The sequence below is a fragment of the Anarhichas minor genome, unplaced genomic scaffold, assembly GCF_050575085.1.
Source record: "Anarhichas minor isolate MPS153535 unplaced genomic scaffold, ASM5057508v1 ptg000014l, whole genome shotgun sequence".
Taxonomy (NCBI): Eukaryota; Metazoa; Chordata; class Actinopteri; order Perciformes; family Anarhichadidae; genus Anarhichas; species Anarhichas minor.
The window spans coordinates 5412657-5482595 of NW_027466460.1; the positions used below are offsets into that span (position 1 = coordinate 5412657).

The following is a 69939-nucleotide window of genomic DNA, read 5'->3' on the forward strand; positions in this document are numbered from 1 at the left end:
GTAATTTAAAGGCGCAGTTCACCCCAAAATCAAAAACACATATTCTTCCCATCAATAGATTTTTACTGTTAGTTGCCTTGTTTCGGAGATATCGGCTGTAGAAATGTCTGCCTTCTCTTGAATATAATGGGACTGTAGTGACCGTTGCTTCCCAATAAAAAAGTCACTACGGTTGCTGAAATGTTTGTTCTGACGCATGCCATAAATAACGAAGTCCAGTTTCCAATATAGGCATTTTATTTCTCACATAATCAGAGTTCCACCACTTTCTCTTCAGTTATCCATTTTCTCCATTAACCAATAAATCATAACATTTACATTCGTTAAATGTGCACGGTCAAAAACTGTTTGCTTCTGCCTATTAGCAACAACCTGTGTCCAAAGACCCCACTGATTATATTACCTGTGCTCTGATTTACACCGGCACTATGCCCCCATGTGGTGGGAGGTTGTACAAAAACAAAAACAACAAAATGGCTCTTTCAGGGACTATATGGCACTCGGCTTGTGGTGCTCAAAGCTCCAAAAGACACATTTGAAAAACTGAAATCACAATTTCTGGAAAGAGACATTGCCGCTGAGGTTGTTTTTGTTCGTTTTAGTGGATGACCTCGAAAGAGAACTGCACCGATTTAGTATCGACTACTAACTTTTTAAGACTTCACTTGGAAAAGCAATTTGAATGACCTGCACCTGACACTTTTAATATAAAAAATATATATTCATCAACAGATTAAGAAAGCCTGCAAAACATACTTTGTTTAATCAAATGTAGCCTATACAGCACCAAGAAAAAAAGGCCGTTTAAAAACAGAGTTACAAAGTAGTAATATTCACAGAAATGTGGAGCTGACACGGGTAATACCCGTCTCAGCCCAAATCGGCAATTAATGGCACAAAAATATTCTTTTGAGAAAGATAAAATATACTTGTTAGAGTTTGAGGATGATTCAGTACAAAACTGGAAATGACTAAACACTAAATGGCGCTGTAACACCATTAACTGCATGTGTAAATAATGAATGTTGAACATGATCCACATGGTCCGTCGGGGCTCACAGCAGGTTCAAATTATCCGTCATGACGATCCACACGTCTACAGAGAAAGGAGAAAAAAATGTAAAAGACGTGAGACCGAATGACAGTTACTCAATGCTGCTGACAAAGTTCCCTTTTTTCATTGTGCAGTTAATAAAGACTTAATTTCTAATGGACATTTAATTCTATATTATCACAATATAATTTAAGTGAGAAAGAAAGAGACATTCTGTGACGTTTTGTTGGTTGGAATTTGTTTTTATCCCTCAACTGGAGCATCATAACATAACTTAACGTATTTCATGTTAAATTGGTAGAATCATAAATAGGTACCGATGAATCATTGCAGAGGAAAAACATTGTATTTGATCAGTGCTTACGAAACAGAAGCAGTCCAAAGCGGGAACATTTATTCATTGATGAAGTCACACGCTGTAACGTCACACTGTGATTTACTTACTTCAACCAGTCTGAGGGGAGAGGGAGTTGGCTGGCTGTGTGACTTTCTGCTTCATCTTCTGGTTAAACGCTTCAAGCTTGAAATAAAAGCATAGAAGTGGTTGAACAATACAGAACATAATTCATGTTTTACATTGTTGTAGCAGTGCCGGCATATACAAGAACAGGATAAATGTGTAAAAAAAACAAAATGTCATACGTAGGTGCGGTACTCTATGAGAAAACATTAAATTCCCTTTCTGAAAATGTTGAGAAATCCTAAAGATTGATCAAGCATCTCAGAATCATTCTTAAGGAAAAACCCCTCCTGCCTCATAGTAGGACCTACCGTACACTGACATTCTGTGACATCGCCATTTTACAACACTTTTAGCAGCAAAGTTAAAAATATGATCACATGTTGTAGTTTTCGGACAGTTTCAATTTCAAATACCAACGGAAACATTTGATAAGCAGAAAACAGCACCACTCTTTTGCGTATAGGTTCTATATGTAGATATTATCTATGATAATATATTGTAGACAATAGATAACCGAGTGATTTAGGTTATGTATGCAATAACATGATGCCACGTTTTCTAAGTGGCTTTATCTAACATTATCAAATTAACCAAAAATACATCTGAGGCTATAACACTGGCAAGTGTTCATGATTTAAACAAATGTATACAATATAAACTTGTAGACTCAATCATTTGATGCAGCTCAGTAAAATACACTAGTCAGCTCTATCCATAGTTTTACATATATAAATATATATATAGTTTTACAATGCCAGTTATCCATTTTCTCCATCAGCGCTTCATTTTGCATGTATTGTGCATATTGCACACACAGCGATGGTTTTGCTTGGGAGTGTGGGCACATCGCCATTAGAAGCTTTCTTCATGATAATGGTCATAGAATGGAAAGTGAAAAATAGGCGTAATCATAGAAGCTAGTCTCTATTCAGACATGGTGTAATTTGAATACTATTTAATGAAATGAACATCTCTGATGAACACATTTAGGCCTACTTGCCCAGTAGCCTCTTCATATGCTGATAGTTTATTTACCATGCTGGTTATTCTAGTAATTTATTTAATATTACTGGGGGAAAATGGCTCAGCTTTCACCCGTTTCTGTGATTGCTGGACAGCCTGTATAAGTAGTGACGTTGCATTTATCCAGTTGCCAGATATCTTAGTGTTGTGATCACTTTTATTTCTGGTATTACAGCATTATTGCGATGGGTTGGAGAAGTGAGCGAACCTCGAATGAAATTCACCACAAACATTCTCCCTGCACGATGTCATCTGTGGCGTTTCATTAATTTACTGTTATTCAGCGTTTTAGAGAATATTTCTCCTACATCTGTGACTTTCCACCATTTTCTCTTTCTTCTTTGATTCTAAGATTTTTCTTAGCATTTTGTCACGAGGAGCAGCTCCTTGTACTAGGAAGCTTTATGAATACGCCCCCTCGTCCTAAAGATAGGAAAAACATTTACATCACTAAGAATCATTGGTGATTTCCTACTCTGAGACACTTGATAAATATGGGCCCTGATCCACAAATGAAATGCATCAATTGTTGTTCAGCTCATCATGGCCCAACTTTTCAGCAGATTTAAGTGAAATACTCCGTTGATATATCTTGATAACAAGCATACAGACGAACGGGACAAAACCTCCATTATCTAACTTCACAAAATTAGATGCATTAGGAAGCTGATAAAACCAACATTCCACCAACCTTTTTCCTCAAGTTCGCTTTAATTTCCTTGTCCGTTGGCGGTCGTTTTTCTTCCGACTGCTCGGCTTTAGTGTCATCTTCTTTAAGCTGTGGAGCCTCCACCTTCTCCACCATCTGGATTTCTCTCAGTTGTCGTTGTCTCTTCCATATATTGAATTGCGGCTGCTCAGTGCTGATGACCTGCAGGCAGCGACTGCCTGAAGCAGATCCAGTTTGGCCTTCACTCTTAGACAGATCTGGATTCACAAATAGGTTGATGTCAAAAGAGCCGCGCTGATGTGGGTAATCCACGTTAGGTGCCACTACAGAGCCAGGAAAGCGTTGGTAGGTGTTTTGTGGAATAGGACGCCCGCTAGTATAAAAGAAGGGAGGAATGGCACCCTGAGTAGGTGCCCAGTAAGAACTTAAATCAGCGCTGTTGATGCCACTGTGGTCGGCAGTGTACAGTGAGTCTTGGGGCAAACTGTTATCTGGCTGGGTATACGTATGGTTTTGTTGACACGGATGTTGATAAGAAGAGATTTCTTTGGGGTATTTTTCGCCTTCGTCCTTGTACCTCTGTTCTTCCTTGCTGTCCTCGTTACCGTCATGGCGTGTCAGTCCATCTCCCCTTCTGTCTCTCGAGCGGCTGTGTTCAGACCTTCGTCTCGGTTCTCTGCTGCGCGAGCGCCGACGGCGAGAGGGGCTTGGACTGTTGCTTCTAGAGCTTGATCTTGAGGAGGAGGAGCAGTTACTGTAATGTCTTTGAGAGCCCCTCTGCCGACTCTCCTGCTCTACTCTTGTGTCTTCATGCTTCTTCCCATACAGCCTCTCCTGAGTCCGGTCTGCTAATTTGCTCATCTCTTCCACTTCCAGGCTCAACCCCAGAGATTTAAGAATATTCTGGAGCTGTTCACGCTGCTCGTCCACCTTTGTTTTTTCTTCTTCTTTCTGCTTCACTGCGGAGGGAGACTTGGATCGACTCCGGTCATTCTTCTTCTCGTCATCATTAGGTGGGGAAAGTCTCTCACTGAGGGATCTCTCTTGACTGGGCGGGTCAGATTTCCTCTCTCCACAGCTGCCCGGCAGCGAGGCTCCACTATCCGATTGCTGGCTCTCTCTCCTGAGGGTTGGATCTGACTTGTTCTCTACGCCAGGAACAGGAATGTTGAGGAGCTCCTCACCCAAAGGAAGATCCACACTGTCATCGTTGACAATCCTACTGAGGAAGTCCATGTCCACTCCTTTGTTGAGAACGCTGAGGAAGCGCAGGAAACCCTCGTTGACGCTGTTCTCGTTGTCTGGTGAAGTAATGCTTGGGCTGGAAGGAGGTGGTGTGAGGTCAGGGACCTGGGACAAATCAGATTAACAGAAGTATTACTCTTTGTTAAAAACAATTCATGAAGACATAAACTAATTAAAACCAGACGATCAACTGCTGAAAGTTTGTATGTTTTTATCCACTTTCTTTCCAAGTTTCTTACCAAACAACAATTTTATACTGAAAGAACAATAATTAATCAAAACCTCCTATTGTAGCATCACTAAAATAAACAACCCAATAACTTTTTTTGATTTATAGAAGGCACCGTCTGTTAAGAAATCTTGATTTCAGTATGAGATTATTTATGACATCAAATATCATCCATTATTTTGGTCCTTTTGGACGGAAGGTATAGCTAGCACAAAAATTACAATTTGGGATTAAACCCTCCATCTCGTTTACATCATCAAGCTTACGGTGCCCTGGGAGGATGCAGTGGAGGAGGCCTAGGAGCGCAAGAAACTGAGATACGCTGAGCTTGCAGCCGACGCTCAACAACATGGCTGGAAAGCAATGGTCTGACTGGAGTTGAGGTAGGCTGCCGAGGGATCACAGCCACATCAACATCAAGGCTACTCTGGGAGATGCGAGTCTGAGGCAAGGCCCACCGACAAGCAGTCAAAAGGCTCCCTCTACCCCCTCTTTACCTAGGGGTTCACCAGGGTGCTTAATCAAACAGAAGACCAACCAAAATTGCAAATAACATTACAAACCTCGATGCTTGCTGGCAAAACAAATGGATCGCTACATCTCCGCTTCATTAGTGCCTTCACTCTGAGCTTCAGAGGATGGTCGTCCTGCAGCAGACCGTCTTTGCTCAGGCGGGATGAGTTCATTCTCTCTTTGGGTGAACGGACCTGAGAAAAAAAAAAAACGAGGCAATACAATAAACTATAATATTATCTGGAAAACAGCTGAAGCTGTAAACACTGATTCTCAAAGTAAAATAATGATCTAAAGCAGCAGATTGGTTACCTGATTACTCACCTTTGACAGACAGCTGGCAGGATGTTGTTGCTGTAAAATCAAATTCACCCTGTCTCTAAGAGTTGCACCGATGCATGATGCTGATTCATTGCAGGAAAAGTCTGGAGACGTTGTGCTCTTCACAAACGGTTCAACTGTTTTCAAGGCAATAGCAGCTTTCTTAAGTAGTATTTGCTCCTCTATCTCTCTCAGCTCTTTCCGCTTTCTTGCCAGCTCTGGATCCTCTTCATCCATTTCAAGGGCTTCTCCATCTGCGTCCTCAACTTCTGAGTCCTGAGTGTAAACGTTGTGCAGGGGAAGACTGAGTTCCTCCCATCCCATGCTGCTTTGAGTTTCATCAGCAGTCCGTCTTGCATATTTGCAGAAAGTGTGCCACTCCTCATTGGTGACTGAAGCATTCTCCATGCTGTTGTAGACATCATTCTGGTGATTTGGACTCAGACTTCTCTGGAATGAGCGAACAGCACCGTGATCCCAGTCGAGTGGATTCATCCTTCAGCCACTTTCTCTCACGGTGTATGCAGTCAGTGCACTCTGCAGAGTAGAAACAGTGTGCAGAGATCACTGTGGGATATTCACAACAGACCTGTGTGTGCATAAACCAAACTCTATGTAAGATGGTGTGATATAACAGGTAACGATAAGTTAAACACTGTGTTTAGATAGCTTAGGCTCGCAGCTAACAGATTGTTTACCTACTACTGCGACTCAAACTGCCCGTTCCTCTGTCCAATCGCGGACAAAGGGGTTGTTATTTTAGGGGGTGTTACTTCGAAAACGATGTTCTTGAAAAGCGAAATGTCAAAACTGACCTTTAGTAAGCTTCAGGAATAGGTAAGGACACTCGTTAGTGTTGAAAATTAGCTTGAAGTGAGGAAGAGTGGCTAAGAATGCTGTTACTGCTTCGGTGGTGTTGAAAAGTGGATGTTAACAGCGCCCCCTGCTGGAGGGAGTACCGACACCACAGTGATAACTCGGCTAATGAGTAAAGGCCATTTACAAGGTGTTATTGTTGTGCAACGACATGCAGTTTGTAGTCCAATTTTGCTACCTAAGAAAAACATTTAAAAAGTAGAAATAACATAAATGTAAAGGCTGAATTTAGGAGTCTAACAGCCTAAAGGAAAGAAGCTGCTCTGAAGTCTGGTGGTATCCCTGCTGATACTTCTGTATCTCTTGCCAGAAGGCAGCAGGGTGGACACGTTGTAGCTGAGGTGGGCAATGTCTTAATATCCTTTGGGCTCTTCGCTGGCCCCTCTTGACACCAATCGGTAGATGGGTACCATCATGTGCACATCCTATGCCAGTTTGTCATGTTTCCAGTCAGGATGCTGAAAAGGTGTACAGCCTAGCTGCGTAACCGATACCCTCCCCCACCTCCGCACGGAGCGCTGGGAGACGGCTTGTCCAATAACCTCTGACCTAGGTAACCGAACGCACCCCCCAAAATTACACGCGAGGCCGTCCTAGCCTGCTTAGAGGGGCGATAACCAGGATAACTAAATACCACTAGCCACCGTCGTATCACTTATTTCAGGCTAAAAACGTCGGTCTCCCCGACAGCCGGATATCAACGGATTTAGGTGTGTGTGTGTGTGCAATAGGTGTGGGAGGACTGGATGTACACCAGGGTGGACCCGCTCTCTTGAGTCACCCCTGGAGGAGGAACCCTGTGTTGTTGGGAACCTCGCTTGGTTGTTAAGTGCAGCTTCAAGACCCTGGCCCTAACACCCCTAACTTAACGTTCCTATTGCTTCTCAATACACAACCGCTAGCGTTTAAACATTATCATCAACACTGCAACATCACATGTGATACATCAGCAGAGCTTCAACATCAATTCTCATCAAAAGTCTAAGTCTACACAAATTGAAAAACAATTATCAATTTTCATAGCAGAGCTATGAAATCGGTCTGAGCCAACCGAGTTAGTAAATCACAACACTTATCTTATCCTTATGTTTTAACAGCAATAACATTTACATTCTATGTCTAATCTAAATTCTTACTGTCAGCCTATCGCAGGAGAAGAGCACTCTTACCTTTAGGCGACTACGGGAACCCCAACAGAGATGAGCAACACTGGACTTTGGTCGGAATGCACAAAATACAGACCGGTTTTATTTGGTTTTCACAAAAAGTAAAATATCGAATTACAAAAACTGAATATCGGAAAAGTTCTTACAAAATGTCAAATTCTCTAGAGCATGCACCTCACCGGAGTCATCAACTCGGTCTTCACGTAAGCCTCGTTCTCCTCTCCTCTCCATCCTTCATGTCCATATATGGTAGACAACAGGTCCTTCTCAGATCATTTAACGAAACAGTACAAGTATTCATTAACTTTTGACAGGCCTAATTTAAAGTTTAGACAACTTCCCCGTTAACCCCTCTTTTCTGAGGAAGGGGTGTAATGGGAACATGTGATATATGCTTCTGACCGCCTGCCCCCCTTCTTTATGACCTCGAGAACAAGTACTCATCGTATCTTCCCGTGTTCTATGCCTTAAGGATACAATGCACATTTTATGTGCCTGATGTTACCCAGATAGTTTATCCTATACTTCACTAATTTTACGGCCTGCCCGGTGTGGCGCAGGATGCTTCAATACATAGGCCCCATTGAACAGGGTGTCTCTCTGACTAACTAATTTAATTTTGCTTACACATATATTCAGCATTATAATTCTCACATGATTATATTTTGATAAAGGATATAAAGTCACACATTAAATCAAAATCATCCTTGAACCATCTCAACACAGTATGGGAATACAAGGAACGATGTAAGTGTCAGCCAGATGCTCAAACTCTATGATACCGTCATTACGTTCTTTCTTTGTCTTGTCTCTCGCCCCCCACAGGCTGAGAAGTGTCATTTAGAGTATCAGAGTTCATCTGCAGTTTGCACCAGCACTACAGCCTTCTCCTCGATACAAGTATTTGTTTAATCATAGTTACATTAAATCGACTAATCAACTGACGTATTCATTATTTTAACACCAAGATAGTTACTAGGGTGTAGCGTGTCTCGGACATTATTGGTGGATACCTCAACAATGCTTTCTATTGATCCTCTGTAAAAGCTAACAAGAATTGGAGCACAGGAGCTTTGCCGTCTTCAGTTTCCTTAAGAAATACAGCCATTTATGAGCTTTCTTGTTGTGTGATGACCATGTCATGTTGTTTGTGATGCTGATTCTCAGGAAGTTAAAACTATTCACTTGCTCCGCGTCAGCTCCATTCATGTAGAGAGGTGTGTGTTCTCATGTTCCTCTCACCAAAGTCTAAAATCATTAACATGTCCTATTCATCGTTTGTCTAGAATGGTATCTATACAAACTATGCGATAATATATGTAATGTATGGTGAACCTGCTTGGTATAGAAATGGATCAATTAAAATTAAACAATTTTCCAAACCATGCAGTGTTGTTTTCCAAGATCCTGATTGGTCCCACTCTGATGTTGCAGTCTTCTCAATAACTGAATGTATTGTGCTGCCTGCCATGGAGGGTCGTTTTAAATGTTGTACGTGACGGTCCCATCCAACGTTTCCTTCTTCTGAGAACTGCTTTTTTCTTCACAATATAGTCAACAAAAATTGGTGCAATTAAACATCTCTCAGCAATTTACTTACAATCATTGCATTTAATATTATGCTATTCAAATATTTACATAATTTTCTGCATGTGTATAAAAAGAGAAAAGAAAATAGCTTAACTAAGAGTACAGCACAGCACATTTTATAGATCATGTGTTGGCCAAAACCCTCTGAAGATCGAAATATCATGATGCCATTTCATGATAATTCTGACAAAAAGACTTCTGTTGACAAATATAACCTCAGCAAAAATTCTAATGTATCAAATCATGGCTTTAAAAACAAAATCAAGAAAACTAAATGTTCAGAGATCAATAAACACTTTTTTCCACAGTGGTTCTCGTTGGAGTGACATTGTGTTTCGGGTGTAAGAACAATAGGCGGGCAATGGACAGAGTTCCAGGTATGTCAATAAACCTGAGGCCTGTTTATTTCCTTGTCCGTGTTATGTATTGCCTTGTTTGTTGCTGTCGGACAGGATGCTTGCAGATGTTCAATATTCATTTCATCAATGGGTGTTTCGTGTTGTTTTTTTGGTGAACTCTGTGAAGGCCCAGCTGTTTATTTTATGAAGATATTTTACTATTCCCCAGAGAGAAAAGACAATTTGTTTTTGCTATATCAGTCAGATTTTTAACCTATGCAGTTGTCTTCATCCAGGCTGTTTGGTCTGTTTGGTTTTAATGACTTGCAAACAGCGGGGCCTTGACAGTGGTTTCCATTTTTCCGAGTGGTACAGTGCTGGGTCTATACCCGGGAAGTAAGAATAGGGATGACTCATGTGCTGTGTTTCAGCCAGTACTGCTGGAAAGATACTTACAGGTGGGACCTGGGGGGAGGGGAAGAAGGGAGGCATGGGAGGCCAGAAAAGCCTGGGTCCAAGGTGAGGCAAGTTAGGAGGAGGTGGGTATGGCAGCGATGAACAGTTTACTGGAGGGTACATCGGCATTACAGGTGTAGGAGATGGCTTTAAGAAAGTGTATGCCGAATTTTGAGGAAATGCAGCCGTGCTTTCCTTGGAGTAAGTTTCACATTCGTCACTCTCCTGTAAAGTGATACTGGTGCTATTCTGGCCATATTCAACACCCTCGTGCACCTGTACTTGGTGTACCTCGGCTACATCACTCTGAGTGCTATAGGAGTCTTTTTTCTTGTAATATTCCTGATTTAACGGGCTGGAACTAGATCTGCTGGATGATGATGATGATGATCTACTGTGTGGTCGTGGTGAAAACGCTTGCCTGGTATCTCTTTCCCTGCTTCCTCTACGATGGCGGTCACTTTCCTTCTTTCCATATAACCGCTCTTGGATCCGATTGGACATTTGGCCCAGTTCCTCGGATCCTAAATTCATGCCAATGGCCTGCAAAACATCCTGCATTTGCCTGTGCTTATGCTCATCTTCAGGTGTCTGTGTTGTCTTTTCTTCTTCTGCGGGAGATCTGGATCTACTGTTGGAGTAGCTTTGCTCTCCGTCTCTCTTTTGCAGAGACTTCTCATCAGACAGAGACCGCCCCTTTGGGCTGAAGGACCTGTGACGAAGCTGTGAAGAAGCCCGTCTCTGAAATCCTTCGCTCTCACTCCAGTGTCTGGTATTTTGGTGGCTTCCCTGTTGCCCTCCGGCATAACCGGGAGACCAGGGATGATCAGTATTCACGAAAGAAGATGTAGAACTCGGTGGATCGCCCACTTCTGTGGAGGTCTGAGTCACTATCTTGGTGAGCGTTTCGACGTTCACACCCTTGTTGAGCACATTGAGGAAGCGCTGGAAACCCATGAGGGACTTCTGCTCAGGAACAGCAGGACTTTGGTTGGTGACGTCACTCTCAAAAAACTGATGGGAAACACACAGAAGCAACCGCAGTTTATGGAAACACTATCTGCATTATTTATTTGACAAATAAATGTGTAGAATATGGAACTACCACCTATGAGAAACTAAAAACACACACACAAATCACTTTGACTATGTAATGATTTGACAGCTCAGGAACTGTCTCCAGTAGCTGGAGGACACAGTGATCCGGTTTGTAAAGACATTTACGGTGACGTCCTTCTCTTTGACACTCTACCATTAATATTTGGGGTATATTATGACCACACATCATGGTCTAACAATGACATATCCATCCTATCTTATGTGGAGATGCTACAAAAATCAAATACTGCAATTGTTTTTCAATCCTTCACTTAACTACGAAATCAGTTCCTACAGTGGAGGCATCAATAGTGGGAACACAAAAACATTCAACTTAAAGGCAGTGGCGGAAGAAGTATTCAGAACTTCTACTTAAGTTAAAGTAGTATCACCAGATAACCAATAGAGATGTTACAAGTAAAGGTCCTGCATTCAAGATTTTACTTGAGTAAAACGTACAAAAAGTATTAGCATCAAAATATACTTAAAAGTACCAAAAGTACTCATTATTTGGAAGGGGCCATTTCAGAATAACATGTATCATATTATTATATTATTTAATAAATGTGTTCATCACTTTATTTTTGCAGCTGGTAAAGGTGGACTTAGTTTTATTTACTGTATTTAATGCTGGGTAGCTTATTTATAAAGTGTGTGTGTGTTGAATGCATTATTATTATTATTATTATTTGTACCCCAAGTGAAATCCGGTGCACATGTCACTGAGGATAAAGGTAACAAACCCACCTGTCCACAAGATCCATTCAATGGAAACCTTGCTGTATTTTGAAGATGCTCCTCATGATCCGTAGAGGGGCTGTCATTCCTCTCTCTAGGTTTGACATAACTCTGTTTGACACAGAGGAACATTTTATTAAACTACATTAAAAATAAGCTTTCACCGTCCTTACAGTGACACTAATACATTGTGACTAACCTTAGAGCGATCTCGCGATCGCTTCCTCTCTTGTGAACAGTCTCGGCTCCTTTCACGACCCACTCTATCTTTGTAATATCCAGACGATTGTCTGTCATGTTGTTGCTTATAGGTGAACCCCTCATGCACATATTTGTGTCTGGAGTCTTGAGGTGTTTTCCTGTATTTGAAATCCTCTTCCTGTGGTAGCATTTGTTTAAAGTCGTTGGTCACGTGTGCACGTGAAAAACTGTCGGGTGACAGCCTGTTTGTATCATCCTCAGGCTCAAGCCTGTATCTGTTATCATCTCTATCATCCTCTGTAAACCTTTGCCTTTTCTTTTCAAAAGTACGCCAATCAGGGGAAGACATGAGTCTCCTCGCTGAGCTCTTTCTGCTCAAGTCTCTGTTAAATGAGTCTTTGCTGTACAGCATCCTAAGCGACTCACTGTACTCTATACTTCTGCGTGTCCTCTTTTTGCCTCTTTTTGCATTTCCACCATATTTCTGATAGGAATCCTGCGATACATCTCTGTGAGGTTCATGCCTTTCTTCCCGTCTGTGATCATAGTCGTCCCACAGCCTTGAACTTCTGTCGCTGTATTGCCGCCCGTGACTGTGCTCAGACCTGTTTGACTGCATAATCTCACAGCAACTCCAGCAGCGGAGTGGATGTCAATGCCTGCAGCGAAAAAAAGACAAAATGAAAAATAGCTTTGAAATCACGAATTAAAGAGTTCAGAAAGATTAATATGCCAAACCTAGATAATGCATATTGAATAATCACATAGAGGACCAACAGTATACGACTGAATCATACTTAATGTAGCTTTAAGTGACACCATAGCATGGATGTGCACACCCTAACTTGCTCTCGCCCATGCTTAGTCCAAAAACTCTCCGTCACACTTGCTCATGAAGGAATCCCTAAAAGTCATACAACATATTTAAGCACATATAACTATTATGCGATTCATAGAGGGGACCAAAAGTAAAATGTATCTTCAAATGTGGCAAGATGTTGAGAGGGGATGAAACATTGGTCGTTAACATCGTCAGCAGGTGTCAAATCATGAACGAACGCTAGTTAAAATGAGTAGATTTTCACTCCAGATTACAGAAACAACGATTGACTTCAACTACATGCGCATAATTCAGTACAATTATCCGCCGTCCAGTGTTGAAACATAAGATTTTAATGGAGAAGTTAGCCTCAGTAGCTTCAGATCTAACGTTAACATGAGCTTGGCTGGCTAGCTCTACTGGTTGTTAGCTAACTAGTAAATTAGGTAGCCTGCTACATAGTAGCAGAGTGTATCTTGCTTGCGTTAGTTAGCTTTTGCTAGTATATAAATAGGAAAAATCACAATTTATTATCATCAAAAAGGGAATTATTTCCATCTAGAATCAACACATTTACCCTCTCGTCCTGGTGTAACTGTTACATGGAAGCTAAGGTGCAGGGAGCAGCTGTTGGTTAGCAATCATCAAAACAGCGTTGGCTAACGTTAGCATCCTGGCGTTAAATTACCTTTTCCGTTGGACGACCCCACTTTCTTTAAGGGGATGGACAGATGAAAATGCTGAAACTAGGCTCGGCAATATGACAAAGGCTTGACAACAACAAATAGTTTAGCACTTGGCTAACATTTGTCGCCAAGTTGGTGTACCTCGCTCACCACCAAGCCGTCATGTTACCCTCCTAGACAGTCACAGAGATTTAAATTGCCGCCACCTCCTGGAAGGAGTGTGAACAACCGAACATAATGCTTCGTCTTCTTCTTCCTTGGGTTCATCCATTGGCGACTGGTAAACTAGCTTATAGGCGCATTAGCGCCACCTATTGGACTGGAGTGTCAAACAGCCGATAGGCTGAAAACAACCTAATGCTACAGGGGAAATCCACCCAAAAATCCCCCTGCAAGTTAAATAAAGAAAAGCAAATTAGCCACTATGGCTGCTGTCATATAGCTCCAGGGTTTTTCACCGTTTATGGTTCAAGAAAGGTGTTACATTTTACAATTTAAACAGAGCTGCACATTATTAGTGAAGTAATGCGTAACTGTCTATCGGCCTGTTTGTATTTATAGAAGACACTTTGACATGTCACATTAGGAAAAGCACAAGTGTAAATCATAAAATCAATAATGGCCAAATGCCTTTTAGCAGTTTTAGGTTCGGGTCCATAAAGGAACAGGGTGTAGCACTTAGGGGGACTATTATACTGCCATGGCTTGAATGGGACACTTGAATACAATACATGAAGCAGTTGGACAAATCAAAAATAAAAACCCACTTTATATCACTTTGCAATTAATGTCAGGGAGGTAGTAGTGACATAAATCCCCCAAATAATGCATACTCCACTTCTCTTTCAAGCAAGGCAGAGTAATGATAAAAATAAATAGGATGGAGACAGAAGTTGAATTCTTAATATTAATGCTGTGTATTGCTGTCAAAAGCGCTGTTTGAGTCTGGACAGAGGGCTGAGACAGAGAAAATGTAAAGGAGACGTACTCCAGCATTACCAATACCAACAGCCGTACAAATACAGTGGCCAGGAAGCTCACAACAGACACAGAACAGACTATCCACATTCTTTATTAGATATTTCCCTACAGGTAGCCATCAAATGACAACCCATTCATTTGCAACAACAACAAAAATGTTAAACAAATGCCACGCTGCATTTGTGCAACTTCACACAGCTCTACATAGATGTGTAGTCTACATCATTATACTCACGAATAAAGGTGCACTCTTTGCTCCATGGTTGATACAGATGATACATTTGCTCCAATCAGAGCAGTTTCGACATTTAGTCTGTGTTAATCATGGACGTGTGTTGTGTGAGTGAGGCAGAGCCCAATCTGATGAGGAACACAGGGTTTTCAACAGACCGGGGGCCTTCTCCTGCAACTCTGCTAGCGTTAGGGATGTCCACCTGAGGGCGCTGTAAAACACAACAGTTGAACACAGCACACAGGTTAAGCACTTAATGAGCTTTGCTGGGAACACAGTCACATTTCCACACAGGGCTACTTCTATTTCTGCACGCAAAAATGGCAAAGGTGTTAAAGCAGCAGAAATTATCTTAAAAATCATCATCTAATTGTGTTTGATTCAGATATTATCTAGTGTGTTCTTAAGTCATGCAAGGACCCTACATAAGTTAACACAACACATGGAAATTACTGACTTTAGCTCAACTCTTCCTACTTTTATACAATTTTTTACTGGTTTATGTCCAGACCCAATGTATTCTTTAATCCATATTGCTACTGAAAGTCTATTCTATCATAGTCATGGATATTTATCACTATATTACAGTAATCGTCTCTTCAGGGTTTGAGTTTCTCCGCTCCCAAGTTGCAGTCTAAAGTTTTCCCTTCACAACAGGAACACATTCATGCACGGTACAACATCACATACAGCTCCTGAAGCCTCCCACCTCCTCATTGGTAGAACTTTATTTCTGTGTCCACGGAATCAAAAAACAAGTCCCCCAGTTCTTCTCCTGATATCTCTCCACTCAGTATGGCTGAAATCTCACTCAGACACTGCGACTCCAGTTCCCTCAGAATCTCAAAGACAGCTGAACCCTCGTCCTGACACACAGAGAGGAAAAGACAGAGAGATGTCAAAATAACCGTAAGAACTGGGTCAAATAGTATTTGCATAGTGTATGTTTTAACATGCTTAAGCAATGGAGTCATTGAACTGAATCCTAAACTATGGACAAGTCCTTGTATTTAATATCACGTACATTTACGAGAATCCAGATCTCACTCTTAGCCTTTTGAAAGTCCTGAGTGAAATTCAACCAGGCGTCTGTGGTGGGAGATGCAGACTAAATGACAGTAGTTGAGCACCAGCTATCATACACCTCCATTTACTCGACAGGCTAATCTGGGTGTCTACATACTCTTGTTGCTCACCCACACAGCAGGCAACAGTCGTGTTTCAATTCCACACTCCATACTGATGATGTACAAAATGTATAGACTAATTGCCTGAGTATACTGTTCCGCAGTAAGTTTGCAAAAATAAAATCTATCCACTTAACTACTTTGTACAAAATATAAAATGATGAAATCCATGCACCAAAATACATCAAGCAAACGTTGAAATGCCACAGCCAATCAAACTTCACTAACTTTACAAAATTACAGACGCCCTGAGAGGCAAGTGAGAAAAATAAGTCTGATCTAAATAGACTTATCTCCTGTCTATGACTCAAGAACAGGTAAAAAAAAGGTTACTTTTCTTTCATCTGGGTAAGCAGATGAAAATAAATACATTTGACAGGTGAAAAAAGTGTTGGTTGTTGTAATACTCACACTAATATTACGTGTTTGCAAGTTATGTAACATTACTGTCATATCTTTCTATTCGCTAGAAATGTATTTGCTCTTAGGGAAAACATGAATGTGTTTAGTCCTATTTATAATGTGGAGTAGAGGTGCACTTTGGCCTCTTGTCGTTGAAATTAGTATTAAAACAACAAACACTTTACAGAAAATGATCCTGACAAACAAAGAAAAATCTAACCGGCAGCTTTTTTCCCCATCTATTCACACATTCATTTTTTTAAGGAACAGAAAAATTATCTTGGCAAGCACTTTTGTTCACCTTCTCTCCTAAACACAGGAGAGAAACATATTTATATTATTTTTTTGGATTGATTTTTCAGACTACTGTTTGCAAGGTTAATAATGAACTTTTATACTAACTTGTAAGCCAACATGTACTTAAAGGAACAGTGTGTAGCACTTAGAGGGATCTATTTGCAGAAATGGTATGTTTTCTTTAGTGTATAATCATCTGAAAATAAGAATTGTTGATTGAGCCGTTTTATCTACAGTGGGTACGGAAAGTATTCAGACCCCTTTACATTTTTCACTCTTTGTTTCATTGCAGCCATTTGCTAAAATCAAAAAAGTTCATTTTATTTCTCATTAATGTACACTCAGCACCCCATCTTGACAGAAAAAAACAGAAATGTAGAAATTTTTGCAAATTTATTAAAAAAGAAAAACTGAAATATCACATGGTCATAAGTATTCAGACCCTTTGCTGTGACACTCATATTTAACTCACATGCTGTCCATTTCTTCTGATCCTCCTTGAGATGGTTCTACTCCTTCATTGGAGTCCAGCTGTGTTTAATTAAACTGATTGGACTTGATTAGGAAAGGCACACACCTGTCTATATAAGACCTTACAGCTCACAGTGCATGTCAGAGCAAATGAGAATCATGAGGTCGAAGGAACTGCCCAAGGAGCTCAGAGACAGAATTGTGGCAAGGCACAGATCTGGCCAAGGTTACAAAAGAATTTCTGCAGCACTCAAGGTTCCTAAGAGCACAGCGGCCTCCATAATCCTTAAATGGAAGAAGTTTGGGACGACCAGAACTCTTCCTAGACCTGGCCGTCCAGCCAAACTGAGCAATCGTGGAAGAAGAGCCTTGGTGAGAGAGGTAAAGAAGAACCCAAAGATCACTGTGGCTGAGCTCCAGAGATGCAGTAGGGAGATGGGAGAAAGTTCCACAAAGTCAACTATCACTGCAGCCCTCCACCAGTCGGGGCTTTATGGCAGAGTGGCCCGACGGAAGCCTCTCCTCAGTGCAAGACATATGAAAGCCTGCATAGAGTTTGCCAAAAAACACACGAAGGACTCCCAGACTATGAGAAATAAGATTCTCTGGTCTGATGAGACCAAGATTGAACTTTTTGGCGTTAATTCTAAGCGGTATGTGTGGAGAAAACCAGGCACTGCTCATCACCTGCCCAATACAATCCCAACAGTGAAACATGGTGGTGGCAGCATCATGCTATGGGGGTGTTTTTCAGCTGCAGGGACAGGACGACTGGTTGCAATTGAAGGAAAGATGAATGCGGCCAAGTACAGAGATATCCTGGAAGAAAACCTCTTCCAGAGTGCTCTGGACCTCAGACTGGGCCGAAGGTTCACCTTCCAACAAGACAATGACCCTAAGCACACAGCTAAAATAACAAAGGAGTGGCTTCGGAACAACTCTGTGACCATTCTTGACTGGCCCAGCCAGAGCCCTGACCTAAACCCAATTGAGCATCTCTGGAGAGACCTGAAAATGGCTGTCCACCAACGTTCACCATCCAACCTGACGGAACTGGAGAGGATCTGCAAGGAAGAATGGCAGAGGATCCCCAAATCCAGGTGTGAAAAACTTGTTGCATCATTCCCAAGAAGACTCATGGCTGTACTAGCTCAAAAGGGTGCTTCTACTCAATACTGAGCAAAGGGTCTGAATACCTATGACCATGTGATATTTCAGTTTTTCTTTTTTAATAAATTTGCAAAAGTTTCTACATTTCTGTTTTTTTCTGTCAAGATGGGGTGCTGAGTGTACATTAATGAGAAATAAAATGAACTTTTTTGATTTTAGCAAATGGCTGCAATGAAACAAAGAGTGAAAAATTTAAAGGGGTCTGAATACTTTCCGTACCCACTGTACATACGAAGCCGCCCGTCATTTTTCTACAGTTGCCCAGTAGAGACAAACCAAACACTGACTCACGTCGCCCACTGTAGATCTCCTACACACTTGGCACACGGGAGAAGTTTCAGTTGGTGGCAATCTGCAACCTCACTGTTGGATGCCACCAAACAGTGCACCTGTAATTTTTACACTTTTCAGTGTGAATGCCCAACATACTCAAAAAAACATTGCTTTAAGCAAGTATGTAGTATCGCTGGTTAAAACATATGATAGTCAGCTGAATGGCTTTAATGGAAATTGTCACTTTGTTTTGAAGTACGAATACCTCCCGTGAGGTCATGAGGTAGTCGTGATTGAAACCCTGCTCTTTGGTTTTGAATATGTACTTGTAGTGTGTTAATGTTTAGTCTACACTCTGTCTTGTGTGCACTAACTGTGAGGTCCTGTTGTGTTTTGCTCTGCTCTGGGAGTGTCAGTGTGTCAGTGTGCGACTCGCCTGTAATTTATCACCAACAACTGACCAACTTCCACTCTTAATATAATTGATTCTGCTTTGAATGTATTTTTGAAATGAAAATGAGCTTCCAACTTTGCCAGGATCTGCACATCACAATCATTGACCTAGGTCATCCATCAGTGCCCACCGGGTTAGTCTCCATGGTGCTGAGCGCCACCTGGTGGGCCTTGTACAGGTCATGTCTTCGGTCCACCTGGCTCTGAAAGCGAGGCTGCTTCCTGACAGGGTCGTCTGGGCCAAACTGTGGGGAGACCACCCTCAGCACAGGGGTAGAAAAGTCCGAGAAGATAAAAGGCTTGAATACAGACCTACCAGGGTAAGAGTAGGGACAGGGAAGAGAAAAAGACAGATACAGAAACTCCGTTCGACCCAAAGTGGAGACAGAATGCAGGAAAAGCTACAGATGGGGAGGGAAAGAATATAAGCATTGAAACACCTTCTCAATGTCTGTTTAAAATTGAAATGACATTTCAATGACAGGAAATTTAAACTTAATTTAAAGCTTCAACTGATCAATCAGCATATAAGCCACTTTTAGTTTTGTTTTTTCTTAGCCTTTCACTGTCTTTTCTATGTACCTATTGCTGCTTATGCTAACAGCTTTGTTTCTGATGCCATAAAGTTAAAACATATTACTTCCATTTTTCCCCAGACAGAACCCACCACACACCAGGAATACACCCACAATTTAGAATATATAACAATGTGGCAGGTGGCCCCAAGTGAAAAAAAGGGATGTTTTTTTCTAAATAGTGAAGTTTGCAGATATAGTGCTACCTGCAGGAAGAACACAGTTTGCACGTGGTTCAGGCAGGTGGAGTGATGTGGATGTCATGTTGGCGTGGAGGGAAGACAAGAGTGCAGGAACAAATTGGTAGGCTTAAGGCTGTTTTCTTTGTGCAGTGTTTAATCCTGTTGAATGTTTGGTGTTAATTGTTTTCATGTATTTCAGACCCGCCTTCCCTGCTGGGTTGAAGGCGATTGGTAGTCGGTAGGAAAGTAGACCGACGTTTCAGGTTTTCTTAAGTTCAGTCATGTAATATTTAACATCTAATCTGTATGTCATGTATTATTATGAAGCGTTTTTTAAGATTGTTAATATTTGTTTCTCTGCAGAGCATCAGTGGTCCATTAGCTGCTCTTGCTGTGAGACTTTATTTGTTGTTTGCTTGTTGTTTTTTGGGAGGGTTCTTTTGAGTGAGCCAATAGTGGGCGAAAAGATATGGATTTTGCCATTGGGGCAAAATAGTTTTCTTTTTGTTTGTTTTGTTTAACTAACTTTACTCAGGTCAAATCCCAGTCAGGCAGTCAGGGTGTGTTTCAGGTTTGACGTGATTGTTAATTGCTTCCAGTGAAAATAATCATGCCTGTAAACTTTGGAATGTGTTAACTCACTAAGTAGACGTTTTGATTACAATGTGCACTGGCGTGCTATTTGAAGCCAGTCCTTGCCCTGTTAGTGAAAGCTGGAAAGTCAACTGCGAGAAGGTTAAGGTGAGTGGATATAAACCTCCGTAATAAAAACATTCTACTTTTGTCATTCCTTATAATGACATGCAGTGGGTGTAACAATAGAAATGTCAACATTTAGAACATGTTTGTTTCCTTTTGTTGGGAGTGCCTGATGTGAAACAGCTGTGTCTAAACAGCCACTGAGGCACCGTGAAACACATTTTGTAACATTTAAAAGATATACATAACATTGGAACAAAGCTTTGAAAAAGATATTGTAGCTAGGTCAATCAGTTGCGTTGAGCTTATCATTATTTTTGGCCAGATGTAAACATAAAATAATACGTTATTCATATATTTTACCCTTTTGTTTCCCTGATTTTTGAGAATTTCTAAAGAACAGCACACAGAACAGCGCACACGCAAATACAATATGAATCAGTGCTAAAACCTTTCAACAAGAGTTGAATTTGCTACAGTTTGTGATAAAGAGGTTTCCCTATATTATAAAAGTGTTGCATAAGACACAAGTTATTTAGAACAGCACATTTAAAAGCTGTCATGTGAAGGGATTACTACAGTATTGTGTTTCCAGTAGGTGGCTATAAAGTGTGACAGAATAGACTAATTATAATTTAATTCCTGAATATGTTGTGATATACATGGTTTATTATAGTCTTAACAGATGTTTCTAATCTAGTTAGACATACCGGGAGGGGTCTGGGGTGGCAGTGAAGAAGTGGATGCAGGGCATGCTGGTGTCTCTGGGCAGGACAGATACCATGCTGCCTGTGGTGCAGAAACCTCCAGAATCCATGCAGATACCACTGGGCTTGTCCCTCAGAATGGACATCATCACCGCTGCCGTCACTGAGCCTGAGACCAGAGACAATGCAGGAGAGACACAGAAACTGTAACTAATCACTACTGTCTATACCTATCACTGAATGCTGCATGGACAGTAATGTTGAAAGGGGGGTGTCCACAAGCATTCTGGGAAATGTAGGACTTGACCACCCTCACCGTCATGTTGCTGGAGTAGCTCTGTGCCTCCCTTATAGCGCTGTTTTGCCAGCTCCATCCTGGCAGGCGGATTCTCAGGGCTGAACACCCGAGCAAAGTTGAACTCCCCCTCACCGTCCCACCAGCCTTGAGCCTGGGCCACGCCCCGCAGCTCTGGGTGCTCTGCGGTGACCTCAGTCCCGATGGTCAGCTGGTTGGAGATGTTCTTCACACCCTCTGAGAAGAGAGAGTGGCTGTTAGCATGTAAAGACGCAAGTCTCCTACTTATGAGTGCAATGTGTTTGAAATGGCTGAGTGACCATCCGAGCACCCCATGCATAATTTTTGTCTGGTTTAGTCTTTGTCCTGAAAATGCTTTCAGCCATGCTAGTGGTGCGGCTGTAGGAATGAGAGAGGCGGTCTGCTGGTTGTTCCACAACTGAGGTCCGGACTGAAAAATCTCAACTACTGGATGCATTGCCGTGACTGATTTTGGTGATTTGTGACTACAGAAAATCTTTAATTTGTCTTTGGTTTATTGCCACAGCCTGATCAGTAATTTCGTAATGGAGATGGGCACTGTAGTTTTTGCAAATGTTACTCAAACAAGATTAAATAGTGCATTTACTTTAACTATTTTCAACCCTGGATAATACATATTTGAGGCTCCAGTGACTCTGGACTTGTTTAGATGGGTTACAAATGTCACCCCATTTTGCTAATGCAAAACAAGCCTTTGATCTAATCATTGATCTGTCTCAGTCAGTGTTTCAGCTGTTGGTTGTACAGTATACTGTGTACTCTGTATTCTGAGTGCTTTGTAGCTGCATATTGTAATTCACATTTATATATTGTAACTTGTTTCTTGTTGCTTTTGTCTACTGCACAAGTGGTACCTATTGCGTTTTATGTCCGTTGCTATTCCTGAGGTTTCACTCTGTGAATAGCTAAAAGATGTCACGTGCTGTAAAATCTTGCATGCTACAGCATCCAATCAAGTTGCAGGAGAGAACCATGAAGAACTAACATTATGTTACTGAGTGGCAGTTGGTAAAAAATAATTCCAAAACGTGTGGGTCGAAAATTACAGATGGAGACGCAAATGGCATTACATTTGGTTGTAGAACACATTATGACTTCTTTAGGACTCAAAACTTAAAGTTTAGGACTTAACTTGGGATTTTGGGGGAAAGACTTGAAACGTACTTGTGACTTGCAAAAGAATAACCTGGCCCCACGTCTGCTATACATGTACCCTTCACACTGCACCCTAGATTTGTAACCCTCCATGCTTACTTGTGACCTTCTGCGCCACCCACAGCCTCCCAGCAGTTTCCAGGACCCAGGCCTCATTGCGGTCCACCAGGAGGAAGGTGTTGTGGTAGCTGAAGGGCACAGGGTCCTCCTTGCACTGCCCCCCCTGGCCATGCTGCTCCAGGAGGCTGGTGATCACTGTCAGCGCCGACCAGGCACTGTCACCACGCTCCAACCCCAGTCTGATGATCACAAGTCATGCAGGATTACTTCAAAGAATAAAGTCTGTCTCTACAGGGCATTAGTTATGTAGTTATAAATGTTATTCTTTCATTTTCAAGCATGTATCTACTTTGATCTATGTATTTATTGTGTCTTTTTAACGAACAGTGAAGACCAGTTGAGCTTGAAGGCAATGCTTACACGCTCTTCTGCCATGTATTTTAGAGGCAATGATACTGCTATTTTTATATACAGAGATGAATAGATAAGCGATACTGTGCTATACAGTATTTACTACACCTGTCATAACATGCTCACGACAATCTACACACCCTTCCGATCAAAGCCTAAAAGGATTAAGTTAATACTTCTACTGAATATACAAAATCCAAACTGTATTTAATTAGGATGCGGTCAATGGTTGCTTCCAGCCAGCTCTGAAGATTTTTGTATTCATTTTTTTATTGCTGAGATTGGGTAAGCTTTTTTTTAATCCAAAATGATTTGTTTTTAAGCAATACAGTATCAAAAAGGTTTTCTGTGCTCACCTGACAAAGTCCATGCCCAGCAGAGCCTCTCCGGGGACGACGGGCTCTCGGGTCCAGATAGCCTCATTCCCAATGCAGACTCCCTGGTCATTGGCTCCCATTTCAGCGCCCCACATCCAGGCAGGTTTGCTGAGGACGACGGCGCGGGTCTGCTCCACTTGAGGGATCTGGATGTATGTGCACTGCAGACAAAAAAAAATGGAGACTGAGAAAAAAAGAATGCTGTTGTTTAAATGAAGGTCCCTTTCTGCACAAACAATTTCAGTGAAATATGTACCTTATATGCAAAGCGGACACAGATGTATTGGACAAACACTTTCACATCAGTGACACTCAAAGGTCAAAATGACTTTCTATTGCTGTACATAAATGAATCTTATCAGCTCCAGCTTCACACATCTCTATGCAGCAATACCATCAGGTATATGGCCTTTCTACGATATATTAAGGCATCCATTAGTCCCATTCAGAATGAAAAGACAGGGAGACAAAGGTTCCTGGTATTACGAAGTTTGAAGTCAGATTGCATTTTAAGAACAGATATTGGTGAATTTGTGCATGAATTTGCATCACAACTGGTTTGCAAATTTAAACCATTCCCGTGATTAGAATATTTTTTTATTGACTAGAGCAAAAACTGTTATTTGTCTTTTGTCTTTATTATTTTCTATTTTAATTTAATTTAGTTTACAGAACATAATAACCTTTACCTCCACTGTATTTAGGCTGAGGCAGAAATCTCAGAGACAGATATGTCAAAACCTGGACAATTAAAACCCAAACTGCAGGACTAGATACCATTATATCAACTCTGAAATTATTAGTACCAGTGCATTCAAAGATGAAAGTGTTGGGATTTTCCCCTTTTTTTTACTCAACAGAAAAGCCAAAAGAGCTGTTGGAGAAAAACCAGAAGTCAATTAACACATCTGGACAGAACATGTTCCTATATATCATTGCACCAACATCGGTACCATGTCTGATCTGACAGTGTATCAGTCAGTATTTCTTACACTAACAGTGCAACACCAGGGAGAGGTGGAAAGGAGAAAGCATTTAATCAGTGGGTTAAAACCTTTAGTTCCTTTCCCGTAAACATGAACAGGAATGAATGTTTCTCCATCAAGTCTCTTGTATAATATTGTACCATGTTCAGACAGGGTTATTGGGAATAGCAATGTAATATGAGCAAATATATGCTTTGAATCTTTATTAATTAATTGTCTGCAATACACCAGACTGTGGACGTATGCAGTATATCTGCAAACGTGTGTATTTCTTTCAATGATTCATGAGGCCTGTTGTCAGTCAGTTGTACCAGCATCAGATGTGGTGTGGGACTGCAGGAGTCCAGGACTGCTTTACCTCCAGCATGGAGCCTGGAGGGTGAGATTCTGCAGGGTAGTGGGCCACCTCTTGCACCTCATCCCGGGGACGGTCTGCGTTCTTCCCAAAAATAACATGGTCATCGCGAGAGCCAGGAGGTAAAGAAACAAAACAATCACATGACATGGGAACCTCTGCCATCCTGCAATAAAGAAACAATACAAAAATACCCCCGTTAGACGTCCGGGTGGCTCTTGGGGGAGAGTTTAAAGTGGTGACATATAAAATACGCACCGATTCAGCCAAGTAACTGTTGACACAATCGGACTTCGAACTAATCATACGAGTCTGACAGCGCGTTTGACATTCAACCCAAGTGAGACTACACCCTGTTGACCATAATGTGCATGTGTGGAGTCGAGAGGAAAAGTCTCCCTCCATTCCCCACCCAGCTTTTAGCAGAAAGTCAGATTCCGCTGGTGCACTGCCCATCCCTTTCACACAGGGATTAGTCGCAGCCTTGTGCACAGCACTTTATTGACTGTAATCTTCACAAATCCGACCGCCACGTTGGTCTATTGTAGCTCTCGTCGCGCATTTGCGACAATGAATCGCATACAATCCGGAAATAATGTCGCCAAAAAGTGCGCCGATCGTGGATGAAGCTAATTTGGGAGGAGGAGTTAAAAACTCGGGTTTGTGATCAGTGTTTAATACAGATAAGGCCTGAATGAGCAAAGTGCCCACACCGACCGTCACTCCCCGTCTTTCTCCGGAGCAGCGACGCGCCTGTAGCTTCGTGTCATTCCGCCTTTTTTATGGGGGTTTAGTACAACCGTGAAGTTCTGGGCTATGAGTCTGTGAACTAGCTCTAGTCTGCGAATGCTGCTATAGAATTCGTTTACCTTTTTTATTCAATGGTGAGAGCGGGCGGCCGGCTGTGAGAAGGCAGGTTGTAGATACAGAGTCACGTGACCGAGCTATCCAACGGTATGTACTTAAAGGTCTCGTCTCGTCTGGCCACAAGCACAGCTCACCGTCTCACACAGGAGTCCAGTCCACACCTGTGAACGGCTCCCTGACTCGTGATGTAGTTTGTCAGGGCTGCAAACCCCCAGCCAATACTATCCACTCCAGCTCATGGGGAGCCCTCCATGATGCAAGTTTTTATAACCCAGTGTTACTACCAAGAAGTTTTCACGTTCAATTTTTATATGCAAATGAAATAGTAAGAAGATAAATATTGCAAAATATTGTTTCATATAATCATAGCATTAGTTCATGTATGTGTGACTCAAGAGGATGAGCTGAACCTAGCATTCACATTTTCACAAGAAACACTACCAGAGCTGGAAATGTGTACGGCTCTCTCTAGAGTCAGTGTTTGGTTTGTCTGTTCTGGGCTACTGTAGAAACATGGTTTCAGGCGATTATACACCAATGAAAACATAGTTATGAATATTATGTTCCATTTCTGTTAATAAATCTCCCTAAATCCTACACACGGTTGCATTAGTAGATTATAATCCTTTATTCCGATTGAATAAAAAGCTAACTAAAAAGACAAAGCATGTGGTCTATAAAGACAGGACTTTTCATAACCTGGCAACCAAAATGTTGTTCACATTAATGGCTTTTAAGTGATCAACAAAGTATTAGTAAAACATGTTTGCTATTGTTCATAAAATAGAAATACTCAAGTAAAGTACCTCAAAAATTGTTGCAGGCAGGTGGACCAAAAGAAGAGAGCAATGGAAATGTAAATAAAGGTCCTCACACTGTTGCTGCCTTAAGTGCAATTGATTATCCAAAAGTGACGTTTCAAGCTTATGCTTTTCTTCAGACTTAGAGAAATTCGGCATATCAGCCAAAGAGCGTCATAACAACAGCCTTGACAACGACATATTGAGTAATCAAATCAGTGTTGAATTCAGAAGTGTGGTGCATTACTTATAAATGAGTGGGACAGAACAAGATAAACATTTATGTAAGCTCTGAAAACAATAAGTATATTATTACTATTTTAATTTGTGACAATCCTGGACAAACCATGACGTCTGGTCACCGTAAACTAGATAGTACAGTAAATATAGTGGAGTATTTAGCTGCTAAAGCGCTACCATTTCCCTCAGGAGTTGGTGGAGACCAAAACAGAGCTAAAAAGCAGGTGGGTAACTATTGGACAGGGGACAAAAACACAACACAAGGCTCTTGTTGCTTTTCTGGATGTGTAAATAGGCAACTGTTTGCTAACAAGTTTGTCTTATCAACTGTATTGATCTCTTACTGTAAGAGATTATATATTCATTTTGTGTTTACAGCTTGTTGAGCTGCCCCCAAGTAGCCAACAATTGCTAAATAATCTTTACGTTAACTGTTCCTAACCGCCAGCTAAAGCTAGCTGCTGATGCTGTGACAATGACATCCATAGAATAGATGTGTCACTCAGTACTGATTGGTTAGGGCAAAACTTCTTCCCAAACTGAAATAAGCCAACACAAGATGTCTGACTTATGAAGTGAAAGCAAATTCACGATTATTTGGCTAACTTTGTAATCTTGTGTACTGGTCAAATAAATAATATGTATTGTGGTAATTTGGGTCACAGTTCAAAGCGACGGCTGTTCACAACAATTCCATTGATTGAACAGTAAACAGACAACATGGTGTCAAACTAATAACTTCCCCTGTGCTAACAAGAGATGAGACAATAGAGAAAGTCAACGATGTGGTGGCAGTAAGTAATAACTAATAACCTAAACCTGCCCGCCTGCATTGCAGTGACTTACAGCATTATATGTCAACGTCCAAATCAGACTGCTGTCGTGTCAGTAGCTATTGCTCATCAATATTAGGCCCCATTCTTAAAACTGACTCATGGCGTGTCTCTTGTTGATGCAATCAGTTTTATAGCAGTAGAGTAATAACAGCTCACACGCACACCTGAGCGCATATTGAACAAGGAGCACCATCCAATCTGCTCCGAAATGTTTGACTAATGTTTGTGTTTTGAGATCGAGCACCTGGACCTTACTGGCATTCAGTTATGGCCAGATTTGTAGGAGGTGTTGAGTTATTTTTTGAAGCAGCTTGGTGGTGAGTGGTGCTCACTCGTGGCTCACTAGGAATGCTGAAGGCAACAGGACTAAATACTTGAGAGATTTCTGTAAAGACAACCTGTTACCTGAACGGCACTCGGCTTCTTCCACACCCTCTCCGGCCTTTCATCTCCTAGAGCATGCTGACAAGCACCGCACATCCTGTCTGCCCTTGCACACAAACAGTAAAAACACCATGAGAAGTAAACACCCACCTGAGCCAAAGGCAGACACACCCAAAAGAGACCTCGCACACATATACAGTACACACACACACACACACACACACACACACGCTCAAGCACAGAAACAAGCACAGACACAGTGAAACTATAACAGACTAGTGGAGGAAAAAAAGCTTGTAAATACACTAATAAATCAAATCATGTTGTCAACAGACAGTGGTGTTGAGTGATGAACTGATGAAAATGGATATAAAACACAGATTCCTGGGCTTTGCTAGTTCTGTAAAAACATGTATTTTTAACTTCAGTTCGAGTGTGGAGAAGTGGCTGCACCATTAGCAAAAAACTTCTAGACAACAAATCCAGATAATGCATAAAATTAAGGCTGTCTGTGTTTGTCCTTCTTTAAGTGGCTGTTTTCAGTTGCGTGGACAAGAGATCCTGCCTTCATCCCGCTTGATGAACTCACATATCGACACACACACACACACACACACACACACACACACACACACACACACACACACACACTGTGCTAACCCAAAGACCTCTCCTAGAGCCACGCAGGCATTGTGGCCCAGTTTGTAAGCCCTGCCATGTGAAGTGGAGGGCCGGCTGGAGGAAGATGAGGGGTGTTATGGGAAGGAAACAGCTGGTGAGAAGCCCAGAGGATATTAATCTGAGGGGGGAGACAGGATGGCAGGAGAGGCCGTCTAATAAAGCATGGTATTACTGCTGCAAAGGTGTGTGTAAGTGTCTGTCTGTCTGTCTTCCTGGAGGATTACTGGTATGTAGTGAGTCTGTGTCCATCTGGCTACTACCAACTTTAAGCTCTGAAAAGAACATTCTGGTTTGAGTTCTCTGTTTATAGTTGGTAGGAAATCTGTGATCATCTCCAGTTCATCCGGTAAATCCAGCAAGGCACATTTAAAGTTTTACAACCCTTCACACACACACAAAAGGGTTTTTGAAAATTAGATAAAATAAAGCATCCAAATTTTCTCTGAGCAATTAAAGTTCCGGTTAAAAGGCAGAAGGGGAAGCTGGGCGGCATCAGTCGCACAGACAGTAATGACGGCGCCACTGCTGTTTAACAATCAAAGATCGGAGGCGGGGGCTCGCAAGGAAGTCTCTCCTTGAAAAATACAGGTGTTTGGTACAATCAAAGTGCAGCTTGCAGAAATGACTGGGTTTGAAGTTGAAAGGGGAGGCAGGAGGAGAGGGGGGGCCGTCGTGGTGAGTGAGTGAGTGCCTGTATGAGAAAAAAAGTGACTCAGTCCGAAGACAACTGTGGGCCGTTCTCTCCCCCGGGATTTTGAATAATTAACAAGGATAAGGAAGTTGACTACTAGGTGCTCACTGTTTACTTTGTTGGGATTTTTTAATGCCTCTGGAAGGGAAGTGAGGCTTTAGCCGGCCTAGCTCTCTGGAGGCTGGCGTGTTGGCAGGAGGATTTGTCTGGGACAGCGGTGTGGTTCCCGTGGGACTAGAGACAAGTCAAACCAGCCAAAGGCCAGTGAATCAGAACCAACTTTATATGGTGGGAATCTTGTATACAAAACACCTGTCCTTTAAGGAAAGACCCAAGTTGTACACACAGAAATACAATCACACACAAACTGTGAGCTTCTGAATACAGACTGGTGTCCTGACTAATTACTGTAATTAAAAGTACAAGACACAATGATACTGTATGTTTAGGGTGTGTAGGACTTGGGACATTTTTTTTTTTATTCCAGCAATAAAAAGTGTTGAGTGAAATTAATAGCTTTACATTCTTGGAATGACACTTATGTGCTTTCCTGCCGAAAGATTGATACGACTCTCATGTACCTTCGTTAATGAACGTCTCTGTCCAACGGTAATAAAAATCTACCTGCAGCACTAAAGCTCACTAATTAACACATTGAATCTTGTGTGTTAAATCTGTACAAAGTGAAGAAATAACACATTGCGTTAAGTGCTGAACTATGGCTTGGCTGGTCACAGTGGTCGTCGGTTTTACTCTTCATTTTTGTTGTTGTATGAATTAAACAAAGAAGATATAACATGTAGGTACATTTTATTACATTTCCACTAGTTTCTAGTCCTCTCTTTGTCATACAAACATGAAAGTGGTGTTCTCATCTAACATTCAGCGGCAAAGCAAATAAGCATAATTCCCAGAATGTTGGACTATTTCTTAAATGGATGAATGTAAAAGTCCATTCCTGACCTTGTAAATAGTAGTAGACCAAAAAAATCGTACTTACTTACTAAACCTGCGGGAGCTACCACAGAAGAGCTTTTGACTAGCCTTTGCCAGGTGTTTATGGTGGACAGATTTTTCTGACCATGATAGCGTCAAAACCGTGCAAGATGCAGCCACGAAACTACATGTTAATTTTAATCTGGTTTGTAGCTGAGATTAAGGATGTTCGAAGATGGGTGTGGTCCGTGCAAGGGGGCCGCAAGTAGGCGGGTAGGAAGTAGTTGCAAAATGGTCTGTGGTTAAAATATATAAAATCAGATGGGTGAAGCTTTTCACCATTTTGCTCCTAAAAAGGGCCTCACACAGAATATGACATTGGCAACTGCACTCTGAAGCCCATTATTTTTCAATGGCTTTTCGCTGCGTTGAGCAAAGAGTGGGCACGCCGTGCAAACCGTGCCGTGTGTGAAAGACACTTAATGCCGTGTCCTGATTGTACACACATACAAATTCACACTGGAAAAGTTACAAAATGTAATGAAGGTATACCGAATTAGAATATTTTGTATCTGGTGTTGCTAAACACTGTTGTCCTGCAGTACAAATACAAAATAAAAATAGTTAGAAAAACAAAAAGAGTATGTTGGCTTGAGGAGCAAGCTCAAAAACATTTCCACGAGCATTTATGATGCTTTCAAAATTTAATTTGTTCCAAATTGCAGCTGGATCTGCAGGCACACGCCCTGTATCATTTACTCTTGGTACAAAACGGTATCCAGCATTTAAGTCTTTATACTGAGTGCCAAGCATTGACATTGACATTGATTGATTAGTACATTGTATGTGCTTTCTATTGGTGAGTAACCAGTGTAGGTGGAAGGGTTTTATCTGAAAACAACAGCCGCCTTAACACGTAAAGGTCAAAGGTGCTGCAGTTATATAAATAGATGTTATTTCACCACATTGGCATGGCAGGGCTTTTGCTGGATTGATGACAAGAGTAAATGCCAGTACTTCAGAACAAGCCTTCTTGCAAGAGTGTTTAAAGAACCACAAACATTTTCATGTACATAGCAAACAACTCTTGTACAAAAAAATATGCAAGCAGTGACAGACATAAAAAAAAACTGTCAAACAAGCTATCTAAACACATCTAAATCATTAGGATAATTTGTAAGCCCCTACTTGAATTTGCACTGTAATTAAATGTTAGGCAGTGTCTTTCTGATTGTGCTGCATTGTATTCATGAGGAAATATGCTTGACTATTTAAAGATGTCTGTAAACAGCATTTAAACGTGGTGTGTGGTCTTCCTTTGGGAGACCTGATCTCTATGTGTACAAGTACATTGTACTGAAAGATATGAGATACCGAGACATTATACCTATTTCGTTTTTTATAAGTAAGCAACAAATTTGTCATGTTTTAAGTTTTCTGTCTGTCCTTGCAATTATATCAGAATGCTCTTTGATTTGCTAAACTCTAATCTGGTACCTAAAGTTGCTGGCCAAGAAATGTGCTCCTGGAAAGAACATTTCCTGATTAGTGTGATGACTCTTTATGACTTGAAGGTGTGTATAAATCTGCCAAGGCGCGTGCTGAATCAAGACTTTGTCAATATTTGCTGATCGCCCGGTGTTTCCATTATATGATTGTCGTGTAAATCAGTTCAAACTCAGTAATTGCTTCAGAGAAAGAGGAGCAGAGAGGGTAGGAAGTCACTTCCCGCCGGCCTGTCTGTGGTTTATGTTTGTCAGTTGATTTGAAGCTGCTCCACCAACATGCCGTGACAGGAAAGGAATTAACTCAGTGAGGAGACAAAATAAAAAAAAGCCCTCAAAGGAAGATGATGTTAAAAACTATTAAATGTGTAATGCACATTCAAAGCCACTGCAGTCAATTAAACTCTGACATATTCAACATTTGGCACATTCAAGAAGCCTTTTGTAGCAGTTCAATCGTTATATCACTGTTCATACTAACAGGAGATACACATGCTGTTTCTCTGAGTGGTTCAGGACATTTAATAAGTAGAACCAGTGCACTGTTTTCTGCAAAGTAAGATCTCAAGATTTACGTATTGCGCCTGTGTTTTGGCTCGAGCCAAACCGCCTCTCAGGAGTGTCCGCAATCAAAGGATTTCCTGGTCTCAACTATATCTGATTCACAGGCTGCAGTCGCTTTACTGACCAGGTTACTGCACCAATGCGTCACAGTTTGTAAAGGTTCATCTAGATTTGGTACACTACCGTAACTACGACAGTGTCATGTAAGACATTACTATGAGGTTCCAATTCGCTTGAGTTTGTATTTGGTCGTGTTTGGTGTTAAATGGTTTTCAGTTTTGAAAGAGAAGTGCTGCAAACATAAAGTAGAATACTTCTGAGTGTACCATTTATTTCTTAGACCAGATACCAACCTCTCGTGTTGACTTGGAAACAGTAAGAACAGAAGTTGTAATTTAACCCCCCAAAAAAGTTATGTAAATGGCAAAAGCTTAAGTAAACTTTATAAAACTGGTTTCCCAAATGTGGATAATGTTAATGCTAAAACGTTGCAGTAACTATGTTTTACCTAGTTGCTAAATCTTTATATATATCGAAATGTACATAATGATAAAAAAAAAAAAAACTGATTCAGAGCAGGGGTATTTCAACTCTCACGTCATTATCTCAGCCCTGTTTCTGTTAGGGACCCGGGCCAAACTTTACAAAACTATTGGATATTTGGCAACTCTAACAGCCCACTGTTTAAGATTTTGTTCTTTGGATATTTTTGTTGTTGAATCGTTGACAGTGGAGGAAGAATTCAGATAATTTACTTGACTAAAAGTATACCAAACTACAGGAAAGTCTTGAATTGAACATGTTTACTAAATGCACTTGAAGTTTTAAAAGTAAAAGCACTTGTTATGCAGAATAACTGAATATTCAGTTATGAATATAATATTGTCATAATTATGGAGGCAATAACATTTAAGTGGTAGACTAATGTTGCAGATTGTCATAGTGGAACTAATTTGAATGACTTCATGTGCTGTTGGTTTGTTGAATCTATAACAATGGGAGGACAAAAACGTGCCACCTGTGTTTTTTCTTCTCTTCTTCAATCCCTCCCAATTTCTATTTCGCATTCGCATCTCGTTACTTACACTTTTTAACTTCAAAATATTTTTGGCTGACTTCTAATTTTTACGTAATGAGTTGATCATCTGTTTAGTCTGTAAAATCTTCATCTAAAAAGTAACATTAATGACAGCTGTCAAATACATGTGGTGAAGAAATAAGTAGAATTTGTCCTAAAATTGGAGTAGATGTATAAAGTAAAATGAGTTGAGTACAACAACTTGTATAGCTGTAGCACTGTAGCACTTGTGTACGCAGTTACTCTCCACCACTGATTGTTGCATGATACTTTACAGAATCACACATTTGCCTGAACTGGAGCGGAATGAAACTTATTAATTATCTTATTTTGCTTTTTTTTTTTTTTAAACGTATAATAAGAAGCCTAAAATTCGTACCTCATCAGATAGGGACCCGGGCCAAACTTTACAAAACTATTGGATATTTGGCAACTCTAACCGACTGTCCCACTGAGCCTCGTGTTCCTTTTAAAGCGAGCCGTTTCCTCACCTCCAGCTTCGGGCGCATCTTCAAAGGGGAAGACGGCACAGCGGCAGAGGGCGGAGCCTGGAGGGACTCAATACGCACAGCCTATCATAAAGTTTGTCACTACTGAGAGCGCTGCTTACCTGTGCGCCAAAAAGCCGATATTGCCTCAGTTGGACCGTCTGCGATGAAGAAAATCTGATGAAATATGATGATGAGGATAATATGTTTCTGCGCACGTTTTTCGACGAAAGGAGGAAGCAGCAGAGCTGAGCTGAGATAAAGTGTATCCAACCAAAGTGCATTTATTCCAAAAAGAATTTAACAGCAGTAGCTCCAAGGACAAACAGGTAAATCGGGATTTGTTTTCTTTGCCATCACTGCCATCTACATTAAGAGTTACTACTATGTCTAATATCATGACTTGATTATAAACTGACCTTCAATAACATTAAGACATTGTTATATTAGCCTAATCATTTATTAAACTGGAACTATAGATCAATATATGAGAAAATCAAAGTCATTTCATATTGAACGCAGACAAAATTAAAAGAAACAATGTCACTGTAAGTTTTGAATAAACAGAACATTTAGTAGATTAGGGCTAACACTTTTTTTTACTGGGAGACAAAAACGGAAAGTACATTTCCCACAAAGAGACCACAGGAGCTGCCACTAAACCTAAACATTTTGTAATTCAAGTTTTAATTATTGTCCTTGTCTGTTGTATAAAGCATTCTCCAAACCACAACAGACAATTTCCAGAAAAATGAAATGTTATCAGATAAAACAAAAATATGTGTAAGATATGTAGTCCAGGTTTTCAGGTATAAGTAGTGGATACGTGTGGATTATATTTAACTGACAGTTTTCTGCAGTCAACAAGCTGACCTGTAAGTGTGAAGGGTCAGTGTCAATGGGATGTAACCTAATGTATTGTTTACTCAAATAAATAATCATGCAGATTTTATGTCTTAAAATGTTAGTTTGAATAATGTTTCACAGGCAAATTATTAACAAATTATGGAGAATCAGACCTGTATATTTTTTTCTGTCTGTACATTAATGCAGTTGAGAAGATTTGCCAATACTCATTGTTGCTATTTATTTTAAATGATGGTCTAATGTCATTATAGCTCCTTTTGTCCCGGTGAAGTAGACTGCTTTAATGTTTTCATGTTCCCGATAGGAACGATTCTGCAGGGACCCTGTGAAACTTATTAAAACTGGAGAATAAAGAAAGAGTTCCTGGATGTACAATAAAAGAGAAATATGTAGTAAATGCAACAAAGGGAGAAGATTTTGAATTAAGATTATCTAGCACAAACAGGAAATTTACAAAGTGTACGTGATGGGATTTGATATGAAATGAGTGTGTTACATCGATCTGGACTGTCTGGAGTTTGAATTCATTATCTTTGTATCAAAAGGGTTTTATTCAAAAATGCCATGGCTTATTCAGTGCTGACTGACCAAGTGATAGTCTTTATTTTTTAATAAATAAAAAATATATATTTTGGGGCATTTTATGCCCTTATTTGATAATGGAGAGAGACAGGAAATGTGGGGAAAGAGAGGAGGGGACTGACATGCAGCAAATTATCTGGTCAGCTGGGAATCGAACCGGAGACTCGCTGCTCAGGGTTTTTACACACATACAGATAAAATATATAAGACATATCTTATACAAAGATATATAAGGTACGATATATGTGCAGTTGTGGAAGAAGTATTCAAATAATTTACTTCAATAAAAGTAGCAATGCCACAAAGTAAAATCATAAAATCAATTAATCAGTAAAGTCATGCATTCAAATTGTCACCAAGTATTAGCAAAAACATTTTCCAAAAAATAAAAGTACCAATATGCAGAATGGCCCATGTAAATGTTATATTATATTATTGGATCATTATTATTGATGTTTGAATATGTAAGTGTTACTTTAATGCTGTAAATGGTCAACAATGCAGTTTTTTTTAATAAACTCATTGTATTTAAAATGTAATCGGAAAATAGACTATATTTGTTAGAAAAAATTAAAAGTACTATATTACATGTATATAAGGACGATTGCAATTCTCTAGTGTAAAGACAGACCTTGAATAAATGTTAGTAGTAACTTTGCACCACTGTACGTATCTTGACAATCTGGATAGTAATTAAAATTTTAACTTGATGTGTCACATTTCGTACTGGAGCTCAATGTACAGCGGGTTGATCATTTGTAAATCAAATGTGAAACAGTTTTCTGGTTGCAGTGTGTCCACTCAGAAGAGAGAAGGACGCAAAAAGCTCTGAAAGGCTGTTGACACATTAACTGCAGTATATACTGTAGTAAAATACGTATCGGTGCTTGTGTATGAATAAGTGTCTCACAGACACTCCTAAATCAGTGAGGATTTAAAGCTGTCATCCATATCTGAAAAATCTCTAGTCTGCACTTAATCATACAGTTAAAGTGCAGAGGAGCAGAGATCAGCCTTCCCTCTCCAGCTTTGTATCTCACTTAACCCTTCACTCAGCTGTGCAACTGACATTTTAATTCATAATCCAGTCAAAGCATTTTATAAATTCTAATATAAATCAATTTTGTTCCTCCTCATTATTGCACCCACCAGATTTGTTACCGGTGTGGGGTCAGACTTTGGGCAATACACCGCTTCTTTGCGTTTGTTTTAGTATGTTTTTGAGTTGATCACAAGTATTTTCCCTCACATGGTCATATAGAAAAGGTCAGAAAGCTTTGGTTGTAACAGAAAAGTGTTTGAAGTTCATCGTGGTACACTCGTCTGACAGCTGAACTGACCCCTGTCGAATTGGTGTGCTCCATCTACTCCATCCATTTTGTCCTCTAAGCAGGTTAAAACAAACTTCTTGTAAATGCCATTTGACCCAAACTGGTTTGTCTTGACTAGAGTGTCCACAGACAGTCAGCGTTAATGTTTTAACTGGGCTCTTCTATGTCTGGGATGAGGTAGAATGGGGGACTTGTGGCGGGTAGAACAAGAATTAAATTGGGCCTGTAAATAATTTTGAAAGTGGAACTCAAAATATATTAATGCAAAAGTTTAAACGAGCAGGTTATCAGTTTGAAATAAGCATCTTATGTTGGAAAATCCAAATCATTAGGTTCTCATATCAGAACAGAGAGTGGAAAAAGGTTTGTCAAAAACTGCACTCATTGTAGTGTCTATGTTTTAAAAATCAAGAGTAAAGTTTTCTCCCTCTCTGTGCCTCTTCCAAATGGCAGGCTTGTAAACCGGGGTCTGAGCTGGGTCTTGGTCGGGCAGGTTTTATGACCAGAGCTCTGTCATTGCTCTGTACCATCCTCCTCCTCCCAAGCTGCCATCCCCCTGGGGGCCCCCCTATGCCAGCTGTTTCCCTTAGGAGCCCGTAGCGCTCCTAGCACTTTGGCGAACGGAGGAGGATGCTGCTGTCTTCGCTTGTTTACGGTTATGTCAGGAAGAGCAGAGTGGGCCATTCTGTTGTGTGTCTGAGTCGCATTCCCAAAAGATTAGAGAGCAGCAACTCTGGCTCAGGACGACATAAAAATAAATCAGCTTGACCCTTAGCACCAGGCCTTTCATTAGGGAATTCCAAACTAATTGCTTTACAATTTCATTGCAACTAGAAGCATCTCTGAGTTAGTTTGAGTGAACCTTTGCGAATGATGTGTAATCCTCTTGGTTTGGCCGTATTGACTCAACAAATTGAGATCTACTGAGGGGATCCTTCAATGTCAGTCAGAGTGACACCACCTGTGTGCTGAAGCACATGCATGCTCCTCCAGCATCTAATGGATCTACATAACATACAGGATGTCTTCCACTGGAGCTTGACCTCTTTCTTGGCAACCTTGTGGAGTTTGCTATGTCAGATATGTTTCACAACAAGTGATCTCAAGACTTAGACACCAACCTCTGAAGCTTCAGCCTTCTTTACTATTTCCTGCTGTAAAGATAATTGTAGATGTTCGAGGATGGGGGTGTGGTGGAAGTCCACAAGATTGTTTGGGGCTAGGACATGTTTGGAGCTGAGCACAGGTCTTGCAGGCTGCTAGCTTCTTGGCATAGATTTCCACAGACTTGTCCAACTTTAACAAGCTTTGTGTCACCTATGGAAATCAGAGCCCCTCCTCTCGCTGACTGATGTTGTTGAGGTGTCCACAAGTGTACTGTACATACCTGGAGTGTGTTGGGGACAGGATGCTGTTTTGGAGCGTGTGCCCATAATTATACACATAAAGTAATTGTTCTCATGTCATTGCTGGTCTCCCATTCTCAAGCTCCTGAATGCCGTCAGTCTGCAACTCTTGATGCTTTCTGCCGCCAGTGTGTAAGAGGCGGGCTGTTTTACGGGGCTACTTTTGTAACTTGCCTGGAGGGCTGTTGTAAATCATGTGTGATTCATAAAAAACAGGTTCCCCAGTCTGCCAGGTTTCACAAACCTCAGAGATGTACAAATAGACTTTGGCCTGCAGCCATACCGCCCTGGAACTTCTTCTTTTACCAAACTGCTCTCCTGTCAACACTCCTCTTCACTCTCGTCCCTCCCCCCATCTCACCAGCATTTACCCCCTCCTCTGCACAGGGCCAACGATGTTGTTTTCTTTGCGCTTGACTTTGACTGTCCTCCATGGGAAGTACCTGGCAGCGGATGCATGTGGCAGGCTTCTGCCTGGACACGTCTGTCTCCCCCTCTCCTCTGTCTCCTCGGCCACGCAGCGTGAGAACTGCAGTATCCATGGCGATGAAGGAGGTGTGCTCGGGGTTTAAATGTTGTAGACGGGAGGATTTAGGCCTGAATGTCTCACTTCTGAAGTTCAGAAACGTTAGATCAGCAAAAGCTGAGTAATTTCAAAGCCTTTCAGACTGGGAAAAAAATGACCTCAAGGCTTCAAAGTCCTTGCATGTGGTTCAGTGAAGTCACTGAGAGACACTGAGTGAGAAAGAGTGAGGAAGTTGATACCAGATTTGGAGAGATAACAGTTTGTCTGTTCTTTCTTTTTGCAGGTTTTTTGATGCATCACCGTCCTACCATATGCTAATATTTTCAGCGTTACCCAGAAAATAGTAAACACTTTGAGCGGGCGACCTCATCAGCAGTCTTGCACCTGCACCAGCTTCTGCCATGGCCCACCCTTACGAGCCTTGGTTAAGGACAGCACCACCAAGTGGCAGCCCAGAAGACATGAACATCCCCTCCTGGTGGGACCTCCACAGGGACGTCCAGTCAGGGAGCTGGATAGACCTGCAGACAGGGCAGGGTGTCAGCTTGCCTTCAATAAATCCAGGGAGCTCCATGGGGTTGCAGCACTCTTTAGGGCCCTACGGATCTGACCCGCAGCTGTGCACCCTGCCTCCAGCTCAACTCGTTCAAGCCTCACACTCATCTCACCTCTTCCCCCAGGATGCCTTCAAGATGGAGCCACTGGCCCCTGATATGCTGCAGCAAGAATCGTTCTCCCTGGAGGAACCACAGGAGAACCCCGTCTCAGCCCGCCCCAAGCCCCAGCGCCGCTCCACTCCCAGAGGCGGCGGCCAGGCTGCGTGTCGCTGCCCTAACTGCGTCCATGCTGAACAGCTGGGCCAGAGCACTGACGACAGCAGGAGGAAGCACATGCATAACTGCCACATCCCTGGTTGCGGCAAAGCATACGCCAAGACCTCCCATCTGAAGGCTCACCTAAGATGGCACAGCGGGGACCGGCCGTTTGTCTGCAACTGGCTCTTCTGCGGCAAGAGATTCACACGCTCTGATGAACTGCAGCGACACCTTCAGACACACACTGGTGCTAAGAAGTTCAGCTGCTCATTATGTCCTAGAGTGTTTATGCGTAATGACCACCTGGCCAAGCACATGCGCACACATGAGTCCCCGCCAGGACATGGGGAGGAGAGGGTAAATGGAGACGGGAGGATGGATAAGGGCTTTGATACACCTAAGCCTCCTCAGTCCTCCTCCAATGTGTCTGCGTCTGACACCACAGAGCCTCCGCTGAAGCTGAAATGTGAGACAGACCCCTCAGTCTCAGGCGTGACAGGGCAGTCTGGCTAATTTCATCACTTTTAGAAGATTTTTATTGCAGTTAAAGGTGAACATTTGTTCCCCTCTCGGTCATTGAGGCGTAATAGTTTTACAATAGAATAGAGAATAGAAAAAAGGTTTGGACAAACCTTCTCTGATGAAAGTTGGATGGAACAGAGAGTGTGTTCATCTGTTGTCCTGTGAATTTATCAACTGAGCTAACTCAGTGATAATCTAAATGTTATAGCACACAGAAAAAAAGGAATTTTACCTATTTTGTGGATACAACTTTACTCTGTTTACTTAAAATGGAAGGTGGCTAAAGGATTGCTGCCTGAGCTACAAATACCAGCAGACCAAGAGACTGGGATGAGATTAACTGAAGGTGAAATGTTTGACTCCAACACAGTTTAATATAACAATTTCAAAGGCAGCATGCTTTTGAATGGAGAAAAGAGACAGTGATACTTTTTGTCTCAAACTATCACCATATGTGTGTGTAGCCTACTGTGCAAGTTGTGATAAGACACTGGAATATAATACAGCATTTTGCAATTTTAAAAAGGACAATAGCTATTTGGAAGGTTGAAGGTTCATGCCACAAAACTGTGTGTATGTTGGTATGCAATGATAACATGATAATATAATATAAAAAAGGGAATTCCATGCACTACAAAGGCTCGTATTTACCAAAGAATTGTGTGTTTCTGTTGCCACCGTAGTTATGATGGTAAAACACTTATTAATACGAATAATCACACAGTAGGAGAATGTGAACGTTGGTTTTAGGTTACCAGATGGACCACAGCAATGCAAAGAAACAGGAATTAAGTGTGATGATGATGTGAAAAGAGTAAACTCACAGATCACAACTAATTGAACCTAAAAATGAAAAGTGGTCAGAGCCGCTGAGGACATAATGTGATGCCCTCCACTTCTGGCACGTAAGAACAAGAGAGAAAGCTGAGCTGCATGATCATTAATGCTGGACATGGAGAAAAAATGCTGCATGGGCAAATTCATCTTTTTGCTACAAACACGACTCCACAGGTCCGTCACTACAGGCTGCTGGTGCAGCTGAATGAAACTCAGTTGGGTTGTTTACTACAGTGGCCTCTGCAGTCACAAGATGTAAAGCTGCGCTAATCACAATTTCAATATTAACAAAGGAAAATATTTGCCTGAGTAATGAACTCTCAGAGTATTATCACTAAACTCTGCAGCTCTACTGAGTACACTATTTACCGTTTTAGTTCAGTCTCACCGTTCTCATCAAAATCTTTACATGGTGATGAAATGTCAAAGTTTTATACACAGTTAGTTCTGCTGCCATCAAGTGGCCAAAAAGAAAATCCGCTTTTAATATCCCAAATGTGCAACAGAAAATCTTAAAAGAGCGATCCTTAAATTCATGCCTGAAAAGGTTCAGGCGGTGGTTGAAGCAGTAGGTTGTCCTATGAACACTATCTAGGTGTACCTCATTAAGTGGGTTTATACAGTTCTTCCAAATATCATCAGCTTGATAACTATTTGCATGTCTGATCAAGCTGTAGTCCCAATCATCAACAAACAATATGTGAAGGGCTTGTCTCTCAACACATTTCATTCAGAGCTGTTGGTGTATCTGCAGTTTTTCCATGTTCACTGACAATCAACTCATTCAACAAAACACTTTTTGAAACATGTCTCTGAATTAGCAGAGAACGACTGTGTTTTCATTGTAGTTAATGGAAGAAAATACAGTTTAACAACGCAAGCATCAGAATTTGTTTAGCTTACTTGTTTGGAATAGTCAACTTTCATAATCAATAATATGTGATCAATAGTTCTGTAGCAAGCAGTGTAGGCAGCTTTACAGTTTAAAACACTATTAGGATGTATGTAACCCATCACAGACACTAGGCTGCGATTTCTATATATTTAGGGAGTTTGCATTATTGGAGGCTCACAATTGCTGTATTTATGTATAGGAGATAAGATATGGAAGACTGCTTAAACATTAGTCAATTGACTATTTCTATTATTTCTAATAATAGAAATAGTCTTCTTTTATGTTGGTCGGTAGAACAAAATGGACAACTTTGTTTTAATTTGTTGATGTAGTGAATGTTTAGTTGACTGTAATAAAATATGTTCTAAAACATTTAATAAGTTAAGTATCATGGTGTTATAACTTGTATTTAATCTATTATTGTCCTTTAAATAAAACAAAACTATATTCTGTGCCCATGTTGAACCTTTTTTTTAACCAAAAGATGTGCTAATTGTCAATTATTCTTTCCAGTTTAATTTGTACTCACAACAGCATTATTATTATTATTATTATTATTATTATTATTATTACCAGTAGTAGTAGCAGCAGAATAACAACAAGTAAGTTGGATTTCTTTAGACCCTGTAAATGTTTGTATCATATATCACATATTACATAACATTTTTTACACAATTAGATGTGTTAGAATCCCAAGTTAAAAACATAAGCGTGGTCTTTAGAGTGGTCTGCTGGGGCAGCAGCATCTCGACAGCCGACAGGAAGAGACTAAACAAACTCATCAAGAAGGCCATCAGTGTGCTGGATACGGTGGAAGTGGTGGGAGACAAGAGGATGATGGCTAAGATATCATCCCCGATGGACAACACCTCCCACCCCATGCTGGCTGCTCTGTGTAGCTTCAGCCACCGGCTGATTCACCCACGGTGTGTGAAAGAGAGGTACCGCATGGTCCTTCCTTCCTGCTGCTGTCAGGCTGCACAACCAGCTGTGCTCCCAGTAGACCACACAACACTAAAACATCTGTGCAATATAAATACACTGTGCAATACAACAATTATTCTGTCTACAGTTGTGTGAAAAAGTGTTTGCCCCCTTCCTGATTTCTTATTTTTTTGCATGTTTGTCACACTTAAATGTTTCAGATCATCAAACAAATTTAAATATTAGACAAAGATAACACAAGTAAACACAAAATGCAGTTTTTAAATGAAAGTTTTTATTATTAAGGGGGAAAAAAAATCCAAACCTACATGGCCCTGTGTGAAAAAGTGATTGCCCCCTAAACCTAATAACTAGTTGGGCCACCCTTAGCAGCAACAACTGCAATCAAGCGTTTGCGATAACTGGCAATGAGTCTTTTACAGCGCTGTAGAGGAATTTTGGCCCACACATCTTTGCAGAATTGTTGTAATTCAGCCACATTGGAGGGTTTTCGAGCATGAACCGCCTTTTTAAGGTCATGCCACAGCATCTCAATCGGATTCAGGTCGGGACTTTGACTAGGCCACTCCAAAGTCTTCATTTTGTTTTTCTTAAGCCATTCAGAGGTGGACTTGCTGGTGTGTTTTGGATCATTGTCCTGCTGCAGAACCCAAGTGCGCTTCAGCTTGAGGTCACGAACAGATGGCCGGACATTCTCCTTCAGGATTTTTTGGTAGACAGCAGAATTCATGGTTCCATTTACCACAGCAAGTCTTCCAGGTCCTGAAGCAGCAAAACAGCCCCAGACCATCACACTACCACCACCATATTTTACTGTTGGTATGATGTTCCTTTTCTGAAATGCCGTGTTACTTTTACGCCAGATGTAACGGGACATACACCTTCCAAAAAGTTCAACTTTTGTCTCGTCAGTCCACAGAGTATTTTCCCAAAAGTCTTGGGGATCATCAAGATGTTTTCTGGCAAAACTGAGACGAGCCTTTATGTTCTTTTTGCTCAGCAGTGGTTTTCGTCTTGGAACTCTGCCATGCAGGCCATTTTTGCCCAGTCTCTTTCTTATGGTGGAGTCATGAACACTGACCTTAATTGAGGCAAGTGAGGCCTGCAGTTCTTTGGATGTTGTTCTGGGGTCTTTTGTGACCTCTTGGATGAGTCGTCGCTGCGCTCTTGGGGTAATTTTGGTCGGCCGGCCACTCCTGAGAAGGTTCACCACTGTTCCATGTTTTCGCCATTTGTGGATAATGGCTCTCACTGTGGTTCGCTGGAGTCCCAAAGCTTTAGAAATGGCTTTGTAACCTTTTCCAGACTGATAGATCTCAATTACTTTGATAAACCACAGTTAATTTATGTTTTAACAGGGGGGGGGCAATCACTTTTTCACACAGGGCCATGTAGGTTTGTATTTTCTTTTCCCCTTAACAATGAAAACCTTCATTTAAAAACTGCATTTTGTGTTTACTTGTGTTATCTTTGTCTAATATTTAAATTTGTTTGATGATCTGAAACATTTAAGTGTGACAAACATGCAAAAAAATAAGAAATCAGGAAGGGGGCAAACACTTTTTCACACAACTGTATATATATATATAACATTTTTAGTTTTTAGTTATAGTTATATTTTAGTTATTGTGGATTTTACTTAGTTAATATTCTTTACAGTTTATTATTTATTTACTTATTTATAATACTTTTTTTGATACATTGTTTTTTACTATGTCTCTTGTTTGCACTATCCACTATGCTGCTGTAATCCTGTACATTTCCCCCACTAATCTTATCTTATTTTATAAGGATGATCCATACAGTATGTGCAACTAATTAACAACCATCAAAGCACGTACATTGACATAAAGCTCATTTTTACGAACTGCGACCATAACAACTAGAAAGTCACGTCGAGCCATATCGCTGACTGTTTATTCCGGTTTACTCGCGACGATGACGCTGTAATGTCAGGACCTGACGATAGGCGCGTGAAGGCACTGTGAGCTGGAACCGGAAAGAGAATTATACAAAACAGGAAGTATACAAAACACATAACACACACGTCTCGGTGGCTCCATTTTCTTGCTAGCGTTGAACTTTCGTTGTTCCACCTTTTATAGTATAGACAGATTTGTCTTTTTCCATTTATTGCTGGATTGAAACGACGACTTTTCCAAGATGGGGGGAGGCGATCTGGTAAGTATGAGCTAAGTTATCCTGAACAGCTTTCTGTTTAGAGATGGTTGATAAAACTCTGTTTAGAATATGGGTTTAAAGATGTTCGCTTGCTTACTATTTTCTACATAACGTTAGCTGTTACAACATGAGGTGATACCTACTAGGAATAGTTACGAGCCACAGTTCAGCAATACTCACTTTAACTTCGGTCTTATCGTATTCTTTTTATTTTAATAGCTGTTGCAATAGATAATAGCAAGTAGCGTAATGGCTAGTTTGCGTTAGCTTAAGGTCAACTGACTGAGCAGCTATAACAGTTTACTTTATTAGTCATGTTAACACAAGGCCAACGGTACAATGACATGTATTTGACGAGTGAATGGGTCTGCTCACCAATAAAAAGTAACGTTAGTCGCAACAGAATCACCCGAATTATACAGATAAATAAATAAATAAATATATATATATATATATATATATATATATATATATATATATATATATATATATATATTCTGTTGAAATATTCAGTTCCGCAATAAATAATTTCCTCGCCTAATGTACCAGAAGATGATATTTGATCAGGTAGATAATTATTAATTGTATGTATTTGTCTGTTATAGTCAGTCTACATGAATGATCATGTTAACCCCTTTCAAGTCCAACTTGTACATTAAAGCCTGTACCTGATGGTTTTCACACTTACAGCTACTAAATGTCCTCACTCTTGTCTTCTGTCAGAACTTGAAAAAGAGCTGGCATCCCCAGACTATGAAAAATATTGAGCGCGTTTGGAAAGCTGAACAGAAACACGAGGCTGAATGCAAGAAGATCGAGGAGCTCCAGAAAGAGCTGAAAGACGAACGAGCTCGAGAAGAAATAACAAGATTTGCACAGCAAGCGGGTTCCATCAAGTTAGTTCTCTGATATTATCATTAAAGTTATTTTGTGGTTTAAGACAAAAAAAGTAGCGTCTAAGTCAAAATATCCCGTTTTATGGTGACAGGAAGAAAGATGACCGCCTGGACTGGATGTACCAGGGCCCTGCTGGTCAGGTCTCCAGAGATGAGTATCTTCTGGGACGTGCCATTGACAAGCAGATCACCGACCAATATGAGGAGCCCGAGAGCGGTCCATCAGCTGAGACTGGCCTCCTGCCTGGGTCCATTTTCAACCCCGCCACTCCTGCCTCAAACCTCGACCTGGCTGCCAAGATCAGGGAAGATCCCCTATTTGAAATCAGGTCAGTATGTCCCTTATCTTTTGTAATTTTTTCTAAAAATACGACACACGTTGCAATTGTTTAATTTATGTTTTGTTGGTTTTCTGAAGGAAACGTGAGGAAGAAAAGAAGAGAGAAGTTTTGAGTAATCCAGTGAAGATGAAGAAAATCAAAGAAATGGTAAAATTTCTATTTTGATGTATTGGTTTGTGGTGGATTCTTGTTTTGACATTTGACTTACAGATTTTGGTTATTTTACCGTAAATGAATAACTCTTGGTCTGACATTTACCTGTATTTTCCTTCTTTGCATCTTTCAGCGAAGTTTACACTAACTTCATTATCAAAAACAACTGCATGCATGTTTGAATCAGTGTCAGGAGGGGGAAATTGTCAAGTATTTTTTATTTCTCTCACAGCTGCGCCAGAATCTTGACAAGAAAAAGAAGAGGAAGAAGGGAAAAAAAGAGAAGAAAGACAAAGAGAGAAGAAAGGAGAAGAAGCATAAGAGAAGGAATTCAAGTTCAAGCTCAGTTGAGGAAGATGAGAAAAAATACAGGTATGAAAGGAGATTGTTAATGAAATAATTATAATTTCTATAGATATGTGCTCAAACGGCAAAGCACACGTAGAATGCAAAAACATCACCGATCATTATTATCTTTTATCTATTTTTAGGTCACATTCCCGAGATGAATCTTCAGCAGATACCAAAAAGCGTTCCCATCATCATTCAGGCTATGGCCTACAGGTCAGTAAGCAGCAAGGCAGTATTTCATTACACCAATGTTATCTATTTTTCAATTTCAATTATTAATCTTGCTCTGGACCAGAACCATTAAGTCTTAACAATTTATGTCTCCCCTCTTAGCTCCCCGCTGGCAGACATCACCAGTCCTCCGCTCCATCCAATCACTCAGGGCGCCGTGGGAGCAGCCGCTCCCAGTCGCCACACAGAAACAACCGAGAAAGTCACTTCAACTCTTCTTCCTCACACAAAGGCGACAAGAAGGTTGAGCCCAAAGCTTCCAGCCAACAAGGAGAGCGTTACCAGAGACAGAGACACCCTGTGTCCAAGTAAGGAGCTCCAGAAAGTATAGATGTTGCACTTGTAATTAAAAGATGGCTATAGTCCAAGTTCTAACATTATTCTAATTTACTCAGATTCATTACCTGCTTGCTTATAAGTATGTCAACCATCGTTAAAATATGTGCTGATAATGACATAAGTCACCCATTTCTGAGTAAAATACAATGTTGGAGTTTCATTCCAGTATCAAACTTTAATCCACTATCATGTGCTTCCACGGTATATATCCCTCTCTCTAACTTTATACATATTTTGCAGAATAACTGCTTTGAGTTATTCTCCTCAGATATATTCGAAATGGAAGTAAATTTACCATGAAACAGTTGGGTAGCTGTACCATTTCTGTCTCAAGTCACTCCCCTTTTTAATTTTATGATGCTTACTCTATGGGTTAGTCGGAGAAAGCATGATCTTCAGAGCATTGTCTTAATCACCACCCACACTGAATGGATTCCTGTAATTTTCTCATGTTTATTTCCTGTCTGCTGTAGGAAGCTCTCTTCAGATGAGCTGGAGCGCAAGAGGCGGGAGATGATGGACGAGGCCAAGCAAAGGGATGAGGACAGGGAGAATAACGTGAAGAGATACAAGAAGCAAGATGAGCAGGAAAAGCAGCGAGAACTAAATGTCAAGCATGACCGCTATGCTGGCTTCATTCAGTAAGTTTCTGAGCAACTCTGACACAGATAATCAGAGGGTGTGACACACATTACCACCACTACTATTATTATAAATATGTCTTAAATCCACAAATATATTCTTCCTGATGTCTCTTTAGTTTTCACCTTTCGTTCACCTTTTAAATGTTTAGCTCCAGTAACACTCAGCTTTCCCTCTTGCAGTAACATGAAGCTGGACAGTGCTGCAAGCTCTACTGTAGAGGACAGAGTGAAGAGGAACATCCACTCCATTCAGAGGACGGCAGCCTCCCTGGACAACTTCATGAAGAGATGAAGACACAACACATGTATATTACAGATGATCTAAATGAAAAGGCTTGGCAAGAGTATGCCACCCATCTGTCTCTTTAATGTATTGAAGCAGATGTACATTTATCAATGCAGTGAGGATGGATAGAGAGTCTGTCATGAGTTCAAACAAGGAATTACAGGCTCCATACCTACTAGTTGCTTTTATTTTGAAAAGTATTTTCCACAATGGTAACAATTTATATTTCAGACTATCATGGCTGATCTGTTCTAGTTACTTTCTTAAAAGCTGATATCCCTTTAATGTTCATGTAATCAGAACGTTGTACAGTAAATTGTTTTAGTTTTTACAGTATAATAGGACCTGCTTTTAAGGTTTTTGTAATATGTTTGTTACTTAGTGTTGTTACTCCTGTGAGTGGCAAATTAAATAAAAACATGTTTCAACTCTGGCGTTAAGATACTGATAGTTGAAACACGCCTTCAAACATAAACATGGCCAAATATTCACATCAATATGGAACAATTTCATAATTAACATTAACTCACATGACCGATCAGCTGTTTCTGCAATCGTCTTCCTGGATAATCTGTTTTATGTCTTGGTCTCCGGACAACATGAAACATGGCAAATACCAGCTGACATGAAAAATAAATTAAAACTTACCCAATTAAATCAAATGCATGAAGAACTCATCAATGTTTCATTGTTACAAGGGTTAGAACTGTATAAATAAATATAGGTACAAGGATCTGACTTTTTCCATCCCTATACCGATAATGAAACCTGGGTTTTGTGTATCGGCCGATACCGAGTACCGATCTGATACCAGTGTTATTAACTGTATGCCTCACTGTGTGGAAGTTCCTATGATCATTATTTTATGTGTAAGGCAAAATCAGGCTTGACTTAAACATTACTTTCCTAACTTTGAAAAACAAAATTAGACGAATAAATACATAGATAAAAATGTACTGAATTGTTAATATTTAAATATTGGTATCCAATTACGGATCTGAATGTCGTCAGCAATAGCTGATTCGGCTATTTGAGTCAGTTTTGGACTGATATCAGAAATATGTTTCGGTATCGATGCATCTGAATAAATAAATAATATTAACGATAATTAATACTATACAAGCGTTGGCACTCTGTGCAGCAGCGTGGGCGGGGCTTCAGGTGTTTGAAAGGTGCTGTGACATTAAATGAACATCCATCCATCCATTTTCCTCTGCTTATCCGGGGTCGGGTCGCGGTGGCAACAGGCCAAGCAGGCTGACCCAGACTTCCCTCTCACCGGCAACATGTTCCAGCTCATTCTGGGGGATCCCGAGGCGTTCCCAGGCCAGCTGGGAGATGTAATCCCTCCAGCGTGTTCTGGGTCTTCCCGGGGTCTCTTCCCAGTTGGACGTGCCTGGAAAACCTCCAGTGGGAGGCGTCCAGGAGGCATCCTAATTAGATGCCCGAACCACCTCAGCTGACTCCTTTCGACGCGAAGGAGTAGCGGCTCGACTCCAAGCTCCCTCCTGATGACCGAGCTCCTTACCCTATCTCTAAGGCTGAGCCCGGCCACCCTACGGAGGAAGCTCATTTCGGCCGCTTGTAGCCGCGACCTTGTCCTTTCGGTCACGACCCAGAGTTCGTGACCATAGGTGAGGGTAGGAACGTAGACCGAGTGGTAAATTGAGAGCTTTGCCTTCCGGCTCAGCTCCCTCTTCACCAAGTCGGTCCGGTGCAGCGCCTGCTTTACTGCTGCAGCCGCACCGATCCGTCTGTCGATCTCCCGCTCCATCTTACCCTCACTCGTGAACAAGACCCCGAGATACTTGAACTCCTTCGCTTGAGGTAGGCACACCGTCCCCACCTGGAGGGAGCAATCCACCGGTTTCCGGCAGAACACCATGGCCTCAGATTTGGAGGTGCTAACTCTCATCCCCGCCGCTTCACACTCGGCTGCAAACCGCCCCAGTGAATGCTGGAGGTCACGATCCGAGCAGGCTAACAGGACCCCATCATCTGCAAACAGCAGAGAGGCGATCCCGAGATCCCCGAACCTGACATTCTCCACCCCCAGGCTGCGCCTAGATATCCTGTCCATGAAAGTCACGAACAGGACCGGAGACAAAGGGCAGCCCTGGCGGAGGCCAACACCCACCGGGAACGTGTCTGACTTATTGCCGAGAATGCGGACACAGCTCCTACTGCAGTCGTACAGAGACCGGATCGCCCGTTGTAATGGGTCCGGCACCCCATACTCCCGCAGCACCCCCCACAAGAACCCCCGAGGGACCCGGTCGAAAGCCTTCTCCAAGTCCACAAAGCACATGTAGACTGGTTGGGCAAACTCCCAGAACCCCTCCAGTAGTCTTGCGAGGGTAAAGAGCTGGTCCACTGTTCCACGGCCGGGACGGAATCCGCATTGCTCCTCTTGAATCTGAGGTTCGACAAACGGTCGGAAATGAACATTCTTGCTGTTAAGTTATCAAGCCACTTTAAACTCGTACTAAACCAGCAAAATGTTGCGGAAAGTAATGTTCAGGTGTTTTTAATTGAATTATTCTCTTTAGATGACCAACAGACTATAGACACTATATTTGGGCTAAAATGTCAAATCAGTTGAGCCAACTTACTGTATATTTTCAGGCTGTTGGGTGCAAATTTGAAGTCATCAGTGATTGTCCCTGAATTTCAACATCAAAATGTATTTTTACACATTAAAATATTGACCCTAGTACAACTTAGAATTTTCAACAACGATTTACAAGCATGACATAATTAAAACACATTCAATTCAATTTGATTAAATTTATTTTATTTTTGGATAGCCCAAAATCACGAATTACAAATTTGCCTCAGAGGGCTTTACAATCTGTACACATACGACATCCTCTGTCCCAGAACCCTCGCATCGAAACAGGAAAAACTCCCCCAAAAACCCCTTTAACGGGGAGAAAAGAGGAAGAAACCTGTGGGAAAGCAACAGAGGAGGGATCCGTCTCCCAGGATGGACAGAAGTGCAATAGATGTCATGTGTACGATTGAACAATTTAACAGAGTTGATGGGTGGGTTGAGTGGGCAATATTTAGGGTTAGGGGCATGGGGTTAGGGGCGTGGGGTTAGGGGTTAGGGGCGTGGGGTTAGGGTTGTCGGGTCAGGGTTGTGGGGTTAGGGGATTTGGGTTAGGGGCGTGGGGTTAGGGTTGTGGGGTTAGGGGCGTGTGGTTAGGGGCGTGGGGTTAGGGGCGTGGGGTTAGGGTACTGGAGTTAGGGGCGTGGGGTTAGGGTTGTGGAGTTAGGGGCGTAGGGTTAGGGGCTTTGGGTTAGGGGCGTGGGGTTAGGGGCATGGAGTTAGGAGCGTGGGGTTAGGGGCATGTGGTTAGGGGCGTGTGGTTAGGGGCGTGGGGTTAGGGGCGTGGGGTTAGGGGTTAGGGGCGTGGGGTTAGGGTTGTCGGGTCAGGGTTGTGTGGATGGGGCGTGGGGTTAGGGTTGTCGGGTCAGGGTTAGGGGCGTGGGGTTAGGGGCGTGGGGTTAGGGTTGTGGGGTTAGGGGCGTGTGGTTAGGGGCTTGGGATTAGTGGCGTGGGGTTAGGGGCGTGGGATTAGGGTTGGGGAGTTAGGGGCGTGGGGTTAGGGGCGTGGGGTTAGGGGCTTGGGATTAGGGTACTGGAGTTAGGGGTGTGGGGTTAGGGTTGTGGAGTTAGGGGCTTTGGGTTAGGGGCTTTGGGTTAGGGGCGTTGGGTTAGGGTTGTGGGGTTAGGGGCGTGGGGTTAGGGGTGTAGGGTTAGGGGCTTTGGGTTAGGGGCGTGGGGTTAGGGGCGTGGGGTTAGGGTTGTGGGGTTAGGGGCGTGGGGTTAGGGTTGTGGAGTTAGGGGCGTGGGGTTAGGGGCGTGGGGTTAGGGTTGTCGGGTCAGGGTTGTGGGGTTAGGGGCGTGGGGTTAGGGGCATGGGGTTAGGGGCGTGGGTTAGGGGCGTGGGGTTAGGGGCGTGGGGTTAGGGTTGTGGGGTTAGGGGCGTGGGGTTAGGGGCTTTGGGTTAGGGGCGTGGGGTTAGGGGCGTGGGGTTAGGGTTGTCGGGTCAGGGTTGTGTGGTTAGGGGCGTGGGGTTAGGGGCGTGGGGTTAGGGGCGTGGAGTTAAAGGCGTGGTGTTAGGGGTTAGGGGCGTGGGGTTGCGTGGGGTTAGGGGCGTGGGGTTAGGGGCGTGGGGTTAAGGTTGTCGGGTCAGGGTTGTGGGGTTAGGGGCGTGGGGTTAGGGGCATGGGGTTAGGGGCGTGGGTTAGGGGCGTGGGGTTAGGGGCGTGGGGTTAGGGGCGTGGAGTTAGGGGCGTGGGGTTAGGGTTGTGGGGTTAGGGGCTTTGGGTTAGGGGCGTGGGGTTAGGGGCGTGGGGTTAGGGGTTAGGGGCGTGGGGTTAGGGTTGTCGGGTCAGGGTTGTGTGGATGGGGCGTGGGGTTAGGGTTGTCGGGTCAGGGTTGTGGGGTTAGGGGCGTGGGGTTAGGGGCATGGGGTTAGGGTTGTGGGGTTAGGGGCGTGGGGTTAGGGGTTTGGGATTAGTGGCGTGGGGTTAGGGGCGTGGGGTTAGGGTTGTGGGGTCAGGGTTGTGGGGTCAGGGGCGTGGGGTTAGGGTTGTGGGGTTAGGGGCATGGGGTTAGGGGCGTGGGGGTAGGGGCGTGGGGTTAGGGTTGTGGGGTTAGGGGCGTGGGGTTAGGGGCATGGGGTTAGGGGCGCGGGTTAGGGTTGTGGAGTTAGGGGCGTGGGGTTAGGGGCGTGGGGTTAGAGTTGTGGGGTTAGGGGCGTGGGGTTAGGGGCGTGGAGTCAGGGGCATGGGGTTAGGGGCGTGGGTTAGGGTTGTGGAGTTAGGGGCGTGGGGTTAGGGGCGTGGGGTTAGGATTGTGGGGTTAGGGGCGTGGGGTTAGGGTACTGGAGTTAGGGGCGTGGGGTTAGGGTTGTGGGGTTAGGGTTGTGGAGTTAGGGGCGTAGGGTTAGGGGCGTGGGGTTAGGGGCGTGGGTTAGGGTTGTGGAGTTAGGGGCGTGGGGTTAGGGGCGTGGGGTTAGGGGCGTGGGGTTAGGGGCGTGGAGTTAAGGGCGTGGTGTTAGGGGTTAGGGGCGTGGGGTTGCGTGGGGTTAGGGGCATGGGGTTAGGGGCGTGGGGTTAGGGTTGTGGAGTTAGGGGCGTGTGGTTAGGGGCGTGTGGTTAGGGGCGTGGGGTTAGGGGCGTGGTGTTAGGGGTTAGGGGCGTGGGGTTGCGTGGGGTTAGGGGCGTGGGGTTAGGGGCGTGGGGTTAGGGTTGTCGGGTCAGGGTTGTGGGGTTAGGGGCGTGGGGTTAGGGGCATGGGGTTAGGGGCGTGGGTTAGGGGCGTGGGGTTAGTGTTGTGGGGTTAGGGGCGTGGGGTTAGGGTACTGGAGTTAGGGGCGTGGGGTTAGGGTTGTGGAGTTAGGGGCGTAGGGTTAGGGGCTTTGGGTTAGGGGCGTGGGGTTAGGGGCGTGGGGTTAGGGGCGTGGAGTTAGGGGCGTGGAGTTAGGGGTGTGGGGTTAGGGGCGTGGGGTTAGGGGTGTGGAGTTAGGGTCGTGGGGTTAGGGGCGTGTGGTTAGGGGCGTGGGGTTAGGGGCGTGGGTTAGGGGCGTGGGTTAGGGGCGTGGGGTTAGGGGCGTGGGGTTAGGGTTCTGGGGTTAGGGTTGTGGAGTTAGGGGCGTGGGGTTAGGGGCGTGGGGTTAGGGGCGTGGGGTTAGGGGCGTGGGGTTAGGGTACTGGAGTTAGGGGCGTGGGGTTAGGGTTGTGGGGTTAGGGTTGTGGAGTTAGGGGCGTAGGGTTAGGGGCGTGGGGTTAGGGGCGTGGGTTAGGGTTGTGGAGTTAGGGGCGTGGGGTTAGGGGCGTGGGGTTAGGGGCGTGGAGTTAGGGGCGTGGGGTTAGTGTTGTGGGGTTAGGGGCGTGGGGTTAGGGTACTGGAGTTAGGGGCGTGGGGTTAGGGTTGTGGAGTTAGGGGCGTAGGGTTAGGGGCTTTGGGTTAGGGGCGTGGGGTTAGGGGCGTGGAGTTAGGGGCGTGGGGTTAGGGTCGTGTGGTTAGGGGCGTGTGGTTAGGGGCGTGGGGTTAGGGGCGTGGGGTTAGGGGTTAGGGGCGTGGGGTTAGGGTTGTCGGGTCAGGGTTGTGTGGATGGGGCGTGGGGTTAGGGTTGTCGGGTCAGGGTTGTGGGGTTAGGGGCGTGGGGTTAGGGGCGTGGGGTTAGGGTTGTGGGGTTAGGGGCGTGGGGTTAGGGGCTTGGGATTAGTGGCGTGGGGTTAGGGGCGTGGGATTAGGGTTGGGGAGTTAGGGGCGTGGGGTTAGGGGCGTGGGGTTAGGGGCTTGGGATTAGGGTACTGGAGTTAGGGGTGTGGGGTTAGGGTTGTGGAGTTAGGGGCGTAGGGTTAGGGGCTTTGGGTTAGGGGCGTTGGGTTAGGGTTGTGGGGTTAGGGGCGTGGGGTTAGGGGTGTAGGGTTAGGGGCTTTGGGTTAGGGGCGTGGGGTTAGGGGCGTGGGGTTAGGGGTGGTGGAGTTAGGGTTGTGGGGTTAGGGGCGTGGGGTTAGGGGCGTGGGGTATGGGGTTGAAGTCCTTTATTGAAGTCCTTTAACCTAAGACGAAGAATCTGTAAGGAGACTGGAAAGAAAAAGATTAGACTTAGACTTTGAAACTGTAAGGATACATTTGTCTGTAATAAAAGGTTAGTGGGGCGTGGGGTTAGGGGCGTGGAGTTAAGGGCGTGGGGTTAGGGGTTAGGGGCGTGGGGTATGGGGTTGAAGTCCTTTATTGAAGTCCTTTAACCTAAGACGAAGAATCTGTAAGGAGACTGGAAAGAAAAAGATCAGACTTAGACTTTGAATCTGTAAGGATACATTTGTCTGTAATAAAGGGTTAGTGGGGCGTGGGATTAGGGGCGTGGGCGTGTTTAATTAAAGTCAAATTGGGATTTGAAAGTGCACTGATTTAGGAAATAGAATATTTTGTCAATATTCATACAACAGGCATGTGTGGATATTTGTTGACATCTCATATAAATGCTGTTGTTCGTGAAAAGTTGGGTAGAAACGGTAATATAGGATACTACTTTTAGGAGTGTTCGAAGAAAATTGCTGAGTAAAGGAGGACGGGGAAAAAAGGGTGAGTGTTTGATAGTCACATTACATACCTTAAAGGTTGAATATCTTACAGGTAGACATTAAACATTGAAGTCCTTTAACCTAAGACGAAGAATCCGGAAGGAGACTGGAAAGAAAAAGATCAGACTTAGACTTTGAATCTGTATTACTTGATGTCTGCTATGAAATGTGTGAGGAAATGTACAGGGATATAGACTCAATATTAAGTCAGGTACTTCAAAGGCTTGAAAGGCAAAAACAACATGAAAGGCAAAGAATCCGTGATTCATTCTAGAATAGAATAGAGCATTCTATTCTATTCTTGCATTCTAGGATTTGAATCCTGATGGCATCGTTACTATGGATACCAGATTGAATGTTTATCTTTGAATTTATGAATGTAATGATTTCTGATGATCCTTAAAATATGGCAAAGAAATTAAACTATATGTAACCATATATATATATATATATATATATATATACACATATATAAATAAAAAATATAAATCCTCTTAAAATACTGATATAAATGATCGTTTAATGTTTTCAGTTGATTCAATGTAGTGGGGCAGATAGTAGATTAATCGTGCAAATTATGATACAAGCATGAAATTTGGTGTTGTTCTCCAGAGGTATCTGGTCAAACCTGCCTGATTGGCCATTCAAAGATTGCAATTGCAAAAATTTTGCAGTTGCCATAAAGTGATTATAACCAATTCTAACATGAACATTTTTTTTGTTTTTATCGTTTTTCAAATGCCCACGTTATGGGCGTGGGGTTAGGGGTTAGGGGCGTGGGCGTGTTTAATTAAAGTCAAATTGGGATTTGAAAGTGCACTGATTTAGGAAATAGAATATTTTGTCAATATTCATATAACAGGCATGTGTGGATATTTGTTGACATCTTATATTAATGCTGTTGTTCGTGAAAAGTTGGGTAGATACGGTAATAGAGGATACTACTTTTAGGAGTGTTCGAAGAAAATTGCTGAGTAAAGGAGGATGGGGAAAAAAGGGTGAGTGTTTGATAGTCACGTTAAATACCTTAAAGGTTGAATATCTTACAGGTAGACATTAAACATTGAAGTCCTTTAACCTAAGACGAAGAATCCGGAAGGAGACTGGAAAGAAAAAGATCAGACTTAGACTTTGAATCTGTATTACTTGATGTCTGCTATGAAATGTGTGAGGAAATGTACAGGGATATAGACTCAATATTAAGTCAGGTACTTCAAAGGCTTGAAAGGCAAAAACAACATGAAAGGCAAAGAATCCGTGATTCTTTCTAGAATAGAATAGAGCATTCTATCCATGGAATCCTGATGGCATCGTTACCATGGATACCAGATTGAATGTTTGAAGAAATTAAACTATATGTAACCATATATATGTATATATATATATATATATATATATATATATATATATATATATATATATATATAAATAAAAAATATAAATCCTCTTAAAATACTGATATAAATGATCGTTTAATGTTTTCAGTTGATTCAATGTAGTGGGGCAGATAGTAGATTAATCGTGCAAATTATGATACAAGCATGAAATTTGGTGTTGTTCTCCAGAGGTATCTGGTCAAACCCGCCTGATTGGCCATTCAAAAATTGCAATTGCAAAAATGTTGCAGTTGCCATAAAGTGATTATAACCAATTCTAACATGAACATTTTTCTTGTTTTTATCGTTTTTCAGTTATTTAAATGCTATTTTACTTGCAATTGCTGAGGACTTAGCCTCAAACTAATATGTAGCACCAAATTTAGGTGCATTAATGTCAATGTCACTGTTCAGGGGGTATCATTTCGATCTGAATGTCTGCAGTAACTCCGCACAAAGGTACGTTCATCGGGCACATTCATCTTCCAACTGCTACTGCTCACATATGCAGCTGCAGAGTGCTGTACATGGAAGTCCGAACTGAAAGCACTTGCTCCTCCCATGGCAACTTTTCTTACAGGAACACTTGGCCAGTTCCTGACAACTGGCTGCGATGGGGGGTAACGTCGACCAACATACCTGCCATTTCTCTCCTTTCTGTGTCCACCCCCAATCAGTATGACTGCCGATGTCTGGCCCCAGATGATCCCAGCCTGATAAGCAGCACGCTTTGCATGTTTTCACAAAATTCAAAATTGGTTCGTATGGACATGGCCTCAGCAAAATGACATGGCCTCAGCAAAAACGGCCACACTACGCCGGAGTTTTGGAGCACCCTAAACGGAGGAGTCTGAAAACTCCCCCGAGGTTGGAGGTGTTTGAGAACTCCGGGTACCCGGAAGAAAACAAACTGGGCTACCAGCGATTCATTTCAACATGGATAACTAATTGCAAGCGTTGCTGCTAGCACAACAGCTACATGATGTTGCTGCCGGTAAAAGTCTGCATTTCTGTGGAGGAAGCAGCTGTTATTGGAGTGATTAGCGAGCGGTGTGACCAGCATCAGCCCTATGGAGCAGCTCGTTGTTTTTAGATTCTAATGAGAAGACACGCTGCACTAACGTTTTACTTCTTCCGTTTGGTAGCCTTGAGAGACCTTAGTCTGTAAGTATGTCTTTATGAAGCATGACAAGATGTACGTAGATATATTCTATTCGCGTGTTTAGTATAACATTTGTGTTGTATTAAATGCTAATCGCGGTTAGCATTTCTCCTTTGGCGGTAATGTTAAAATTAGCTTAGAAGCTAGCTAGGCGGACATGATGTTCAGAGCTACTAGTGAGAACAGACATCAACAACACGGAGGAAACGAGTGAGAGACGTGTGTTGACCACATTGATGGACCCATAATCTAGTAAACGTTTACGTGTAAGTGTTGATGTTAAAGTAAATTTGATGTGAGAGAGAGAGAGATAGACCCGCAGCGCTGTAACTACGTCTGAAAAATAAAACTTCTAAAACTTTCCACGAACTGTGTCTGTTTGAGTTTATAGAGGGAGATTTTAGAGTAAGATCTTAAGTATCAAATACAACCTTTCATTATTAAAGACTACCTTATTACTCTGTCGTATTTTTTTTTTTTAACTAAGCAAGCAATCCACTTCCTGTTTACACCGTCACACGCATGCCCAGTGTACGTTAATGGTCACGTGCTGTCCGCCTTCGAAGGCTGCCGTGTGGATGCAGATCAACTCGAGAATGATGCTGAAACTCCAGTGTGGACGGAGATCGGTTCTATTTGACAACTCTGCATCCAAGTAAAAACGGAGTAATGTTGACAGGGCCTCAGGGCTGCCTGAGTTGGTGGAATCGAGTTGTAGGGCCGTTGTTTGCGGGCAAAGAGATCCAGTCTTGCTTCATCCACACCAGTAACTGCGCTTGATCTATCGTACATGAGGACAACAAATCTCTCTAACTGTTACAGGTCCAGGTCACTAATTGATGTTGGATGCTGGCTGAGATTGGTGAAGATTTCAGAAACATCATCACAAATGTTCCAAGTCTGCCATGCTGTCTTCTTCCCTTTCCCATGAAATGCAGACACAATGTGTGATAGGAAATGTGGTTGTGCTAGTACATTTCTACTGTGATTTAGTTTATGTGCCTTACTCACTAACAAAACTACATGTGACATATGATTGTGTACTGAGGAGAGTGGTAACAGGACCATATGGGTTATCTCTGCCTTTGCTTTGATAAGGGGAAGTAACCAAATGGGGGTTGCAGTTTAACCAGAGAATGTTTAGGTGTGAAGATTCCCAGGGATAATCAAAGGTAACGAAGACATGTGTCTTTGTGTGACAAGGCTCAGAAGAGGAAGGGGATGACTGGAGGGGTCAATGGGGAGCTTGAAACTGCTGATTAATTGTTATAATGTAAATACATGATGTCCCCCCCCCCCCCCCCTACTGTGTGCTGAGATGTTTAAGAGCAGGAGACAAACTGAACTCTTGGCTCATCCTCTGCGGACTGCGTTGCAGTCAGTATGATGGTGAGGCCTTCTCTGCGCAGAGAATAAATACTTTAAAGGCAAACTTCTTCTCTCAATGTTTCTTGTTTCAGTATTCAGTATTATAGGACTCACTCGGTACTATTGAATAGTTTTTCCACCATCATGCAAGCAAAAGCCTGGTGAAATTGTAGCAGACTATTACGCCAGACTCCATGTTATTTTCAACGAGCACAGCGGTCTAAGGGATAAGGAGCACCTGTCTGAGAAATGGATATATAGTTATAAATATATATATAAATATAAATATAAATATATATATATATATATATAAATATAAATATAAATATATATATATATATATATAAATATATATATATATATATATATATATATATATATATATATATATATATATATATATATATATATATATATATATATATATATATATATATATATATATATATATATATATATATAATTGTTTGTGAGGGGGACAAAAATAAGATGTCCTGATGTGTTTAAGTGTTATTTACTGTTTTTAATGTTGGAATAAATGTTAAATATTTAACTGCAAAGTAGTAATGCGTGTTTGATACGTTAATTTTTTTTGCATTAAATCATACTGGGATGTTTGCTGAAATTGATTGGATGTGGCACAGCCCTACCTAGAAAATCTTCCACCAGCCGCCACTGGTTAGAACATGGATGGGGTTAATTACTGCTCAGCCGTCTTGTTTTGTTTTCGTATTGCAACCGCTACTTCTTCTACTAACTGTATTGCCGTATTACAGCCATGCCTATTGCGCCGACTCCTGACAACTACACCTGTAACTGAGTTAATTTGCTCCAAATCAGTTGATGGAAACGCACCTAACTCATTTTTTATTTTATTTTTGCAACATTTCAAATATTCAATAAAAATACGCCTAACAATTGAATGCAAACACTGCAAATTACAATCCAGTATTAAAAAGCATCTTTAAAAATTGAAAGACACCTCCCGGTTTTAATTTCACTTTAACACGCCTCGAACAAACTATGCATGCACCGTTCGCCTTTGCCGATATCATCCAATGACAGCAGCGCTTTGCACCCGGTACCGTTCATCCAGCCAATAGGCTTCTGCGAAAGCGATGAAGTAGAAGAATCATGCTACTCTGATCTCTGTGTTTCTAAATCGTGTAGTCACTCTTGGAAACCAACGAGCTGTTCATAATAGTGAAGAAGAAGTGGAGTTCGCAAGTTCTAGCATTTAGGAAAATACCGCAACACCTTCACGATGGTAAGAGCGCCATACATCAGATCATATGCGAATGGGTTTGAGGTCAAAATCGTCCAATTAACTAGTTAAGGCTAATAGTTACAAGAGCTTGGCTAAGCTAATGTTCGTAGCTAACAGCTAGCGCATACACATCTCTAGCATGCTAACAATTCTCTGGAAACGAAACGACTGTAAAGTTACAATTATTGTGTTCGATTAATTAATTAAATAGTTTCAGAAGAATACATTGTTATAATAGCGGACGATAGCTGTGCAGCTAAATAACGTTACTTAGCTAAACAGCTACCTAACTCAACGTTAGCTGCACACGAGCTAACGTTGAGTTGTGTACAGTGCCGGTGGCTTACCATGCTGTCCTTAATTAACTTTAAAGACATCTTGATTGTATACCCAGGGTAAGCTTAAACCGTTGTTGTTCCGTCTGTGTCAACATCAGCTAACGTGTTGATTGAACAGTGTCATCTTGATAAGCTGAATATGGCTAACGCTAGCTAGTTAGCATTGGATAAGGTAAGGCTACTGTCACAACAGTGACAACCCAGTTACGATTTTCATCGATATTTCAGACATTGGTCCTATAACTACGTCTTTTATTTTACAATTACAAATTTTGTTAGTTTGAGTTATTTTAAAGTACTTCTACATGCTTACTTACACATGTGGCTAAGATGTAACCCTGATTAATTAAATTGGCACGTGCTATATTTAAAACCTATTGAAATCAATTTGAGTCCGGATGTATTTTGAAGACAAAAATATTTTTTACATTATTTGTATAATAGACATGGGCCTCCAGAATATATTTACAGTATTCTTACAAATACCTCGGTCCTGTGGTTGAGGTTCTTATTTTCTTCCTTTTGATTCTTGTATTGTTAAACCTCTTTTTGCTTCATAGTAATGCATCAATTGATTGTTTGGTCAGTTAAATGTCAGAACAAGTGTAAAAATGTTTTGTCTTTTTAGCTGAAAATGACAATTGAAAATACATTAATTCATCACAACGGTTGCTGATACATTTTTTGTCAATTGATCTATTTATCATTTAAACTCTGACTTACTTTTGTCCTTTTTCATCCAGTCTATTATGTCCTATAACGGAGGGGCCGTCATGGCCATGCGGGGGAAGAACTGTGTGGCAATAGCAGCAGACCGGAGATTTGGCATCCAGGCTCAGATGGTCACTACGGATTTCCAGAAGATCTTCCCCATGGGAGAGAAGCTGTATATCGGGCTGGCTGGACTGGCCACTGATGTTCAGACAGTGTGAGTGTGTTTAACCTTCACATCTTTCTCTCAAAGTGGCAAAACAGTTCTTCCACCACCAGGGCATGACTATGACACGTCTATGAAATTACTTTGACTACTTTCAGATCTTATGTATTGGTATTAAGGGGAAACTGTGGTTTTAGTTATGTGGTTAGTCACCGCTAGGAAGTAAGTTAAATTTGCGTTCTTTGTGATTATTGATAAAAAGATTAACTGTTGTAAAATGTCGCAGGAATGATTGTGTCTTTGCTTTTTGTGTAGATCCCAGAGGCTGAAATTCAGACTGAACCTGTATGAGCTGAAGGAGGGTCGCCAGATCAAGCCCAAGACCTTCATGAGCATGGTGTCCAACCTGCTGTATGAAAAGAGGTGAGAGCACCAAAGTTAATATAGACCCATTAAACAAGACCCATGTCCAACTTATAAGCTGCAGACAGACGGCATACCGTTGGCATAGATTCTTGCATGGAAGGTAAAAGAATATCTGTTTTAATATGTGATGTTCTCATTAGGTTTGGGCCATACTACATCGAGCCTGTGATTGCCGGACTTGATCCCAAAACCTCAGAGCCATTCATCTGCTCCTTGGATTTGATTGGCTGCCCCATGGTGACAGAAGACTTTGTTGTCAGTGGCACCTGCTCGGAGCAGATGTACGGCATGTGTGAGTCTTTGTGGGAGCCAGACATGGTAAGTAGTGAGTGAAGTTTGAGGTCACTGTTAAGCATGTAGGTTCCTTACAGTTACTACCACTTTCCTAATGTGCAAATGAGTATTGCCCATCGCAAGTATATGATGTTTGCATGATAATAAGAAACCTTGTGTAAATGTAGTTACTACTAGCTTCCATTTACAGTATTGGTAAATTGGCCGCTCTAACTTTTGGCGCAGAGATTAACGAGATCACAATATTGTCTTTACACAGCTGACAATTTCAACACAAAGTTCAACTTAGAGTAGAAATCTGCTGCCTTTTATTATCGGCATTGTCTGTTTATTCCATTTGCACTGCAGAGGCTAATACATAGCATGTATGTGAGTTCTACCTAGAATTCAGGTATTCTTCAGTTAAACATTCTTGAGTGTTTATTTGAGAAATGTGTGTGATCACGCAGGAACCAGAGGACCTGTTTGAGACCATCTCACAGGCGATGCTGAATGCCGTTGATAGAGATGCAGTGTCTGGTATGGGAGTCGTTGTACATGTCATGTAAGTACAGTGTGCACAGGTTAGGGTTGGGTGGAATGACAGGTGCTCAGGGATTGACAGCCTTTTCTTTTCTCTTGCAGTGAGAAAGACAAGATCACCACACGAACCCTGAAAGCCAGGATGGACTAGAGCTTCTGTTTCTCCCCGCACTTCACCAACACAAATGTTTTGTATACAAATGATAAACAATGCTTGTACCGTCTTTTTTTTTTTTTTCTTCAATAAATAAATAAATGAACATAGGTTTAAACAATGAACTTGACTGATATTATTGATGGAAGAAATTGCACTACATTGCCATCACTTTTCAGATCTTTGATTCATGTTACATGTGTTAAAATTCACCGGTTCTGCACCAAACCAAGACATGCTTGGCAACTGAAATTAAAATTCAAGGAAGACTACATCAGCAAGGTTGGCTGACTTGAAAATACGTAAACCTTTCTTTAGACTTTTTATGACAGCTAGCTTGGACTGTACACCAGTTTGAAAAATAGTGAGATTACAGAAACCATTAAATGGTTCTCGACATGTCACACTGCAGAGAACACTTGTAGCGACAATTTGACATTCTTTTAAAGAAAAGCCTGAAAGGGGCCAGTCCTGATGTCAATTCTGAACCCTCAGACCATGCAGGGGATGAAAATGAAAAAAAATACCTTACCAAGTTGCATTATGGGAAGCGTAGAATACCGCATTTATGGAGTTTGACCCGTACTGTATTTCTAAAATCTCTTGGGAGCCCCTGAAGTCTATATCAATAACCTAACTGTTCAGGGAAATGCTATTGCTCAATGAGATGTTTTCTGGTGTTTGGACAAAAAGCCTAACCCCGGGTCTACTTACAAGCCGTTTCCAAAGTTTTTAACTGCGTCTCACAGTCCGCCTTTGTAGATGGCTCAGTTATCTTGTGACCTAAATAAAAACCTTTGTCAAACAGTGAGGTACAGTCACTGAAGAAATAAGCATAGCCAAACAAGATAAAACTCCCTTTAATATGCAATGAATCATTTTCAAGTAACTTTTTTTTTTTTTTTCTAATGTCTGTTGGTAACAAAACAATACTGTATACAAACACAAAATTGCTACATTAATGTAAACAAGATATAAAAATGATCATTATGGTAATAAAACAAGTATTTGCTGCAGAATTCCCCTTTTTATGTGAATTTTTTTTTCTTTGACCAACCTCCACCAAGCTCACGGTTAAAATTTCAAAAATAGTCAAAAACAATATGGCAACATAACATTTAAACACCAATTTTTTTCAGTTTTTTGTTTTTTTTAAGTCATAACACTCGGATGCTAAGTTCAGTGGTTTGATGTTTCAACTTACTGGTGGAGTCTCATGTACACATCAGCCATGCATTTTTGATATTGCATTAATTTACTTAATACACCATTATATATTAAAGTGTTTACCCCCTGTTCCAATTTGTCAGCAGTGCTTTTGATTCTTTTGTTGGTACTGTGAGAGAAGCCTGATAGCAACTGTCAAAGTGTTTGTCATGTAATCTGACCATTCAGCATCTGTGCAAGTTGTTTACATCTGCGCGCGCGCGCGCGTGTGTGTGTGTGTGTCTAATAGAAATTATAAGAACAACAACGACATGAACAGAAACCAAAGAGACTGTACTGACGGACTGTTAACTGCTGAAGCTGACACACTCGTTCAAGGCATTAGTGAGACAGTTTCCGTGCTGGCGTGAGGATTAATAAGGTGGCTGAGGAGAACCGGGAGGCAGAATATTCAAAAAAAATAACAGGGAGATTATCGGGATGTCATTCCGAATTCAGTGAGTGGTTTCATGAGTTTTTGTAGTCAGCTAGTAGATGAGGGAGCCGGGGAGGTGGTGGGGTGTGTGTGTGTGTGTGTGTGTGTGGGTGTGTGGGTGTGGGACAGTGTAACAGGCGCGGTGCATCCTTCCTGCCAGACTCATGCTGGCTGTGGGAGGACACTGGTAGTTGTTGTTTTTTTCTGGGCGTAGAGAGGCAGGGGGGGGAGATGGACCTACACTGATGTGAAGGAGAAGAGAAATAAGTGCGTGGCATTTGACAGATCTATGACAGAAAGTGACTGGCTGGACTGGGAGATGAATCTATGATAAGATGTTGGACATGAACTCGTAGAATCGTTTCGAGTACTGCTCCGGGTTCACCGTCGATATTTCGGCCCCCGCCTAAGAAACACAAACAACAAGGTACAACATTAGATAGATGGAGCAACGATCATGCAATATAAGATCATTAATACTTTTGATTTCCATACATTTTTGTGTTACATGGAGTAAAATGCACTTTCAGGGGCTGTATAATAATAATAATAATAATAATAATAATAAACCATTAAAACTTAATTCATGATTATGAAAACCACACTAATTGTTGTGCAATTTGATTCATTTTTACTTCTTTATGGAATAGTTTATTAATTGTCAATCACATTCTTCCAGTCTTTCTAAACAAGCTCAGCCACCAAAATGTAGCCATTGTTGTTATAGTTATTCTGAATCAAAAACTAGACACTGCTGCTGAAACAAATACAACTAAAGACCATCTTGTGATGATCACAGCAGAAAAATAACTGGCCAAGTACACGAAACCTATTCTGTGGTAGTTCCTGCTACAGAAGGTGTCTAAAGGAACACGTTTTACCCCAATGAGTCACACACAGACTCACAACAATACCAGCCACAAACAGGTACAATACAATAACTGGCTTCTCCTTTTATTAAGCTCAACAATGCTACACATGCTACCTCACCAGCCTGTTAATGAGCTTAGATTTATTACTTAGCAGTAAATTGAAGAGCCAGCGTTGGCAGTAGCAGCTCGCTAGTTAATTCAGATTTATGTCCTGCTGCATCCGGTCGCATTTTGCCGTACGCAAGCCAGCATGCTTATCTGGCTCAATGTTTTCACGAAGTAGTATTGAATGCATACTTGCAGTAAATACTTTGTAAAGGCAGAGGCAGTATGTACTAAAAGTAAAAAGAAAAAGTACAAGATTTGGAACGCAGCCACTGTCTTTCTCTTTGGTTGTTGTAGCTAGCTGGACCTAGCTAGCTGGTTGGTTGGTTAGCCTGCTGGGAGGCTGAGGTCACATGTGATTTTCTTGAGTTTTAATGATTAAATAAATATGAAATGATTCAATAATGTATTGCTTTACAAAAAGTATTTTGCATAAAGTATTCATGATGTCTCATTGAATAATTTAAATGATTCTCTGTAATCTGAATGTGTAGCCATAGAGTGATGGAGCATGATGTAGTATTGACACTCACCCCGTGTTTCACAGTTTTGGCAGCATGTGCAGCTTTTTTCTTCGCGTCATAGTGAGTGAGGATGTCGATGATAGCCATGAAGTACACCTCCTTCTTCACAGCACCTAGCACAAGAACAACACGTCACAAGGTTTTACACACATTTCTTCTATTGTATGAGGACGGCAGCTTTGACTGACTACTCCTTAGTTTTGAGTGCTCTTAATCAAACTAAACAAATAGAAATGATTTCTTCCTTTACAGACAAGTTGTCATCTAATTAGCTGCCAATGCTTAATATAAAGCTAAGTTAATTGAGTCAGATGGATGTCAAAGGCGACCCTCACTGTCGTGGCTCTTGATTGCGTAAACGTCCACAGAGGGGTCGAACTCCCCGGGGCCGAAGAATCCTCCACAGTTGAGAGGGTTTCCGGGGCTGTCGGGAGGCGTGCCAAAGGAGCCGGTGAGCACGCCTCCGCCCATCCCGTCGTTCTCGTACTCCTCCTCCTCTCCCACGCCCTCCACATCCATCTCCTCCTGCTCGGCCCGATCCACATCGTGGATTCCCACCAGGAGACTGTAGTCCATGATCTTTAGGGTGGCCAGGAACTGACACACACACACACACAATACACAAATAACACTCAATGTAATGCCTCATTGTCACGTCTGTATTTTGAGTGTTTCTCGGTCATACAGGTCTGAAGAACATTTATCAATAAAATAACAGATTGAAGCTTCATTTATATCGTTCTAAATTGACATTTGAATGCTGACCAGCTTTTCTTTGAGTGGTGGCTGCATAGAATTGTTTCAGACTTAAGTGATTTCAAAAAACGTCAGAGCGTTGTGAAGTCCAAAAGTCAAAATGTTTTGAGAAAATCTAACAGCACCATAAATTACATTTATAGAATTCTTTTATATTTCCACAGTTTTACGGGTGATGACGTCTTAAACAGCGCCGACAGACATTCAAAGCTTTATTTGAAAACCTCAATAGAAGCTTTGAATGTAAAAGAAATAAACTCAGAGTAGCCCTAGATTGTAATGCCAAACAATATGGCATATGTATTCAAAGTAACATGTTAAATAAACAAATCATTTATGTAATAATGGGTATATCTATAATGGGTATATCTATAATTAGGCAGCATTTAAATGTATTTCAGTTTGCCATGGAAAATAGATCTGTGTATTGCAGTACAACCAGTCATTTGTACAAAATGTTTCAATACTTGTACTTACAATACATGAGTTATTGTAAGATGATGTTTTAGTAATATACTTTACTTCAAGGAATAGAAATGTTTAAAGAAAATAGCGTCGTCTAGTTAGTACAGTATACGTTTCTAATGGAAATCAAAGTAGAAAAACAAATCCCACCTCTTGTATTTGACGATTGTCAATAGTCGGTGCAACCGACACAAAAGTATTAAGGTTTGATTACCATCTCGACCCAAACTCATTCAATAATAATAACAAGATGAACATTTTTACAGCTGACTAGATGAAAACCCGGATGCGTTTCTTACCTCTACATCACGTTTTAGCTTCTCCAAAAAGTACTTCTTGTTGTCGTCACCTATCTGCAGCTTCTGGCCTTCATTCAGAAAGTCGTTGTCTTTAAAAGTTGGGAGTTCTTTTGCCTGAAGAGAGGAGAAGTCTTTAATTAGCAAACAGTAGGAAAAATGTTGTTACTGAGGATGATTAGAGGTCACACGCAAGTGTTACAATTACACAGTCATAAATGTAATATTATGACAAATACATAGAGATATGGTCAAAATAAATGGTCTTTCAATGATGACAGATAACGTCCCATTCCAACAACTCTACAGCGCATACTAACAAACAAAACAAGTACAACAGAGTATGACACGCTGACCACATGAGGCCAGTGCAAAAGCGTACTAATAGAATAAATCTCCTTACTTAAAACTTGCTTAATTTAGCTGTCATTGGACAGGTATGCCTTTGGGGTGAGCTAAGGGAGTTTATATTTATCCCATCATGTCAGCAGCCGTCACTGCACAGAAATAAAACGCACCTTCTCCTTGTCGCTGGCTTCCCTTGAGACCGTAGAACCCTACAAATGAGAGAAAATGAGAGTAAAAATAGAATTAATTGAAAGCAGCTCAAGACACATCAGAGGCATTGGTGCATTTTACCCACTTTATCTCAGACAGCGTCTTTTTAAACTGTCAATATTGGAGCGGTAAACTTTTCTCCAGAGAATACTTAGCAGGAGAAGAGGCGTATGCCATGAGGCATTTTTTTTAGGATCACTGTAATATTCAGCACAAACCCAGAATTCTTTATAGATGAGCTGGATTTGTAATCTTCTGCAAATTATACCATGAGAGTATGAACTGTTTCCTATTTAAATTCAATAACATGCCCATTTTCTTCCTTGTGCATAATCACAGCAAAATCAGGCGTTTGAGCAGCAAATTGAACAAACAACCTCAATTATAAAAACAAAATAAAATCTACAAAAATTGCAGTGCCCTAACTCTACGTTTGATTGAATTTCCCATTTTTTCATAGCCAAAAATCAAAAGATATTAAAGTCACAATTATATAAACAGAGAAAGCTGGAATGAGAAAATGTTTAGCAATGTTTGCTTGACTTGTACGAATAATCGATTATTAAAATTGTTAGTGATTTTCACTACGGATTAATCAACTAATTGTTTCAGCAGTCAAATGAATCAGAAGCTCATCTCACCCCAATTATTTCTTAAATTTAACCTAATCTAATTTTATCTTTATAATAATTCCTTTTAATGTTATGTTGTGATCTTTTTTCAATGTATTCCTTGCTTACATGCTTTACATGTCAGATATGGCTTCAATTAAATTGATAATGTATTTATACATTTTCTCTTCATTAAATAATTCAAAGAGCGGTTACAGATGCACAGAGAGACAGATGTTGCTGCACACGTGTGATTTAAGTCTGTGCTTATAGTATTCAGTTGTATGTGTGTGTGTGTGTGTGTGTGTGTGTGTGTGTGTGGTTTATCCTGGAAATTGTTTTTATGTTATCAACATCAACACGTTTGTACCTTCAGGTCGTATTTGCGGTGTACGGTGAGGCGATGGCTGAATACATTCCGGGTCACCACCATGTACGTCTCCACCCCGTCCACTGTTAGCCTGTACATGCCCAGGAACTGTGGGAGCAGCGTGTTGCCATGACACTCCACTATAAACTGGAGACAATGAAGGGAGGAGAGCCAAGAGAGTGGGAGTCAGGAATCAAATATACAGCATGATGAAAACTGATTCAAACTGGACACAGCACTGCTCTACAGTCACATCATTTCAACACTTCTGCATCATTTACATGCATGAGTAACCTTAGATTGAAATGAAGGAAGCACATCTTAAAATATGTTCACAGAATGATGCTCCTGAATGTCTTTCCTACACTCCATCTATACAAACAGTAATCTCATACACTATTTAGATTAAATAGTGTATGAAATAACCAATACTCAAACCCAACATTTAAGCACATTGCAGATATCTAATGCTGTGTTCACAACAAACGCGGGGCGAATTATTCGCGCGACGAGATATATACAAAGTCTATGCACAGACGCGATGAGACTGGAGTCTCAAACGCAAAACGCCCCAAACGCGCGAGTTGAAATTTTTCAACTTCGGTGAAAAAATGGCGTGACGCTGGTGTGAACACGGCATAAGGTATTTGATTCTGTCTCTGGATGTTCCGTGTGGTGGGACAAGGGACTTCTACCTGGTGATATTTCTTTAGGATGTTGTGCATCTCAGCGATGTCCTCGCTCGACACCGTTTTAATTACAAAGCGGTGGTCGTAGCTGGACAGGAAGCGGTTGCCGAAGCGCCCCTGGGAGTCGCTGTTGAGTGGGGCGCTC

General features: G+C 41.7%; 6 protein-coding genes across 12 annotated transcripts in view; 3 read left to right on the forward strand and 3 right to left on the reverse strand.

The window, feature by feature from the left end:
• Positions 1-219: 219 nt before the first annotated feature.
• LOC142949503 (uncharacterized) lies at positions 220-12305 on the reverse strand. 5 transcript variants are annotated; one of them, XM_076091181.1, is made up of 10 exons: positions 11980-12305; positions 11790-11891; positions 10366-10958; positions 8944-9101; positions 7564-7823; positions 5522-6055; positions 5248-5391; positions 3232-4560; positions 1499-1574; positions 220-1096 (listed from the first exon to the last, which is right to left on the reverse strand). In XM_076091181.1, the coding sequence occupies exons 6-9, from the start codon at positions 6011-6013 to the stop codon at positions 1500-1502; spliced, it is 2040 nt and encodes a 679-aa protein (XP_075947296.1). In that variant the 5' UTR covers positions 6014-6055; positions 7564-7823; positions 8944-9101; positions 10366-10958; positions 11790-11891; positions 11980-12305; the 3' UTR covers positions 220-1096; position 1499. The 5 variants fall into 5 exon arrangements, with proteins under 5 accessions (XP_075947296.1, XP_075947295.1, XP_075947298.1 ...); XM_076091180.1 differs by having other exon boundaries at positions 9945-10958; XM_076091183.1 differs by having other exon boundaries at positions 7564-7608; positions 7740-7823; positions 8944-10958.
• A 2238-nt stretch (positions 12306-14543) lies between these two features.
• On the reverse strand, positions 14544-25774 carry LOC142949504 (secernin-2-like). Of its 3 annotated transcripts, none has more exons than XM_076091186.1 (9): positions 25667-25774; positions 24801-24963; positions 23436-23617; positions 22708-22907; positions 21433-21648; positions 21120-21285; positions 19085-19265; positions 15410-15566; positions 14544-14911 (listed from the first exon to the last, which is right to left on the reverse strand). In XM_076091186.1, the coding sequence occupies exons 2-8, from the start codon at positions 24960-24962 to the stop codon at positions 15414-15416; spliced, it is 1260 nt and encodes a 419-aa protein (XP_075947301.1). In that variant the 5' UTR covers position 24963; positions 25667-25774; the 3' UTR covers positions 14544-14911; positions 15410-15413. The 3 variants fall into 3 exon arrangements, with proteins under 3 accessions (XP_075947301.1, XP_075947300.1, XP_075947302.1); XM_076091185.1 differs by lacking the exon at positions 25667-25774 and adding an exon at positions 25056-25411; XM_076091187.1 differs by lacking the exon at positions 25667-25774 and having other exon boundaries at positions 24754-24884.
• Positions 25775-38980: 13206 nt separating this feature from the next.
• Positions 38981-39907, forward strand: LOC142949367 (transcription factor Sp6-like). The gene has a single exon (XM_076090966.1). It carries the CDS (start codon positions 38981-38983, stop codon positions 39905-39907), a length of 927 nt encoding a protein of 308 aa, XP_075947081.1.
• A 4707-nt stretch (positions 39908-44614) lies between these two features.
• LOC142949507 (pre-mRNA-splicing factor CWC25 homolog) lies at positions 44615-48448 on the forward strand. Its single transcript, XM_076091189.1, has 9 exons — positions 44615-44774; positions 45498-45670; positions 45763-45999; positions 46089-46158; positions 46397-46536; positions 46656-46728; positions 46849-47054; positions 47559-47726; positions 47910-48448. The coding sequence occupies exons 1-9, from the start codon at positions 44757-44759 to the stop codon at positions 48019-48021; spliced, it is 1197 nt and encodes a 398-aa protein (XP_075947304.1). The 5' UTR covers positions 44615-44756; the 3' UTR covers positions 48022-48448.
• Positions 48449-60136: 11688 nt separating this feature from the next.
• Positions 60137-63031, forward strand: LOC142949508 (proteasome subunit beta type-3). The gene is made up of 6 exons (XM_076091191.1): positions 60137-60295; positions 61377-61561; positions 61826-61933; positions 62077-62254; positions 62680-62774; positions 62855-63031. The coding sequence occupies exons 1-6, from the start codon at positions 60293-60295 to the stop codon at positions 62901-62903; spliced, it is 618 nt and encodes a 205-aa protein (XP_075947306.1). The 5' UTR covers positions 60137-60292; the 3' UTR covers positions 62904-63031.
• Positions 63032-63750: 719 nt separating this feature from the next.
• The window catches only part of LOC142949506 (phosphatidylinositol 5-phosphate 4-kinase type-2 beta-like), an 11220-nt gene continuing 5031 nt past the window's right edge, over positions 63751-69939 (reverse strand). The window contains exons 4-10 of the mRNA XM_076091188.1: positions 69801-69939; positions 69106-69252; positions 68085-68123; positions 67570-67683; positions 66385-66646; positions 66059-66162; positions 63751-64954 (exon numbers count right to left, since the gene is read on the reverse strand). The exon at positions 69801-69939 is cut by the window's right edge and continues 14 nt beyond it. Of these exons, the coding sequence (XP_075947303.1) occupies positions 64874-64954; positions 66059-66162; positions 66385-66646; positions 67570-67683; positions 68085-68123; positions 69106-69252; positions 69801-69939 (886 nt within the window). The 3' untranslated portion in view covers positions 63751-64873. The remainder of the gene's footprint in view (positions 64955-66058; positions 66163-66384; positions 66647-67569; positions 67684-68084; positions 68124-69105; positions 69253-69800) is intronic.

Excerpts from the sequence above, each read along its gene's own strand:
- LOC142949508 (XM_076091191.1), top strand. Across the intron at positions 61,562-61,825 it reads GCCACTGATGTTCAGACAGT|ATCCCAGAGGCTGAAATTCA; the intron begins GTGAGTGTGTTT and ends CTTTTTGTGTAG. Across the intron at positions 61,934-62,076 it reads AACCTGCTGTATGAAAAGAG|GTTTGGGCCATACTACATCG; the intron begins GTGAGAGCACCA and ends TGTTCTCATTAG.
- LOC142949507 (XM_076091189.1), top strand. Across the intron at positions 46,159-46,396 it reads TGAAGAAAATCAAAGAAATG|CTGCGCCAGAATCTTGACAA; the intron begins GTAAAATTTCTA and ends TTTCTCTCACAG. Across the intron at positions 47,727-47,909 it reads CGCTATGCTGGCTTCATTCA|TAACATGAAGCTGGACAGTG; the intron begins GTAAGTTTCTGA and ends TCCCTCTTGCAG.
- LOC142949503 (XM_076091181.1), bottom strand. The coding sequence starts at position 6,013 with ATGAATCCACTCGACTGGGATCACGGTGCTGTTCGCTCATTCCAGAGA. Across the intron at positions 5,392-5,521 it reads CTGCCAGCTGTCTGTCAAAG|GTCCGTTCACCCAAAGAGAG; the intron begins GTGAGTAATCAG and ends TTTTTTTCTCAG. Across the intron at positions 1,575-3,231 it reads AAGCGAACTTGAGGAAAAAG|CTTGAAGCGTTTAACCAGAA; the intron begins GTTGGTGGAATG and ends TTTTATTTCAAG.
- LOC142949367 (XM_076090966.1), top strand. The coding sequence starts at position 38,981 with ATGGCCCACCCTTACGAGCCTTGGTTAAGGACAGCACCACCAAGTGGC.
- LOC142949504 (XM_076091186.1), bottom strand. The coding sequence starts at position 24,962 with ATGGCAGAGGTTCCCATGTCATGTGATTGTTTTGTTTCTTTACCTCCT. Across the intron at positions 22,908-23,435 it reads CTGGGCATGGACTTTGTCAG|ACTGGGGTTGGAGCGTGGTG; the intron begins GTGAGCACAGAA and ends TGTGATCATCAG. Across the intron at positions 21,649-22,707 it reads GGTGGCGCAGAAGGTCACAA|AGGGTGTGAAGAACATCTCC; the intron begins GTAAGCATGGAG and ends CTCTCTTCTCAG.